At 38.5% G+C, this 72,089-nt stretch overlaps 1 protein-coding gene across 1 annotated transcript; it reads right to left on the minus strand.

Annotated features, from left to right (window-relative positions):
- Nucleotides 1-1,809: 1,809 nt before the first annotated feature.
- On the minus strand, nucleotides 1,810-23,413 carry LOC124383249 (transmembrane protein 50B-like). The gene is made up of 7 exons (XM_046845744.1): nucleotides 23,328-23,413; nucleotides 17,740-17,939; nucleotides 17,533-17,645; nucleotides 10,752-10,819; nucleotides 3,938-4,030; nucleotides 3,617-3,674; nucleotides 1,810-2,408 (listed from the first exon to the last, which is right to left on the minus strand). The coding sequence occupies exons 2-7, from the start codon at nucleotides 17,836-17,838 to the stop codon at nucleotides 2,363-2,365; spliced, it is 477 nt and encodes a 158-aa protein (XP_046701700.1). The 5' UTR covers nucleotides 17,839-17,939; nucleotides 23,328-23,413; the 3' UTR covers nucleotides 1,810-2,362.
- Nucleotides 23,414-72,089: the final 48,676 nt, after the last annotated feature.

Consider the following 72,089-nt stretch of genomic DNA (forward strand, 5'->3'; position numbering starts at 1 on the left):
TTTATAATGAAATAACCACAAATGTCTTTTCTGAGCTCACATCATTATCAGTTTTATTCAACCCCCAAGTGACATTCAATCTTAGTACTTAGTACAACATCCTTTTACAGTTATAACAGCTTTTAAACGTGAAGCATAGCTTGACACAAGTGTCTTGCAGCGATCTACGGGTATCTTCGCCCATTCATCATGGGCAAAAGCCTCCAGTTCAGTCACATTCTTAGGCTTGCACTGCAACTGCTTTCTTTAAGTCCCACCAGAGGTTCTCAATCGGATTTAAGTCTGGTGACTGCAATGGCCACTTCAAAATGTTCCAGCCTTTAATCTGCAACCATGCTCTAGTGGACTTGGAGGTATGCTTGGGATCATTGTCCTGTTGAAAGGTCCAACGCCTTCCAAGCCTCAGGTTTGTGACGGACTGCATCACATTGTCATCCAATATCTCCTGGTACTGAAGAGAATTCATGGTACCTTGCACACGCTGAAGCTTCCCAGTACCTGCAGAAGCAAAACAGCCCCAAAGCATGATTGACCCCCCGCCATGCTTCACAGTAGGCAAGGTGTTCTTTTCTTCATAGGCCTTGTTCTTCCTCCTCCAAACATAGCGTTGATCCATGGGCCCAAACAGTTCTAATTTTGTTTCATCAGTCCACAGAACACTATCCCAAAACTTCTGTGGTTTGTCCACATGACTTTTGGCATACTGCAGTCGACTCTTCTTATTCTTTGGGGACAGCAAGGGGGTGCGCCTGGGAGTTCTGGCATGGAGGCCTTCATTACGCAGGGTGCGCCATATTGTCTGAGCAGAAACTTCAGTACCCACATCTGACAAATCTTTTCTCAGTTCCTCAGCAGTCACACGGGGACTTTTCTCCACTCTACGCTTCAGGTAGCGCACAGCAGTCGAAGTCAGCATCTTCTTTCTGCCACGACCAGGTAGCGTTTCAACAGTGCCCTTTGCCTTGAATTTGCGAATGATGCTTCCTATGGTGTCTCTTGGTATGTTTAACATCTTTGCAATCTTCTTATAGCCATTGCCCTTCCTGTGAAGAGTAATCACCTGTTCTCTTGTCTTCCTGGACCATTCTCTTGACCTCACCATGTTTGTAACCACACCAGTAAATGTCTAGAAGGAGCTGAGTATCACAGTCATTTTAAAGCTGCCTAATTGGTGCTTATTAGGCTTTATTGCTGCTCCCTGATATCCACAGGTGTTTTCAATACCTGATTGAAAACACTTCATTGAACCTCTGTTCTTCAGAGTGGTAGTCTTTAAGGGGTTGAATAATTATGTCAATGAAGAATTCACAAAAGAAACATTTACTACTGTATTACAAAACTAATTGATGTCATTTTAGTTGCATATGGTTCTTTAAGAAGTCCTTGTAGGATTTCATTCTGAATACAATTACAAATGTACACTAAATTCCCTAAAACCATTTACAGCATTGGGGGTTGAATAATTTTGAACACAACTGTATAATTAAAGGTAAATTAAGCAAATTTGTTATTTTAGAAGTGTGTATCAAACTGGTAGCCTTCATATTAATCGGTACCCAAGAAGTAGCTCTCGGTTTCAAAAAGTTTGGTGACCCCTGTTTTATAGACTGGTGTACTAATGTGTAATTTTTCTCATTTTAGGTATTTAATTCTAAAGAAAAAGAAATCTGCGAACAGAGTAAAACAATTAAGCTTGAAATAAATAAAAGTATTAAAGGAGGGTGAATAGTTATATTTTGCACAATGATAAAAAAGTAACACATAACAGTTCTACAGTAATATCCCATGTTTGCATGATGTCACGCAGTCTGACACAAATAACTTTTTATTTAACAAATTCCACAGCCTGTTTAGCAACAATTAAGTTTCATTTACACACATTGTATATGATTAGCGATGACTTAATTAGTCAGATTTAATGGTGTGGAATGTGAGAGGTCTCTTACATGATTGAAACAGTACACAGGTTGAATAGGGTATAATATGTAATTATGGCATATAATATAAATAGTACATAAATTTGCCTGTATTCAAAATATTTTCATGTACCAAGATATCTTTTTGCAGTACATACCTGATATAAACATATAAAATACTAAATTAAAGACAAAAACACGTTCCAGGATTTGGTTCTAGCCCTAACTTTCCAACTTATTGATTTAAACTGATTTAAAGGACATACTGAACAGTTTTACATGATGCACATAAGTAATAGAAGGCCAGGCTAACTTGAAAAGGCATTATGGATTTGTGCAGTATTAAGAAAATTCAGTCCAGTTTTTACTGAAGTATAACTGAGGTCCCAAAAGGAATAAGAGTGCAAAGAGAAAGTTCAGTGTTTAGTTCAAATGGTTGGCACAGCTTAACCCCATAAATCTTCAGTTCGTCCAAACTTGTAGATAATAGAACTGTAGAATGGAGATACAGAGGTTCATTAGCACATTTTAATTTATCACATCTTATAATAAAATACACTTTTATAAAAAATGAATGTCTTGTCAGTTGTTTTATCTGATCTACTTTCCTGTCTGTTATGTCCTACTTCCACCATTCATGCATAATAACCTTTAAATGCGAAGTACAACATGCATACAAAAATGAATAAAGGCTCAGCAGTCCCCCAATGAGGGGGTGGTGATAGGAGGAAAAGGGAAAAACAAGGAATGCTGGCTAGAGGTGAGTGGACAAATACAGTGTTGAGAAAATAACCAGCTGTGTGCCTCTCTACACCTACAGAGATGGAAACTGTTTAATATAGAGTTCAGGAAATCCAGAGTAAAAACGCAGTGTATGGCTCAGCAGTGGTTTTAAGGTGGTCCCTTTACACTGATTGATGTGAGATTGTGCAGTAACAAACATAATTTTGGTCACAGTGGCAAAACCCTTCCCGGGTCATTCACACCTCATTTATCAATGCCAAATCACATTCAAGAAGTCAAGTCAAGAGGCTTTTATTGTAATTTCTACTATACACAGTGGTACACGGTACACAGTTAAAATGAGACAATGTTCCTCCGGAACCCTGGTGCTACACTAAACAAAAACATAGAGCTACAGCACAACACAAGCTACATAAAGTGCATCAAATGCAACCTGGTGAAAACAGTGCAGACAAAAAACAGTACAGACAGACAACACAAGACAAGACACAAAACCAAGATAGCGCCGACCAGTAAACCTACTGTATACTTGGTTATACAGTACTGTGAACTGTAAAAACTATACCCGGGAGTGAATATAAGAACACAATGTAGTGCAAAAATACAGCAGCAGTCAAGATGTGCAGAAGATGTGTTCATAAATGGGAAAACAGTAAAAAATATGAGCAGGTAATATTAGCCACCTTTAGCACCCACAGTGCCTCTGCAGTTAGGGCTTCATTTCTGGATATGCCACTTAAAAGGTCTCTTTTTAGGGTGGATAAAAAGGATACATTACAGCTTAGAGCAGGTATCACATGGGTGAAAAAGCCGGTGATCGGGTTTGGAGATGTCGGGCACGCAGTTGCAGGAGCAGACTGGTGCTTTGCACCTTTAGCATGGCTATATAGTGCTGCCTCTTCCATGTTAGAAATGTTGAACGTTAAGAGTGAATAATCATTCGCATGTACACCTACCTAAAAAATATTAACAAGTTCTGGAAGAACACAGACAATCCAGGATACACAGGATGCCCTGCCAGAGACGGGAAACATGGGAACAAAATGTATTTAAAGTTTCATAAGAAAATTTCAGATAAACTCCAAATGCTCAGTTATAAATTCAGTATGAGACGTATTTATTAATGAAAAAAATAAAACAGTAGTTAACAAGTGAGTTGACATCATGCCAATTATTATTATTATTGTTATTATTCCTAAATAGACAAACTTTGTGTCAAACAGAACAAAGATATATAATAAGATAACGTTGTTTTTGGAACCAATGAGGAAACTCACCCAGGGCAACATAAGCTCCAAACAAGACCCAGATCGATGCAATGAGAGAGGCAAACATGATTAGGAACCCAATGAAGAGCCAAATACGAGTACCTAAGACATGGAGATATGAACAGTCTACATTGAGGACTTTGAGCACTTTAGGAACATAAACAATGACCTTCATTCATTCATGTCAAATTCAGAATGGAAGCAAACTGTTTTTAAACCAGCTGCAGTTAAATAGGTGAGAGAAACACATAAAAGACACAGGGGGACACTGTCACATTTAATGAAGCTGTGTGAAAACAAGAGAGAGAATATAGTTGGTATAAACCATAACCATAAAATCTGACAGGTCTAGGTCAAAGCGCATGGTGTAAGGTCAAAACATCATGTTGGGGTTGGGTGCAATAAAATTCATTAATAATGTCAGATGTAGAGTACACAAGAATTCTCTTGACTCACTTAGTTTAGATTGTTGTAACTTAAAGTTGTCATGTGTAAAACAAAGGGGTGTTTATTGCTGTATGTAAAAAGTTGATCTTGCATCTATAGAGGTTCTATTAGTGTCATTTGTGCCAGAACCCAACCCCACTTGTTAAAAACAAAAGTTAACACAGACACACACTCACACACGCACACACACTTTATCGACAAATTATTCAAAAAGTGAAAAAACACTGTTGAAATATACACTGGCTAAAGGTCTGAAACTGTACGGTACCCAACACACTCCATCCTTTGAAAAAAGTCATTGTATTGCAAAAGCTACTATCTTAGATTGGCAAGAATAGCAGCACATTAAAGACAGCATAGAAAGGAATTTTGCTCCGACAAAGAGAAAAGATTGTATGAGATTGTTGACGTAGCTAAAAGTCAGTGATAAGGAGATTTACTGTTTAAAGAAAATGTAAACCCCATTCACATCATAAGTCTTTCTGAAAAAAAAATCCTTATGCACCCAAATATGCTTGGAACAAGACAGGAACTGGCTTATAGTAAAACTGGACAACTCGAGAACCAGAAGCCCCTAATCCCACCGATATTCCTGCAGGATTTTACACAATGTACGTATACACAGATATTATCAAGTATCAACAAGTCTGTGTATACGTTTGCGATTGTGTGTGGTTGTGTGTTTTTGTCATTGTGTGTGTTACAGTTTTTATCAATTGCTTACACACGTTTTCAAAACCAAGTCTCCTTATTTCAAAACTCTACACACAATTCTCAAAACTGCACACACAAAATGCAAAATAGCTCACATCTCCTTCAAAATGCAACACTGCATTCAAAATGCCATAAACACATGTCAGAATGAAGCTTTTGCATCAAATGGCAAACACCTCTTTCATAATAATAAATTTCTGGATATACTATGTAAACACTGCTGTTCTAAATCTAAAACTCTTTGGTCTTTCATAGGCTTATATCTACATTTCAATACAATGTTCTACAGTAAAAGTAATCTGCTGAGAGGGGTAACAAGTAGACTGGAAACGGCAATGCAATGTAGAAACAGAAAATATGTATTAGGCCAAAAATGACTGTTGTATAAATTAGCATACAACAAAACAATAAACATGTAAACCAAAAGTATATTCTTTACAGTAGAATACAGTAAATTGTGTGTGGGGTCCCGGTCCAGGAGTTGGCAGAGGGGAAAGAGGGGTGCAGTCCCCAGTGCTAAGCTTCATCTCTTGGCCAAGCTGGGTCTGGCCACAATACTTCGTCCACATCACAAGCTACGTTTTCTCTAGCCAAACATCAAGGGAAGTATCTCCTAGCATGGTGTATCCAACCTTGAACAGAGGCAACCTCTCTGTCCCCACATGCGTCCTTCATTGCCTGGAGAAGTGGCATGCGGGCCAAAGGTTGGCGATCATACACTTTCCAGTGCCAGGCTGAGAAGAATTCCTCTATGGGATTTAGAAAAGGTGAATATGGAGGTAGGTGCAAAACTACAAATTGTGGATGGGTGGTAAATTGTGGATGGGTTCTCATTTTTGAAGGTTCGAATTATGGACGCCACTGTAAATCGACTCAAGTTGGGGTGGACTCTCAGTCCAGCCTCTTTCATGGTCAAACCATGGTTAATTACATGATCAAAAAGTCTTGCCCTAATCTCATCAGAGATGGCTCTCTATCCTTCTCTTATTTGCCCTTGTCCTCTTCTTTCTCTTCCTCTTCCCCTTCCCCTTCCCGTTCCTCCTCCTCCTCCTCCTCCTCCTGCTCTCTGTTCATTGTTAGCATCCATTGTTCAAAACAGGTAATCTGATCTTTGACCTATTTATAGGCCTATCTATACTACTGTTAAGTAAAGCAGTGATTGATTAGTGATAAATTAAGCAATTAGTGTTTGGAGATGTGTCTGTGTGACCTGGTGATTAAGTGTAGCATTTTGATTGGTTGTGTTTGGAAAAGGAAAGCAAGTCACTTCCTGATCGATCTTTGTGTTTTAGGTAGAGAATTGTGTGTAGTGTTTTGAAAAAAGTGTTTTATGCAATTGAAAACTGAGTCTAAGGCTGAGAAATAGCTTATGGTTTTGAAGATTTGGCATGTAGTTTTGCACTTTGAGTGAAAGGTTTAAAAAATTGTGTGACATGAAAAGATTTCGTGTGTAAGCATTTGGTAAAAACCGTAAATGAGCATTTTCCAAGTTCGCTTTGTAAAAATCAAGAGTTATAGTCTGATTTATATTAAGTTTGTAATCTTGCGTACCAGTAAAGATTTATTCATTGCTAGAGACTCAAAGCACTTTTGTACGTCACTCTGGACACAGGCGTCTGCTAAAAGCAAATGTAAATGTTTGTGTGTGTGTGTGAGTATGTGTTTGATTGTGTGTGTGCATGTATGTGTGTGTGTGTGTGTGTGTGTGTGTGTGTGTGTGTGTGTGTGTGTGTGAATGTATGTATATGGTCGTGTGTTTTTGTGATTGTGATTGTGTGTGTTTGTGTGTGTGTGTATGTGTGCTTGTGTGTGTGTGTGTGTGTGTGTGTGTGTGTGTGTGTGTGTGTGTGTGTGTGAAAGTTGAAAACATCAGGCATAAAGTACAGATAATTTAAATAAATCCACACTTTTTTTTATAAATAACTCTGTAGACAGCACTATAATTATAACAGACAAACAACTTTAAAGTTTTACTCCTATTCAAAAGAATAACTTAATTACATTTATTTCCTTGTCAAAATCATCAACTTGTATCTGTTATCTGTTTGAATAAACTTGTAGGCAAGGGATCAAAAAGTAATTCCACCGCCCAGAATCCATAAGACTTTATTGCAGAGATGTAGGCTCAGTGGTGGGCTTGCTTTGCCTAATTTTCAAATATACTACTGGGCTGCACATATCCAAAAACTGAACTTCTGGTCCAATTCAACAGAATTCACTTGGTGCAATCTAGAGCTAATGTCTTGTAGATCGTCCTCTATACCTGCTCTGCTTTGCTTTCCGGTCAAACCATCTCGATATACTGACAATCCAGTCGTACTGAACACACTTAAGATTTGGTTTCAGTTTAGGCGTCACTTTAAATTTAGGGCTCTATCAGCACTGGGTCCCTTGAATAGAAATCATTTTTTTCCCCCATCACTTTTTGATTCAGCTTTCTCACTATGGCACGAAAAAGGCATCAAGCATCTTTATAATTTGTACAAAGATGGCATCTTTAGAAGTTTCACAAGCCTGTCCTTGGAGTATGGGCTGCCTACAGCTCATTTTTTTCGATATCTCCAAGTCCGCAGCTTTGTATCTAAATGCCTTCCCAATTTTCCCTCTGTACCCCCCAAGCAACCTTGGGAGAGTTTAGTCATGTTTACTCCACACAGGTGTAGTTTGATTTCCCGGATATACAGTTTAATTTTATCTCTCAATAGCTGTAATACAGATAAAACCAGGACCGCACGGGAAGAGGAGTTGGGCTGCAGTTTGGCGACGAACGGTGGGAGAAGGCCGTAGATAGGATACAGTCTACCACTTCCTGTGCCCGCCTCAGTCTCATTCAGTTTAAGGTTTTGTACAGAATTCATCTTTCCAAATCGAAACAGGCAAAAATCTATCCTGGGGTTGAGGACACATGTGACAGATTTCATGCTTCCCCCTGTCATTTAAGTCATATGTTCTTTCTGTGCCCGAAATTACATGCATTTTGGACAGGTTTTTTCAGCATTATGTCCTCCATATTTGGAGTGCAATTGATGCCATGCCCACTGATCGCTATATTTGGGGTTACCAACGAGTCGGTATCACTGAGTTCTGTACACAAAGATGTTTTAGCCTTCTGATCTTTGTTGGCCAGACGTTGCATACTTCTACACTGGAAAACAATAGGATGTCCTTCCATCTCTCGGTGGTTTAAAGACTTAATGTTTTTTCTTAAGTTGGAGAAAATAAAATATACACTGAGGGGTTCTACTGGCACTTTTTTTTGCAAGTGGCAACCTGTTATTTCTTATTTTAGGAGACTACGGGTGCTACCTGATTAAAGATCTAAATTGGTCAAAATTGGACTGTATGCATAACCTTTATTTTGTTTCTTCAGTTGTTTAAACAGGGGGATGTGGGGTGTGTGTGCGTGCGCATGTGTGTGTCTTTGTCTGGGGGTTTGTTTGTGTTTTGGGGGGTGGGGGTGTTTTTCTTTGTTTGTTTAAAACGGAAAAAAAAAAAGTAATTCCAGAAGTAACTGAACCTGTTCTAAAATGGATAAACTCATCCATCAGCACTGGTTGTCAACATAAATGCTTTAAACTGGCAGATATCAACCCTCTAAATAAGAAACCCGACCTTGACCTTTGTCAGCTGTCCAACTACAGGCCAATATCAAACCTCCTCTTTATCTCCAAGATTTTAGAAAAGGTTGTAGCACAGCAGTTATTCTCACACCTACCTCGAAATAACACTTTTAAAATGTATCAGTCAGGATTTAGGCCTCATTATAGCACGAATACAGTGCTAGTAAAGTGGTAAATGACCTGTTATTGGACTTGTAAGTGGTCATAATGTTATGCCTGTAGTGCCTGATTATATGTGTATAAACAAGTAAAAATCAACCAAACATTGAAAAGAATAAAGTGAAAAATATTGTGTTGTATGTCTTTAGTATTGAAATGAAATTATACTCTCAGGCATATAGTTCATCTATTCAATAGTCCTCTGCATACCTATTACTCAATTATACCACTAATAAGCTGATAGAGACCCAAGCCTGTGTTTCTCATTAACACTTATACGCTACGAACTGATACTAATCACCAATTGAATACTTTTTACCCAAAGGCCCTTATATGCACCATTATCAAGGACTATCTGCCATTTTCCTGCACTTTTTCACATTTTTCTTTTTATGTGCATTTTTCTAAGATATCTCTTAGTATGACAAACTCTCTCTTGTCATTTGTACAAATAAATGTAAATTTTTGTCCATATACATAATGCTTGTACAAATATCAGTATTCCTTTTCACTATCTGACTTGATTATAGCTTGACTAATAGCCACTGAGACAAAGCTGATATGTAGCAACTGTTTCAGAAAAAGATTTAAAGACAGTTTAATTACAGATAAATGATGATTTTTCTGTGTAGCTGTCATCCTAATGTTATATATTCAGTCATGACTCATTTCCTAACAATATCAAAGTAGGTCAAGGTATCAGAAAAACAGGATCCATTAATGGCTTATCAGACTGAGTGAACACTGATGTGCTACTAAATGCAGTTTCATTTCCTTAGTAACTGAATACTTTGATCTACTTTCAGCATTAAAGCTAATTTTTACTATAAAAAAATATATTTTTACTATACTATAGACATGAATCTTTTATATATTTTAGAGTAGTCAATGTGCAGTTTGTATAGCAGTACAGATTTACTGTCCTTTAACATGGCACCTCATGACAAAGAAACTGAGGAATCTCAATCTGAGGATTTGAGAATTAGAATTGTTGCTCTCTACAAAGATGCCAAAGCTATAAGACGATCAGCAACACTCTGAAACTGAGTTACAGTACAGTGGCCAGGGTCATACAAAGTTTTTCCAAGACGGGTTCCACTCAAAAAGTCAAGTCCTCATGCTGTGTGTCAGCTGCAGATGCATAAGTACTGCCAGCATTGCTTTAGAGGTTGCATGGCTGTCGTCCCAGAAGGAAACTTCTCTGAAGTTGGCTCACAAAAGAACCGTTTGCTGAGGACCTGTCTAAAAGCATGAATTACTGGAACCATGTCCTGTGGTATGATGAGACTAAGATAAACTTGTCTGGCTCAGATGGTGTCCAGATGGTGGTGGGAGCATGGAGTGGCCAAGTATGTAGCCAGACTTGAACCCTATTGAGCACCTGGTCTAACACCCATCAGCTCAGTGAAATCATTATGGAGATGGGAAGAGGCTCCCAGCAACAACCTGTGCAGCTCACAAAATATTCACATTTTGGAAACAGTTTTGACGTATTCACTTTTGTTGGCCTTTGTTGGTATTTAGACAATAATGGCTGTATGTTGAGTTATTTTCGGAGGACAGTAAATCTGTACTGCTGTACCAGCTGCACATTGACTACATTCAAATATCTCCAAGTTTCATTTCTATATTATTAAACCATTAAGAGCATACAGTATAATGAAATGGTTGCTGAAATGTGAGAGGTGTACTCACTTTTGAGATACTGTAACAATAATCATTTAAATGCGTTCAAAATATGTTTAAAATGTTACTATAAATCATGTAATATTAGAACAGACATATTGTTATATATACTGTGCACATGAAACAACTATAAAAAGTTTTAATTTCTGCAGTGTCACTCATTATGTTACAGTTACAGACAAATTTGATCTCCATACCTATCCGGCCAAGGCAGCCCTCTTCATACATATCCCCATGGACATGAGCATTTGAAACAGCATTTATCCTGCCACACACACAGAAAATCAAAAGTACATTACTCTAGTAAAAAGACCAGAATAAAGTCACAATAAATGCAGCAAAACTATTTCCAATATGCAATTAATGTGGCCATTTGAGCAGTAAGCACACAAAGTTTTTTTTTTCGCTTGGGTTTTTCATACAAATAAACAGAAACATTATAAAAACAATATTTCTGCTGTACTGTACATGTCTGCTTACATGGTACATGCCACATAATGGCCTTTAATTGTATTTATGAAGTATATGTTCAGACAGCACTCAGATTCGATGAATCTGAAAATGAATCATAAGATTTGGTACGTATGGAGTCTCTACAGGTTGAGTGCATGCTGTTATTTAAGCAAAATGAAACTGAAATTCATGTAATTATTTTAAAATTTTTACTTTTCCACCAATGTCATTCAAAATTGCTTATCATATAATTTGTAAAAAAAAAATAATATTAAAAAAAACGTTTATTAAATTATGAAAGAATGCAGAAGAAGAGTATTGTTACTATTGCTCAGCTTTTTGAACCCCAGCATATGCATGCTTTAATATATGCTAAGTAGTAGTATTATTATTAGTAGACTGTCACTAGGATGTTTTTTTTAATAAAAGACTATCGATTCTTACAAAGAACCCTAACGTAGTAACAGATATATATATATATATATATATATATATATATATATATATATATATATATATATATATATATATATATATATATATACAGTGCCCTCCACAATTATTGGCACCCTGTTTAAGATGTGGTCATGGACTTCTAAAAATTCTCCTTTTTTAAAACAACATAGAACCCAAATGCAAAAAAAGAGAAAAATCCAACCTTTCATTTAAGTACATAACTTTGGTGGTAAAAAATCATACATTTAGAAAAAAAAAACTTGAAATCATGTGTCCCACAATTATTGGCACCCCTAACAATTCCTCTGAAAAATTTAATTTTTTTTTTTTTTTTATATATTTTTCTGTAGTTGCTAAGGTTGGTCAGGGTATCTAGGGACTTTTAATTAGTAATTCATGATTTCCTGTTTCCCTGGGGTATAAATATGACGTGACACAGAGGCCTAATTCTCTTACCCATTTGTCAACATGGCAAAGACAAGAGAACACACCATTCAAGTAAGGCAGATGTGTGTCGACCTTCATAAGTCAGGCAATGGCTACAAGAAAATAGCCACTCGCCTTAACTTGCCGGTATCTACAGTCAGAGGAATCATTAGAAGTTTAAAACAACTGGAACAGTGACAAACAAGGCTGGAAGAGGTCCCAAGTTTATCTTGCCACAACGCACAGTGAGGAGGATGGTAAGAGAAGTAAAAAAATTTCCCAAGCTCACCGTCACAGAATTGCATCAAAGAGTGGCATCTTGGGGTCACAGAGTCTCCAAAACAACCATCAGACGCTCTCTACATGCCAACAAGCTGTTTGGGAGGCATGCAAGGAAAAGCCTTTTCTCACTAACACTCACAAACGTAAACGCCTGGAGTTTGCTAAGCGGTACTGGGACTTCAACTGGGATCGTGTGCTTTGGTCAGATGAGACTAAGATTGAGCTTTTTGGCAACAAACACTCTAAGTGGGTCTTGCGTAAAACAAAAGATGAGTATGCCGAAAAGCACCTCATGCCCACCGTGAAGTATGGTGGAGGATCTGTGATGCTGTGGGCCTGTTTCTCTTCCAAAGGCCCTGGGAACCTTGTTAGGGTGCATGGCATTATGAGCGCTTTGAAGTACCAGGATATTTTAAATAAAAACCTGATGGCCTCTGCCAGAAAGCTGAAGATGGGTCGTCATTGGGTCTTTCAGCAGGATAATGATCCAAAACATGTGGCAAAATCTACACAAAAGTGGTTCAGCAGTCACAAACTCAAGGTCCTCCCATGGCCATCTCACTCCCCAGACCTCAACCCAATCGAAAAAATGTGGGGCGAGCTAAAGAGAAGAGTGCATAAGAGAGGACCCAGGACACTGGATGATCTAGAAAGATTGTGCAAAGAAGAATGGTCAAAATCCTCTCTCTGTGTTCTCCAATCTTGTGAAATGTTATAGGAGGAGATTAAGTGCTGTCTTGTTGGCAAAAGGAGGTTGTACAAAGTATTAACATCAGGGGTGCCAATAATTGTGGCACACATGATTTCAAGTTTTTTTTTTTTTCTAAATGTGTGATTTTTTTACCACCAAAGTAATGTACCTAAATAAAAGGTTGGATTTTTCTCTTTTTTTGCATTTGGGTTCTATGTTGTTTTAAAAAAAAGGAGATTTTTTAGAAGTCCACGACCACATCTTAAACAGGGGTGCCAATAATTGTGGAGGGCACTGTATATAATAATATATATATATTTCCAGCCAGGGGTAAGAAAGTGGTGTGGTGGAGTGATTCCTTAAACGTGTTACCATCTGGTTACACAAGCATAAGTACAAATGGAGGAACAGAGAGCGCAATGCAGTGACACACGTGACTATGTGAGGTTTGTAGTTTAGAGTGAAAGAATCTGTCTGGTCTTGTTCTGAAAGGAAAGATCTAAAAGTTATTAAAATGCAAATACCAATATTTTAGTCCTCCATTAATTACAGTTTAAAAAAGAACAAAAAAATAGTCACAGTTACATTTTTGCTTCACTGGAGAGGAAATGTTCTGGAAGAGTATAAGTATTTAGTAGAAACTTTTGACTCCTCTATGGATTTTAGATTTCCACCTCTTTTAGTACCAGTACTGATTTAATAATTTATTTCCTGTCAACAAATAGAACTTGTGGTAATTAATTTCAGGTATTATATATTTCTTTTACCAAAACTATTCTCTTTAACTGAGCAACAATACATTGTAAAAAAAATGTTTTTAGTTTTAACAGTGAAAGAATGAAAAATTATAAAACACGAAATTACTGTTTATTTAACAGTGAAATATTGTTGATGAAAATACAAGTAAACTTACATTACTGTAAAACCTTTTGCATTATTGCTTTGTAAAACTATTCTCTATATTAGTTTACTAGTTTAGTCCACTTGACAGAGGGAATAAAAACAGATGATTGAATTCAGACACTGATTAACACTGCTTGTAAACTGAAGGAAAGAAGAATAACCAAAACTACATACAGTTAAAGCTGTGGATGAAATCAACTGAATGAAAAAAGCATTATTAAACAACTCCAAAAACAGAATTACCAGCTTCACTTATTATAGTTTGACTTTATTTCTGTCAAATATATTCTTGAAAATGTTTTGTTTGACCTCACCATTTTTTAGATAAGTGGTTGCCCAACTAAAGAGTTGGGTTTGCTAAAAGGATGGAAATGGCAGTGGTGAACACTTATTTTAAGAAGAAGGAGGATCATAGGGTGACGTATAAGAGTGGAGGTAGGTGCACACAGGTGGACTATGTGCTATGCAGGAGATGCAACCTGAAGGAGATTGGAGACTGTAAGGTGTTGGCAGGGGACAGTGTAGATAGACAGCATCGGATGGTGGTCTGTAGGATGGTTGTGGAGGCGAAGAAGAAGAGGAGGAGAGTGAGGACTGAAAGAAGAATAAGATGGTGGAAACTGAAGGAGGAAGAGTGTAGTGTGATGTTCAGGGAAGAGGTCAGAGAGGCTCAGTGGTGTTAAGGAGGTGTTGGATGATTGGGCAACTACTGCAGGAGTGATGAGGGAGGCAGCTAGAAAAGTACTTGGTGTGACATCTGGAAATAGAAAGGAAGACAAGGAGACGTGGTGGTGGAATGAGGAAGTGCAGGAGAGCATAAGGAGAAAGAGGTTGGCAAAACAGAAGTGGGATAGACAGAGTGATGAGAAAAGTAGGCAGGAGTACAAGGAGATGCGGCAGCAGGTTAAGAGGATGTGGCGAAAGCCAAGGAAAAGGCATATGAGGAGCTGTATGAGAGGTTGGACACTAAGGAAGGAGAAAAGGATTTATACAGATTGGCCAGGCAGAGGGACCGAGCTGGAAAGGATGTACTGCAAGTTAGAGCAGTAAAGGATGGAGAGGAAATGTGTTGACTAGTGAGGAGAGTGTGTTGAGAAGGTGGAGGGAGTATTTTGAGCAGCTGATGAATGAGGAAAATCAGAGAGAGAAGGTTGGATGATGTGGAGATGGTGAAGCAGGATGTAGATAGGATTAGTAAGGAGGAAGTGAGAGCAGCGATTAAGAGGATGAAGAGTGGAAAGTCGGTTGGACCAGATGACATACCGTAGAAGCGTGAGATGTTTAGGAGAGATGGCAGTGGAGTTTTTGACCAGATTGTTTAACAGGATTTTGGAAGGTGAGAAGATGCCTGAGGAATGGAGAAGAAGTGTGCTGGTACCGATCTTTAAGAATAAAGGAGATGTGCAGACCTGCAGTAACTACAGGGGAATTAAGTTGATCAGTCACACCATGAAGTTATGGGAAAGAGTAGTGGAAGCCAGGCTGAGAGAAGAGGTGACCATCTGTGAGCAACAGTATGGTTTCATGCCGAGGAAGAGCACCACAGATGCCTTATTTGCTTTGAGAATGTTGATGGAGAAGTATAGAGAAGGACAGAAGGAATTGCATTGTGTATTTGTGGATTTAGAGAAGGCCTACGACAGGGTGCCAAGAGAGGAGTTGTGGTATTGTATGAGGAAGTCAGGTGTGTCAGAGAAGTATGTGAGGGTGGTGCAGGACATGTATGAGAACAGTGTGACAGCAGTGAAGTGTGCAGTAGGTACGACAGACTGGTTTAGGGTGAAGGTTGGACTGCATCAAGGATCGGCCCTGAGCCCTTTCCTGTTTGCAGTGGTGATGGACAGGTTGACGGACGAGGTCAGACAGGAGTCTCCTGACTATGATGTTTGCGGATGATATTGTGATTTGTTGTGAGAGTAGGGAGCAGGTTGAGAAGAGCCTGGAGAGGTGGAGATATGCGCTGGAGAGAAGGGGAATGAAACTCAGTAGGAGTAAGACAGAATACATGTGTGTGAATGAGAGGGAGGGCAGTGGAGTGGTGCAGTTGCAGGGAGAAGAGCTGGAGAAGGTGGAGGAATTCAGGTACCTGGGGTCAACAGTGCAAAGTAATGGAGAGTGTGTTAGAGAAGTGAAGAAAAGAGTGCAGGCAGGGTGGAGTGGGTGGAGAAGAGTGACAGGAGTGATTTGTGATAGTAGGGTATCTGCAAAAATGAAAGGGAAAGTTTATAGGACTGTGGTGAGACCTGCGATGTTGTATGGATTAGAGACAGTGGCATTGAGTAAAAGACAGGAGGTGGAGCTGGAGGTAGCAGAGCTGAAGATGTTGAGGTTTTCGTTGGGAGTGACGAGGATGGATAAGATTAGAAATGAGTTTATTAGAGGGACAGCGCATGTAGGATGTTTTGGTGACAAGGTGAGGGAGTCGAGATTGAGATGGTTTGGACATGTGCAGAGGAGGGACATGAATTATATTGGTAGAAGAATGCTGAGGATGGAGCCACCAGGTAGGAGGAAAAGAGGAAGGCCAAGAAAGAGGTTCATGGATGTGGTGAGGGAAGACATGCAGGTAGTTGGTGTAAAAGAGGCAGATGTGGAGGACAGGGTGGTATGGAGACGGATGATCCGCTGTGGCGACCCCTAATGGGAGCAGCCGAAAGAAGAAGAAGAAGAAGGTTGCTTTAGTTGGGCTTTTGACCCCCCGACTCTGTTGTGAATGTGTTTGCAAAGTACATTTGTTATGACTTAAAAAATCAAGAGGAATTGAATTTGGTGGTTTTGGTATAATTTTGATAGTGATATAATCATCACTTAAAAAAATTATCTTTGTTTTTAATGGGTGATTTTTAATACATTTCTGGAGAATGACTTCACTAGACACACTATTAAGGATGTATAAACTGTATGCACAAAACCTTTAGAGACTTTTTTTTACTAGACTTCTTCATGGTAATCAGAGTTTATATGCATTGTTTTTTTTATTTATTTTGTCCAAAAACTTATTTTAAAAAGTCAAGGTTCAAGACCAACAATAACCCAAACACTGATCTCCATTATGGTGACTTAGAATGAAAGTACACCTAAACCTCTAAAATCTCATTCAGAGCTTTTAATATGTGAGGCTGGTAATGATGTTTTGGGGGTTGGTTAATCATCCTCTGCTGAAGTCTCGAGAGATTTAATGTGTTTTATTTTCAGTTGATTCCATCTTTGGCTAAATCCTTCAAGTTAAATCCTCACTTAATTAGTCACTTCATTATCTCATTAACTTCACTTCTTCAGTGTTACTTCCACACTGTTGTGTGGACACTCATAAGAACTCTTTAAAAACTGAAGATTTTGCTGTGGGTTTAAAGGGTTTAAATGTGTGAAATGAAAAAAAAACCAGCAATAAAAAAAAAAAACAGTAATATACGTGCAAGTTTAATTTATGGAAGAAAACAAACAAAAAAAACAAGTATATTCTGAGTATAATATTTAAATATTATAAATAGTAGAATTTAAACAAATGGCCATAGGCCAATTTATGTATAATCAGTTTCTTCAAATAAAATAGTTAACTTGAGCTGACAGTATTTTACCGTTAATTTACAGGACAATTTTTTGCAATGTAAAGTACCAGTTTAACTATTTTTTGTGGTAGTTTTCTGGCAAACACTGCTCGCAGTTTTTTACTGTAAATTTGACAGGATTTTTTTACAGTGCACAATTATGAGAGTGACAAGAAATAAAGTAAATTATTATCGTAATTAGGAAAGAGCAACACCTACATGAAAAAGGCCAATGTAGAGAAAACACCACATGTGTAAAATGCATGATTTAGATCATCAGTATTCTTGTAGCACACAGCAGCATCGATTATAACCCACCATCCTGTAAAAAACTGAGAGAGAGAGAGAGAGAGAGAGAGAGAGAGAGAGTCTGTTTCGCTGTTCTTTTCACACCACACACAAAATCACATACACAAACAGGTTTACCAGAATGCCAGCCACGATGGAGGCCACTGTGTTCCTTTTCTCAGACCAGTCAATACCTCCGCACTCTGGCCAGCGGAAATTATCCAGAAACCCAGCCATGTCTGTTTCCAGCTCCTCCTTCTAACTTACACACCTCCTTACTTCAGTGAGTTTGGCTCATTAGCATACACTGCATACACTTTTCTGAATGCAGTATCAGTCTGTAATAAAAGGAAGAAAAAAAAATCATCTGAAAAAATCTGACAAATCTGACGAATCTGGAATAATAAAAAAATGTTGACTTGTTTCCTGTTTTGATCAAAATGCTTCATTAAAGCACAACACATTTTTTGACTTCTGCATGTTAATATTTCTAGATAAACATTTATAAAAAATTGTACATGATTATACTTTATAAATAAGCCTGTACAAGTATTTTTGTACAGAGAGCTAATGCTCTAACTTGCCTCACACAGGTGAAATGTGGCCAGATCTAAAATGACTTGTGTAATCAGGGGCTTGATCTAGCATCTGTTTGTGGATGGAGGTCTTACCCAACACAAGTGAGTGGTAAGGATCACATGTTCTGACTTTTACTAATACATTTTTTAAGCAGTTTGAGCAGCAAAATGGATAAGAAAGACAAACAAAACAGAAAGCTGAAAACAGAATGGAGAAAATAAATTTTCTTTCCAAGATTGGTACTTGATGGCACTTTTCTGAAACCCAGGACAGAGGAAAGATTTGCTGCCATGGAACATCAAGCAATCCTTGAGCTGTGGACAGAGCAGGAAAAGCCCTTCCAAGAACGTCTCTTTGCAACTTAGAGTTGCAAAGGCCCTCTTCTGCATTTTCTCTTAAGTCAGGGTCCTGAAAGAGACCCTTGAGTGCAAAACTCCACATATTGAAGCAATTAACACTGAAGAATTTTCTACATTCTCAGAATTGTCAATTCTGGCTGTACAACAGGGGTGCTTGGTTAATTGAAAGTGCTAATTTGTTTATCAAAACTGGTGATATATAGATAGAATATAACCCTGCGTAAGCAGAAGAAAAAACAGATGATTCAGGAGGAGCTCGTGGATATGATTGATATGGTGGTCAACCAGGAGTGAATGTTCTTAGTACTCGAGGCCAGTTCAATCTGGCTCTGTGTGAACTTTAGAAAAATTCAATAGTTAAATAGTTAAATGTAATGATTATCTTAAGCCTCACACTGACAAACTGCTCAAATGGTTAGGTGCAGCTCACTTTTATTCAACACTGGATTTGTCAAAGGAAGGGATATACGCAGAGCTGACCCTGATTCTAATATCTCACAAAAGTCTCAAGAGAAAGAAAGGGTGAGAATTTTGAAGTTAGATCTGAGTTTATTTTTGTGGGCATTAGGGCTGCAACCAACGATTATTTTGATAATCAATTAATTGGACAATTATAATTATAATTTTCAATTAATCGGATAAAAAAAAAAACACATTTTAGCTGTTTTTGGACAAACAACAAATTAGATTTGTTTGTTTTGCTTATTATAACTGTATAAAACCCTAATTCAAGGTATTTATGTATAAAGGTGTACTTAAAAAATGCAAAAGCCACATATTGAGATTAACTATCTTTCATTTCCACATTTTAAAGCTTATAATGCTGCTTGTTGACGAGTGCATGGGGGATTTCTTCTTTGAACACATTCACTTATGCTGAGTTGTTTCTTTCTGTAGAAACAGAACACAGAACAGATCCAGTGCAACTGTCCAGAAGTTAGAACACAAATAGTTTACACAGTAGCGCTTCATTACACTATAGCATGAGGATTCTACAGTCTCTGCTCACCGTGCTGCTGTTTCACCTTCATCTCTGACACCAGTTTGTTTTCTTTTCATGTGCTTGTGCATCACTGTGATACTTCCATTTCACACAAGGCATGCAGGCTACAGTCTACATTGTTGCAAATTCATATAATGCTCCCATGCCTTGGATGACTTGGGACACAAACTTCCCAAGTCTATTTCCTGCTGCCGGCTCACCCTGTACTCTCCGCCATTTCGCAAGCAGCTGTGTTCTCGTACGCAAACCCGTAACTTAAGCAGCCCAACTAATCGATAACTACATTCGTTGACAGTGATTTCCATGATCAATTATTAGCAAATTTTTCAATTAGTTGTTGCATCCCTATTGTGCATGTGCCTTAGCTCAGGGGCCTTCAACGATTTTCATGTCAAGGACCCCTTAGGCGATAGAGACATGGGGCAAAGACCCCTTGATACAAAATGTGTCAAACATAGCCACTGCTATAGAAACCAATCATATTACGCTAGTTATATTATGTTAAGACAATTAGAACTATGTTGTTGTACATCATTGTCTATATTTTTTCATATATATTCAAATATTTCAAAAAGATTTATGCATAATAAGAAATATATATTTAGCAATTAAAATCACAATGATTTAATTTATTGGACAATTATACATTTACGTGAACATCACGTAACAATTATATTTTTAAACATTTATATTTTTCTTTGATGTTTTTACCTATGTTTTTTTTTTTTTTTTTACCGGACCCTAATTAGCAGACCAAATACTGCTGCAGACCCCTGGTTGAAGACCCATGTCTTAGCTGCACCTTCAAATTATTTAAAAATTTGCCAATTTGCTCATTAAGTAGAGACATGTTGAAAATCAAAAACTCCAATAAAAACATTAAACATACACATGTACAAAACATCTGCTGTAGCTAATTTGAGTTTCACAATCACTGTAAGTAATGAAGCTTTGCATATAATTCCCCAAAATAATATAATGCCAAATTCTTTTAGTTTAGCGAGCAGAAAAGAGGTCAGCAGGTTCATAGAATGAAATGATAGAATGATTTCTATCATTTTAAGATAATTAAAAATGACCTATTTCCAAACCCTGTTCTCACAGCACTTTATCCTCTGCTGTTTAAGCATTTTTACCGAAAAAGAAAAAAAAGAATGCTTAATCAGTTACAATGAATAAAAGAATAATTAAACAAATTAGAAGTTGAACACAATGTACTCACCCAGGGTGTCTGGGACCATCACAAAATGTTTAAAAAAGGTCTACATCAGTGGATTTTAAGCTAGGATTATACTGTACATTTCTAACTTAAATTTCTCATACATAATACAAGACATCTTTGGGAATGAGCTGAGGATGGCTGTGGTAGAATAAATAATAATATTGGCTGAATAAATAATATGGCGTATGGCAGCTGATTTTGAACATTGACCACAGAAAACAATATGACATTTTTTTATTAAAATCTGATCTGAAACCAACCACTTAGACAGCATTAATACAAGTAAATAAGTGACACAAAAATGAAAGAAACACTTTTCTTTGCATGTCTAAACATAGAGGATCAGCATCATGTAATCTAACATGAGAACATGTCATCATACACTCTGTCACAGAATTCAGCCAACCCTCTAACGGGGTCATTTCAAACATTGTGAAATTGAAAAGTTAGTCTGCTGAAAATTAAAAAGTGTCAAAGTAACTTTACGGTGCTAAAGGTAAAACAATAATTGTACTATAATTGTTATTATACGAAGTGTTTATAAGAGTGACTCTTATAGCTTGATAATGCTGCATCCATGGATGGATGGATACATTGATCTATAGATACATAAATAAATACATAAGTAAATTTATTTTATACAAGTAAAACCAGTTTTAGTTTTACTTGATCTCAATGCTGAATCTGACATTCTGAGTGTCAGATTCAATGTATACTTATTGAATGCTAGAAACACTAATATTAAATAATATAGATAATATTCATGATAAAGTTAATATTAAATAAGTTTTAGACTGATTTTTATGAGCTCACCTCAATAGATTGCGTGTGTAAAATATTTTGCTCCATTATTCTTATCAGACTACTATTCAGACTCTAAGATGTTCTGTATGCATTGCTCAACTATAATAATTACTTTGTCAAGCTATTGATAGAAATTATATTGTAGCCCTTAACATCATGAGCACCCTTTAACTGTTAAAAAATAAAGACAATAAATAAGTGTGTTTCATCACTGACATGAAACATACACTGCGAAAAAAAGGTCACACTAATATTACATTGGACCACCTTTTGTTTCAATTGTAACAAGCATTCACTGTGTTTTATTAGCCTTTATTGGACATTTATTTCCATCCAAAGTTTTTCCATTAATTTCTCACCAAGATCTTGTATTGATGATGGGAGAGTACGATCACTTTGTAAAGTGTTCTCCAGCAAATACCAAAAACCCCTAAATGAGGTTAAATCCTGGACTCTGTGGTAGCCAATCCATGTGTGAAAATAATGTCTCATGCTACCTGAACAACTCTTTCCCAGTTTGAGACCAATGAAATTGGAATTGTCCTGGCATTGTCATCTTGTTAAATGCCTGTGTCATCAGGGAAAAAAAGCATTGATTGAAATACCCAGTCAGTAAATATACAAGTAGACAGCTGACCTGACCTGAACACTACCCCCATGGGCTTGCACACTAGGCACTACAAATGATGGGTACATTACTTCATCCACCTCTCTTCTTACAATGATGAGTCTAGATTTACCCTGTTCCAGAGTGATTGATGCATCAAACCATATGACCCTTTCCCATTACTCTAGAGTCCAATCCTTATACTCCCTAGGAAATTAAAGTTTTTTTATTAGTCTAATGATGAAGGTCCCCTGGTGGTCTAGTGGTCTAAGATGCAGCGCTCTCACTGCTGCGACCCGGGTTCGATTCTCGGTCAGGAACCATCCCCAGCCACTTTCAGTGCCGGTCCCAAGCCCGGATAAATTGGGGAGGGTTGCGTTAGGAAGGGCATCCAGCGTAAAACATGTGCCAAATCAAACATGCGGAGGATCCGCTGTGGCGACCCCTAACGGGAGAAGCCGAAAGAAACTTATTAGTCTAATGATGAGTGTTACACACCTGTTAAGTCCCAAGCCCATGAACTCTCTTCATACTGTACATGTGGAAAAGCTCTTACTTTCATTATTAAACATAGCCATGATTTCTCCTGTTGTTTCTTTACTATTTGTTTTTACCAAATGTTTAAGTAATCTCCGATCCTGATCATTAAAGATTGTATTCCCACCATCTTCCTTGAATATGACAGTTCTTAACCTAATTTTAGTAGTTCCAGCAGTCTACTTGGTAGTTTGCTTTGATTGATGCAGGCACTAATTATCCAGTGGAAGTTCTTCATTTTATATCTAGAATCCAATGCACATATAATCATAACTATTGGATATTATTGTTACTATTGTTAATAGTATGTGTGTAATGCATACATCACTATAGCTTTTGTTGCTGCTTCTAAATTGAGAATTTTATAATACACACCTGCCAGACTACATATACAGTAAAGGGAATAAGTAGTTAGCAAGTTAGCTTTGCTTCACAGTCGCTTCAGACAAAGTGAAAGTGAAAGTCCAGTCTAAGTAACACTACTTCTGCTACTTTTAAATAGCAACATTTTTCAGAAATTAACAACAATTCCAAATGAACCACATAAGAGAAAGGTTTATATGTGTCTTATAGACTTTTAAAATTAATTCTGCTATATATAGGCTGTTTGCTCACCTCTGAAACACATCCACTCGGATTCCTAGGAGCTACAAACGCAGTTTTAACCGAGCTGTCTTTCCCTGTGGGGTGATTGGCCAGGATCAAAACAAAAAGCAGAAACTGACCAATCGTAGCTCAGGAGGTGGACTTGGGTATTAGGTAGGAGGGATTTTACAGGGACAGAAGTTCAAAGAAACTGAGTTCAGATAACATTTGCAGTGTCTACACTCCTAGACAGCTGCTGGACTGCTATCGCCCTTTAAGCATTTTTGATGCATTAAATCTCGGGTTCCCAACCTGCATATCATATTTTTTGAGGTTCCAGCAGTGAAGCCCAGAAGCTGTTCCAGAGTGAGGTCCTGTAACAGAGCATGGCCACACTGATGCTGGAAAAATAATCTATCAATCTTTCAAAAGTATATCACATACTTTTATATCTAGAGGCAGAGGTACTGTAATCCAAATACATGCTGTTTCTCAGAACTTTATATAATCTCATGTAGGTCATATTAGCCTTCTTTCTCTTAAAAATATAGCTGAGAAATATGCTGTTGCTACATGATTAAAAAAGTTCTGAGTGCATATAGTAAATGAGTAAAATGTTGCAGCAAGAATCCTTACATAACAGCAATAGAATAGAATAGCCTTTATTTGTCACATATACATTAGAGCACAGTGAAATTTGTGCTTCGCATATCCCAGCTTGCTTGGAAACAGGGGTCAGAGCACAGGGTCGGCCATGATACGGCGCCCCTGGAGGGTTAAGGGCCTTGCTCAAGGGCCCAAGCATGGCAGCTTGGCGATACCGGGACTTGAACTATCAGTAACCTAGCGCCTTAACCACTGAGCTACCACTCCCCCTGTCTTGTCAACAAAGCAACGAAACGCAATCAACTTTTGCACTGATTACAAAGTACTACTGTTGACATATAAAGCCTGAGGTTTTGTGTATTCTGACATTAAATAAAAGGTTCAGACTATTTGTTGGTACCTCAAATAGTGCAGTCTATGGAAGAGACCAGAGCTTTCTTTTACAAAGCCTAAAAGTTATAAAACAGTCAATCAAATAGTGTTCAGGACTTATTAGTAAAGCAAATTGGAAAATAATGGCAATTTTTTTAGGGAGCAATATAGTCTGGCTAGAGGAGCAATGGAAAATGTGGTCTAATGAGATTATCATCAGCAATAATAATTGTAATTCTAATTCTGTAAACTGTAATTGAAATTGTAAAAATATACTTGTAATTCTGGGTTTTGCTCCAATTGGCTTCCATTAATCACCACTTAAAGGTTTACAAGATTCGCCTTTGACCAATTTTAGAGAACTAGTTGATCATTGGTTGATCTGATGCCATTCACAGCAGACACTTGTACACAATCGAGTAAATTAATGTACTAAAGCATTTGCAATTCAATCAAAGCAATGAGAATTGTTTTTATGATGTGCATAAGTAAATCAATGACATAGAGGTTGCACAAAGAGTTTTAAGAATTTCATTTCTGAACTGAGAAACACGCCAAAGCATCTGAGAAAAATACACTAATTACCGAAACCCACAAGGATGGCAGATTGCATGTGTGTTTTGCACAACTATGCATTGTTTGCTGTGCACTCACATATCCTTAAAAAAATCTGTTACATGAGCAAAACAATGCAATAATAATTGATGGTTTTCAAAGTCAACTACAGCAGAAACTTTTGTTCCCCAGGACATATTCAGCTTATCTCTCCGCTATTCTGGAAATATTACCTGCAATACGTGCAATATTACCTGCAATACGTGCAATATTACCTGCAATACGTGCAATACCACCTGTGTGCAATACTACCTGCAATACGTACTTTTTCCTCATTTGTATTTATACATTGTGTTGTGTATACTTGTATACTATAGTATGTTGGTAGATATAGTATGACGGTAGATATGTGCTACAGCTGTCATAATGTCACAGCGCACCAGCACATGATGCCCCTGCAGACGAGGCAAAAAATGCTTCAGAGCTTTGAACACAGTGTGGAGCTCAAAATAATTCATATGGGCTGAATGGAGTGAGTTTGGCCATACACCGTTCACTGATCTGCCTCCTGCGTGGCTCCTCACCCCGTGAAGGAGGCATCTGTGGTAAAAATCTCTCCCAGAAACGAATTCATTAGATTCGTTTGATTCATTGATGTTTTTTATATATATATAAAATATATATAACTGAGGCAGTGCCTTTATTAAACTTGTGAGAGGACTGTGAAGGGGAGTGTTTGGTGACACTGCTTCTGCACTTAATCTCACATATTTTTCAGGAACAGGAAAACGCACTCTGGACGACACGGGGAACAGTGAAGCTTGTGCGGAACAGAGAATGACCCTCGCCGGCGAGGATGGGGCCGACCTCGCTGAAAAAGAACCTCCGTCTTTTGGACTGGCGAACATGGAGGGAAGAACAGGTGTCCGGAGGGCTGACCGCCCATGAACGAGGATCAAAAAACTCCCTGCTTCCTATTAGGACCAGAAGGAGCAGAGTAGGGGGGTTTTCTCGCCGCGGCTGCGGCGAAGGACATCTTACACCAGGGCCTAGCAGGGGAGGTGGCCCGCTCTGCTGAGCCGGTGGTCTCCCGCAGGCCCTGTAATTTCTGCCAGTGTAGTGGGGATGACGTCCCGCAGCAGAAGCGTTACATGGTCGCACAGATGGTGTCTGTTGCTGCGCCGGCTTCCTAGGAAGACACAGTTTGAACGCCTCGTCCTCCTTCTTTTTATCATCGGATCGTTGTTACATCAGCGCAACAGCCGGGCCAAAAAGAGCTTGACCAGGTTCAACCGGTGCCCCTGCGATGCGACGTTTCTCACTATCAGGGAGAGCGGATAGATTGAGCCACAGCGCATGTTCTATGACCACCGACAAAGCCATACAACGTCCACTTGCTTGTACAGCTTGACGGGCATTGCAGAGAACAGGGTCATTCACCGTGACAACCTCCTTCCAGAGATCGGGCGATGGTGACCCTTTCTCCAGTTGTTTACCCAAGTCAATCAGGAGTTCGGCCTGATACACGGACAACAGCGAGGAGACATTGAGAGCTCGAATCGAAAGAGCTGAGGCTTTATACGATGCCTGAAGAATCGACGCGGAAAAGCGATCCATCTTACCCGGGAGGACGGGCTTGGGTGGGGCGAGCAGCCCGCCCTGAGATGGGTTGAGGTGTCTGGCGATGGAAGGCTCGATAACGGGGGGATCACCCATGCCGAGACTCGCCATGTCCTTAAACTCAAGCCCCCCAAGACCGTGTTTCAGATCGAGCGGATCTCCAGCAGTATCTCATGTGTTTCGCACATGCAGGGAGGACGGGAAGAAGCTGCTTTTTCGGGCCGGAAGGAGGTCCCAGAAGCTTACCGTCATATACGTCTCTCTCCTAATCAAAAGCATTCAAGAGAGCCGGTCATTCGATGTTGAGCCGCACGGCAGCGCGTTCACAAAGCTCCAGTAAAACCGATTGAGACGGGGCGGAGGGAACCTGAGGGACCACGGAAGACGGGATGGCTTCCTCGTCGTCCGAGCCGTCGAGAAGGCCCGCCTCGACCTCATCCCCGGAACCTGTCGGTCCTTTGGGGAAACGGTTGTCGGCCGGTAGCAAATCCTCGAACGGGGAAGGACACTGGTCGGCCCAGTCAGAGGAAGTCGCACCGTAGGAGGCCCCCGGGTGTGCCGCAGCGTCGCCTTTTTCCCCCTCCGAGTTGGAGAGCTCAAAATCAAAACACTATGAAGCGGCCGTCTTGAGTCTGCGACGCAGGAGTTTTTCGGGAGCGCCAGGCAATGGCTACAGTTCTCCGGGAGGTCAATAGCATCTTGTGCACGCTTGAGACCCATACAGACAACGCAGAAGGGATGGGCATCCCTGGTGGCAATGAGAGCACCGCACGCGATAGGTTGTCCACCGATGTAGCCAGTGCCGCTTTAGAAAGCGCCATGAAAAAAGGTAAAAGAAGCAGGTGGGCAGCCTATAGAAAAAAGAGTGCAAAAGCTTGTGCAGTCCAGGAACCAGGGAGCTGTGATGTAAAAAAAAAAGAAGGCAAAGTCAGGAAAATAAGGGGAATTTCCTAATGTGAAGAAATTAGACACCAGGGGTCTCCAGGGTATGAATATGAATGTGAGCAAAACACATGTGTGCTTGATCATTTTGATGTGATGAAGTAACCACCTTCTATGGGCTCATTAGAACGTGACTGGAATAAAGAAGTTTTTGCTTTTACTCATCCAAGACTGAGGATCCTTCATTGGCTGTTTGAGTCCATTGCATTTTTATCTTCTCAGGATTAAGTGTGCAACATTGGGAATCTACCTGCGATGTGTTGGCTCAGGACGGGCTCTGAGTTACGACACTTCCACACTAAAGGTTTACGAACTGCTATTGTGGCTTATCATGCTCCACCTGCAGAGCAGTAGTGGAAAAACCTGTTGTTTCCTCCATGTTACCCTGAGGCTGAAGCCTCAGGAGCAACACAGAGTGCCTGAATGGGACCTGTTTTAGCCTCCCTTCGAGCCCCTGTCCGAAGTGCCCTTGAGATTTTTGACAGTCAAGACTGTTTTTCTATTGACCATCTTGTCTCTACGCGCTTTCCGGTAGTCCCTCCCGTGTGGAGTTTACCCCAGGCATGGCCAGTGCCTTCCTCTTCCCCAAGGTGTCCTCGGCTGTCCCACAATCAGTTGTGCTCCAGGCATTTTATCCCCCTCCTTTTCTTGCCCCCGACTAGGAGAAGCTTAACTGGGTGTACCCAATGTGGGCACTGGACACATACGTCCATGGAACTGCAGTATGGAGAAAGTCAGACCAGCTGTTTGTCTGCTACAGTCTGTATTAAAGGGTTTCCTGCCAATAAGCAGGCCCTCAGTAGGTGGATTGTAACTGCTCTCCACTCCTCTTATGAGTCCTCTGGTCTCCCCATTCCTTTCAGGGTCAGAGTTTACTCAACGTGGAGTGTGGCGGCCTCCAAGGCCTTGTCCTTTGGGGTATTTCCCCAAAACATTTGCAACACTCCAGGCTGGTCCACCCTGCTGACCATCGTCAGGCCATACAGCTTTTACCCTAGTGCCACTCCTGGCCCCTCAGTCCTTCAACCTAGCAGTGCATATCCACATAAGGCAGGGATTGGTCAGTCTGGCATTATTGGATACTCATTTCCAAAACGTTGTTGATGCAGCTTGAGTTCCTGAAAGGAAATGTCTCTGAATTATGTATGTGAGTCTTCAGGCCACACTCCCTGCATCCCTAAAAGCGTTTACTTTACTTTTGAAGCTATCGCCATCTCTACGACATGTGCTTTTATAGCTAACTGGTTGTGACATGATTCAGAGCATGGAAAAGTGGAAGCGTTCCCAAAGTATAGTTGACGCTGTGTTCTGTTCCCTCAGGGAACCAGGGTAACCCAGAGACGCTCATAATCTTCTACCGAGTTTGCTGAAGCTTTGATTTAAACTTTTGTCAATGATAAACAGTGTGTGAGCTATAGCCAAAAATGTGTGAAATTATGTTTTTTTTGCCTTTGGCCAATTGGGTTGATAAACGTCTCCCCAAACTGTGGTCTACAATCTGTCCAAGTTTGCAGTTTGGTCTGCACAATCAGTTTTATGGTGGAAGAACAGAGATATTACCATATATTTCGTTTAGATAATTATTGTACTGTTGCGTTGCACTAGTGTGTGACATTGCTAATGTTAGTTAACACTAGAGTTGGAAATTAACCTGGGACTTAGGGCAAATTTGTCAATGCACTAATTTACTAGCTCTATTACCAGTGTCACGATTTATGTGTCATATTAATGAAAAGTGTTGTATTTTAGAGCAGTGGTGGACGAAGTACACAAACCATGAACTTGAGTTAAAGTGAAGATACACTCTGTAAAATATTTCTCCAGTAAAAGTAAAAGTGCTCCCTTTAAACTTTTACTTAAAAGTACAAAACTTTTTTTACTTTAAATGTACTTAAAGTAAAGTAAAACTTTCTTTCAGCTTCTCCCATTAGGGGTCGCCACAGCGGATTATCCACATTGGTGATCCGCATGTTTGATTTGGCACATGTTTTTACGCTCGATGCCCTTCCTAACACAACCCTCCCCATTTATCGGGGCTTGGGACCAGCACTAGGAGTGCACTGGCTTGTGCAACCATAATGGCTGGGTTCGGTTCCCTAACCAGGAATCGAACCCGATGAGAGCACCAAATCCTAACCACTAGACCACCAGGGAACACTTAAGTATCCAAAGTACTATGATTTATTATGGCTATAATGTTCCATAATGTCTCTTACCTAATCAACTCAGTTTATGTGTTAAGACTCTAATATTACTCTTAGCACACCAGTCTAGTTATAGAATGATATTAATGAATCCAACACTCATTGATATTTATTAAAATGATCATGCCCTAAAACCTTCTTTTCAATTACTTCAAATAAAAAGATGCAAATATGAGCTTATGATTGGTGGCTGGCAGCGTGCTTGAACAGTTAAGATTTTATCCACTCATAAATTGTCAAAATGGATATTTGAATTTAAATTTAAAGGTAAAGTAAAAGTCTTCCTAAATTGAAATACTTTAGTAAAATACAGATACATGAAAAAAATACTCAAGTACAGTAATGAATTACATTTACTTCATTCCTGTCCACTACTGTTTTAGAGTAGCTCTGCTGATATTGCATTAGATTTGAGCATTAATCTATAACCAATCACACACTTTCATTGAGAATGCATTATCCAATCAATCAGCATTCGTGTGCTCACTATAACTGTCTAAATGCTGAATTAAATTTTTTTATTTCTCTCATTAGTATAAATTAAATATAACAGGATTGGGTTTTTTTTGTTGGTTTTTTTTTTGCAAAAGTGCATAACTCACATTTTACTCAAGTCATAAACTGTAGGGGTTTTTTTTGGTATTGTTGATTTGTAAATGTCTTTCTTCAATTAAAAGTAACTAGTTTGAGATTTATATATACTTGTTCTTTTTGAACTACACAATACCCACCCCACCCCCGCTGTTAACTATTGGTCTACAGTTAAGTAGAATATTGTATTATTTTATTCATTATAAAATAAGATCAGCTTGACTACCCGATTCTCTGGAAACCAATTCTGTTAATTTTGCAGTGATTCTTTTGAGGGAGATCAAACAGAACCTGTTGGGCTTTTTGACAATCTGGTACACCTCTTAACATCAACTGGCAGCAGAGTAGTCATCCCTGTAACAAAAATGTCCTAAAGGGTGTATGACATCTCACCATAACTCAGCTACTATTTAAATAGCATGTTTTTCTAACAGTTTTACATCAAACGTCACTTATAACTGGTACATTGACAGCTCAAAGCTGCAAGCAGGACACCCAGACCACCTAGAAGCCATCTGAAAAATGTCCATGAACTATGTAAAGGAAATGCACAATTTTCTAAAAGCAAGCTACTGGGGTACAAAACTCAAACAACTAACAAACTTGCTTTCCAAATATAGATTAATCCTTTTATTGGATTGGGAGTGGAAGATTTATTAAATTGGGAGTGTAACTGAAATTACAGAGTTTTTGAATTAATAAAAAACTTTCGTTAATTGTTCCAGAAAAAACTCTCTGCCTTCTCTTTTTACACTAAAATGAGGAGGTTGAATGAGTGCAGACAAACAAATGTTAAGAAATAGAATGACACTACACTCTCAACTCCAAATCTGACCTTAAGGTGGCTGGTGATACTGTACCTGCACTGATAAAAATGTCCACCTTAATTTAACTAAAAAATACGATGAATATTTTTGCAAAATATTATTATGTAGATCAAATAAGGCTAGTCTTTGTACAAATGAGTTAATTTATATGTCTGTTGTAAGCAAATAAATTAAACTTAATTTGATCATTTCTCTATCCATTTTTTTGGTGAGATCTACATAACTTTAAGAATTCTAAATGTGTACTTTTGATTGAATCCAATTCAATTTTTACATTTCTATATTACAAATTTCAAGTGGGATCTACTTTGTTTTTCCATATTTATTAGTGTATTTTAAAGTTACATGTACTCAATTTTTCTAATTAGCAACTGAGTATTTCTACTTTAACTATAATTGTAGACAGTTCTTAAATTCTTTCTATTACTATTTACTATGTCACCATTAGAACTTGTTAATGGAATGCCAGTAGAATGTACTCATCAAATATAGAAATCTAGTTATTACAAAAAGCTGACATTTTGTCTATTTGATAGTAAAAACTGACAGGGTCAGTAAAATATATATATATATATATATATATATATATATATATATATATATATATATATATATATATATATATATATATATATATATATATATATATATATATATATATAACTGAGCACTGGGGCCCCTCAGGGCTGTGTGCTTAGTCCACTGCTGTTCACTCTGCTGACCTAAGACTGTGTAGCAATGCACTGCTCGAATCACATCATCAAGTTCGCCAATGACACAAACGTGGTGAGTTAACAATCTGGTGTAGAGCCAACAACCTGTCTCTGAACGTTGACAAAACTAAGGAGATGTTGTTGACTTCAGAAGAACACAGAGTGACCATTCTTCACTGATCATCAATGGATCCTCCGTGGAGATCTTCAAGAGCACCAAATTCCTTGGTAATAATCTGGCGGAGAACTTCACTTGGTCTCTTAACACCAGCTCCATCACCAAGAAAGCCCAGCAGTGTCTCTACTTCCTGAGAAGGCTGAGACACAACAAAAAACATTGTACAGAATATTTTCAATACAATTGCGTTTTTCAGTCCCTAACAGTAACATGCGTTAAAACTCTAAAACAAGCTCACAAAACATGATCCCCATCTTAAAATAAAGCAGTGGATGGATTTCAGTTTCTTTCAGTTTCACATTCTATTGAAATAAATTTTAATAAATGCACATTGTGCAAAATTTTTTCCATGAGTCACGTTTCTCACTTCTTAACAGTTATCTTTCCTTTAAATGCACAGAAAACATTGGTAGTAAAATGTAGTAGTGCAACCTGATAAAGTGCATTAGGAGAACCTGAGAAATTAAACTAGACATTACAAAGACTTAACAGAGGTAACAAACTAAAACCCTCTACCTTCAACACTGTCTGTAAGACTTTTAGACCAATAAGCTGACCTTAAGATAGGGGACTTTGGAGGAAATTTTTTTGTTATCCTCCAGCTCCAGGAAGATCTTCTGAAAAACCTCAAAGGGTATTTCAGTTTCTTTGGATAGTTTAGTTCCATAAATAAGGCCCATTAGGTAGATGTAAGCATGTGTACCATTGGTAATACCAAAAAGCACTTCTGCTCCCTCAAAGGCTATTCCAGCTTGTTTCTCGAAAACTCCTCCCTGGCTTTGCTGACCACAAAGATGTTGAGTACAAATGAAGTTAAGTAGTCCTGGATGGCTGCAGCATATTCATCATCCCAAACCGGTAAAATATACCAGAGAGAATTCAAACAACTTTTTGTTTGCTAATGTGAATAATGCATACAACACTTTGCTCTACCTTTGATAATAGTTGCTGTGGTAGACCTGATCTATACACTTATGTATAATTTGAACCAGGAGGTCACTCAAAGATTACTGTTGATATTGTAGTTTTGAGCTGTGTTGCGTCAAGTCAAGAAATGTGTGCGCATCAGAAATGCATTTGTAAAACTTAATTCTTTTCACATGAATTTGCCTACATTTATAAACAATAACTAGGATGTGTGAATTTAACAATATTTATGTGGATAGAGTCATGTATGTAGTGTATATATATTATATATACAGTACAGACCAAAAGTTTGGACACACCTTCTCATTCAAAGAGTTTTCTTTATTTTCATGAATATGAAAATTGTAGAGTCACACTGAAGGCATCAAAACTATGAATTAACACATGTGGAATTATATACATAACAAAAAAGTGTGAAACAACTGAAAATATGTCATATTGTAGGTTCTTCAAAGTAGCCACCTTTTGCTTAGATTACTGCTTTGCACACTCTTGGCATTCTCTTGATGCCTACTTTGAAGAACCTACAATATGACATATTTTCAGTTCAATTTTTTGTTATGTATATAATTCCACCTGTTAATTCATAGTTTTGATGCCTTCAGTGTGAATCTACAATTTTCATAGTCATGAAAATAAAAAAAACTCTTTGAATGAGAAGGTGTATCCAAACTTTTGGTCTGTACTGTATATATAATATATATAAACTTTTTTCTAACGTTTGACCTGCCCCTCACTTGGACTGTCAACAGAAAAGGTGAATCATTTGTCACGCTAAAAACAACTGGGCATGAAAAAATGCACTTCACCTGTGTTCTAAGCTGCACGGCATCGGAAGAAAAGCTTCCACTGACGGTGTTTTTGAAACGCACGATGATTCCTAAAGAAAAAAAAAGACAGAAAGCCTAATGAATGAATGAATGGCTGACGCAGTGATACGGCAAGCAACGGTAGGATTATTTCACAGGAACAAGGCATTGCTCGTTTTGGACAGCATGAGGGCCCACATAACAGATTCTGTGAAAAAAGCCATCAAGAGGACAAACTCAATTCCAGCTGTGATTCCTGGGGGCATAACAAAGTATTTGCAGCCACTCGACATCAGTGTTAATCGTGTTCAGTGGGCTTGGATGACAAGTGGGGAGAAATCCTTCAATAAAACAGGCCGCATGCGAAGATCAACTTACGGTCAAGTCTGCTAGTGGATCCTGACAGCGTGGACCACTGTCAAAAAATTCACTATAATCAATGGGTTTTGAAAGGCTGGACTGCTGCGTGTTCCACAAGCTCAGCGAGGAATTTGCCTCCAGATGAAAATGATGAGAGTGTCATTCATGAGCATGCCTCAGTATGAATTTATAAAAAGTCAGAAGACAAAAATATACTTTGTCTAAGTGGTAGTCCTTGATTACCTCTTCTGTCTTTTCACAAAGGGCGACAATGAGGCCTCTGATCACAATTTCTCTTCAAGCTTCAATGCTGTTGTCCTATAAATATACATTTACAGTGGAACCCGGTTATGTCGATGTCCTAGGGGGTCGCCAAAAAGCATCGAGGTAACCGATGATCGAGATAAACGAAAACAAAATGGCGGCAATATATTAACGTGCTTGAAATTTCTTTATGTACATGATGTGCGTTAATAAATGAGAATGTGCATGCACGTGTTTTTGAAGGTTTTTTTTACACAACAGCGTTGCCGCGATTTGTTTGATGAAGGCATGCTATAAAAATGTACATACGTTTGTTAACAACAAAAGGCATAAGTGCACCTACTAACAGCAGAGATTTACCAGTATACAATACAAACCACCGTCCATTTTCCATCTCCTTAACGAGAGAGCCGTGCTCCTTACCCTTACCCTGCTCGGTAAGGAGTTGAAGCCGGGAGCGCCGCGATCCCGTTCATCGCATAACATTTAACAAAAAAAATGCATATGTGCACTTACTAACAGCAGAGATTCACCAGTATACAATACAACACCTGTAGTATCTGTAAGGTTTGATTTTTCCACCACTTCCGCGAGTTCTTCTGCGGCTGCACAGAGATAACCGACGTTAAATGGCAAATTTTTTCCCCCCTTGTGCTCGAGATATTAGGGTTCGGCGATCGACATAACCGATAAAAAATGCTTAGAAAAAGCGATAATTTGGCGGTTCCACTTCAAAAAGGTCGACTTAATAGGGTTGTCGAGATAACCGAGGTCGAGATAACCGGGTTCCACTGTATATATATATATATATATATATATATATATATATATATGAGATTACCTTAAGAACGGATATTAAAATGCTACAACATAACTAACTGCTAGAATGTAAAACGTAAATGCCTCGTTTATGATGTCAAGGGTCTCATCAAGTTTCCTCTTCCCTTCCTCCTATACACATTCATCAATTTTGGTGTGTATTGGTCCAACCTCCATAATAATGTGGACTGTAGAGGCTTTAGTGTGATCTTCCGGAATTCCTCTTCATTCTGGAAATATGAAAAAGTACATCATGATATATGTACAGAAAAGATTAAGACACACATTGAAAGAGGAACAGAATACAAAAGTAAACCCTAAAAATGCACTAAGAACGATTTAGTCGCCTGATATCTGGCAAGGGATTCCTCACCAGAGCTCACTGAAGTGCATGGATTGAGTTTAGTAGAGTTAGCAGCTTAGTTTCAGCAAATGCCCCATTACTGCCACCTTGTCAGACAAAGCACCTGGTACTTCAAAAGTAATTAGATAATTATTAAAATGTTCAACATACCTGAGAAAATAGGACAGGCCATCAATCATTTAAGTCACTCACAGATGGTTTTTGGATCACATCTTACTTTTACATCTTCACATCTTTTGTGTTTGAATGTCTCCTTCTCACGTGATTTTAGAGCACTATAGGTTTTGAAGAAGCAAGGACAATTGCCATGTAAACAGGAAAGAAATTCACTGTGGTTGTGCTTTAATATGTAGAGGCTCAAAAGTTTATTTGTTTCAGGGGCAACAAATGAACAAATCTTTCAAATCCAGCCCATATTATTAAGGAAAGATTAAGACACACATTAAAAGAGGAACAGAATACAAAAGTAAACCCTAAAAATGCACTAAGAACGATTTAGTCACCTGATATCTGGCAAGGGATTCCTCAACAGAGCGGAGTTCACTGAATTGGTCGATAGAACTCTCATTATTTGCTGGTAGTAGTCAGGAGTTCAGTTAGCCTATTTAGCGGTATCTGTCACTCTGTCTGCTTGTCTGTCCTCAAAAATTTAGAATTTAAGTTTATTTACCAGGTCAATCATGTGTGATCTTAACCAAACAACAGTTTGCCTGCATACTGTTTGCCTCTGTCCATGCTGGAATTCCCTTTAATCCTGTTTGTCTTAAGAATTGTGGTGATCTAACAAGTCACCACAAGTTGTTATGATTATAAATGTTACAAAAGAGGATTACTTTCAACAACTAAGAACAAATCTTCAGAGTTTAAGACTCTTTTTGTATGTGTTTTTGTATTCGTCATCCTATTGGTGTCATCCTCTGCATTGTTAAAATAAAATAAAATAAAACAAAACAAAATAAAATAAAATAAAATAAAATAAAATAAAATAAAATAAAATAAAATAAAAACTTCAAAATGTTTGCTACTGATGCAAAAAATCTTGAAAAAAGTTTTTTGACAGAGGCAGTGTGAAAATAAAGATGTTGTATATCATCCATTATTGATATAAAATTAAACACAAACTATATACTGTAATATCCTTATCGTGTGTATATTACCTTTCACGTTTAAAAATGTTTCTATTTTAAGCCTTATTTTATAGCCGCATGCTGATGCTAGTTTCAAAACTATTTAAATGCTACTTGAAAAGTTTCAATTACATGTGAAGCAACTAGCCACCTACCAGCATATCCACACAGTAACATTAGTTAGTAAATACAGGTAAAACAACGTTATATTCAAATTACATACAAAACTTTGTTTTGTACAATTCTAAAATGTAAAGACAGTGGTAATTCCTACCTTGAGTTTAGTCCATGTGTTCCTCTTGGTTTAGAATACACACAAAACATGATGGGAAGTATTCATTGAGTAAATTAAACAAGGTTATTGTTTGTTGTGTGTGTGTGTGTGTGTGTGTGTGTGTGTGTGTGTGTGTGTGTGTAGTTAAGAAGTTTGGCTGGAATTTATTGGATACATTTTGTAAAGGAAAAAATGCACATCGTCTTGTGTTTTGAACAAATGCAGATTATTTAAAAACTAGATATATTAATGTAAAAATACAAACTTTACCTTAAACTTTTATTGTTTATATCACAGATTTAATTTGGTAAAATTTACAACCGCATAGATGATGCAGTACAGATACAGTACAGATACAGAAGCAAATATTGTGATAATAGATTGTGAAACACAGTCTACTACATTTGAGGTTTGATGAATTAATGTCAACATAACAAACACACAACATTTAAATACACAGGAAAAATGGCAGTGTAGTTTTTCCAGAGTTAATATTTATTTTTCAAAAATAGTTGTTTTTGCTCTATTTTGAGTGCACAGAGTAACATGTGTCAGTAGCGTGGGAGCAAAATTTACTATGACTCCTCCCCAAACTGGTCTCCTCACAAAGTGAAATTGTTTTTATTTACTGTTAGTCATGGCGCTGCTACTTGTAGAATTAATTTTGATATTTTTTAACTGTATTCGCCTCTGTTTTGAGCTCAAATCATGTATTTATGGTTAAATGTAGAACTAAGTGAGACTAATCTTGAAAGCAAATAGATTACAAACACTACGACCGTTAATTGACATCTTCAAAACTATCCAGCTGCCTATCAAATGTTTGTCCGTTAAACTATTGTGAGAAGCAGCTAGAGTTGTGCACCACATGTACTTATTGTTCTGTTCATAGGAGCATTACTTTCAACAACTAAGAACAAATCTTCAGAGTTTAAGACTCTTTTGTATGTGTTTTGTATTCGTCATCCTATTGGTGTCATCCTCTGCATTGTTAAAATAAAATAAAATAAAACAAAACAAAATAAAATAAAATAAAATAAAATAAAATAAAATAAAATAAAATAAAATAAAATAAAATAAAATAAAAACTTCAAAATGTTTGCTACTGATGCAAAAATCTTGAAAAAAGGTTTTTGACAGAGGCAGTGTGAAAATAAAGATGTTGTATATCATCCATTATTGATATAAAATTAAACACAAACTATATACTGTAATATCCTTATCGTGTGTATATTACCTTTCACGTTTAAAAATGTTTCTATTTTAAGCCTTATTTTATAGCCGCATGCTGATGCTAGTTTCAAAACTATTTAAATGCTACTTGAAAGTTTCAATTACATGTGAAGCAACTAGCCACCTACCAGCATATCCACACAGTAACATTAGTTAGTAAATACAGGTAAAACAACGTTATATTCAAATTACATACAAAACTTTGTTTTGTACAATTCTAAAAATGTAAAGACAGTGGTAATTCCTACCTTGAGTTTAGTCCATGTGTTCCTCTTGGTTTAGAATACACACAAAACATGATGGGAAGTATTCATTGAGTAAATTAAACAAGGTTATTGTTTGTTGTGTGTGTGTGTGTGTGTGTGTGTGTGTGTGTGTGTGTGTGTGTGTGTGTAGTTAAGAAGTTTGGCTGGAATTTATTGGATACATTTTGTAAAGGAAAAAATGCACATCGTCTTGTGTTTTGAACAAATGCAGATTATTTAAAAACTAGATATATTAATGTAAAAATACAAACTTTACCTTAAACTTTTATTGTTTATATCACAGATTTAATTTGGTTAAATTTACAACCGCTTAGATGATGCAGTACAGATACAGTACAGATACAGAAGCAAATATTGTGATAATAGATTGTGAAACACAGTCTACTACATTTGAGGTTTGATGAATTAATGTCAACATAACAAACACACAACATTTAAATACACAGGAAAAATGGAAGTGTAGTTTTTCCAGAGTTAATATTTATTTTTCAAAAATAGTTGTTTTTGCTCTATTTTGAGTGCACAGAGTAACATGTGTCAGTAGCGTGGGAGCAAAATTTACTATGACTCCTCCCCAAACTGGTCTCCTCACAAAGTGAAATTGTTTTTATTTACTGTTAGTCATGGCGCTGCTACTTGTAGAATTAATTTTGATATTTTTTTTAACTGTATTCGCCTCTGTTTTGAGCTCAAATCATGTATTTATGGTTAAATGTAGAACTAAGTGAGACTAATCTTGAAAGCAAATAGATTACAAACACTACGACTGTTAATTGACATCTTCAAAACTATCCAGCTGCCTATCAAATGTTTGTCCGTTAAACTATTGTGAGAAGCAGCTAGAGTTGTGCACCACATGTACTTATTGTTCTGTTCATAGGAGCATTATTACAATATATATATATATATATATATATATATAAATTCTGACCCTCAAAGACCTGTTAGTCTGCCTTTAAAATGTCCACCTCCACTACATTTATTATCCTAAATTAGGATGCACCTGTTTGAGGTCGTTAGCTGCATAAAGACACCTGTCCACCCCATACAATCAGTAAGAATCCAACTACTATCATGGCCAAGACCAAAGAGCTGTCCAAAGACACTAGAGACAAAATTGTACACGTCCACAAGGCTGGAAAGAGCTACGGGGAAATTGCCAAGCAGCTTGGTGAAAAAAGGTCCACTGTTGGAGCAATCATTAGAAAATTGAAGAAGCTAAACATGACTGTCAATCCTAAGGAAGGTGAGATATCAGCCCAGAACTACATGGGAGGAGCTGGTCAATGACACGAAAAGAGCTGGGACCACCGTTTCCAAGGTTACTGTTGGTAATACACTAAGACGTCATGGTTTGAAATCATGCATGGCACGGAAGGTTCCCCTGCTTAAACCAGCACATGTCCAGGCATGTCTTAAGTTTGCCAATGACCATTTGGATGATCCAGAGGAGTCATGGGAGAAAGTCATGTGGTCGGATGAGACCAAAATAGAACTTTTGGGTCATAATTCCACTAAACGTGTTTGGAGGAAGAAGAATGATGAGTACCATCCCAAGAACACCATCCCTACTGTGAAGCATGGGGGTGGTAGCATCGTGCTTTGGGGGTGTTTTTCTGCACATGGGACAGGGCGACTGCACTGTATTAGGGAGAGGATGACCGGGGCCATGTATTGCGAGATTTTGGGGAACAACCTCCTTCCCTCAGTTAGAGCATTGAAGATGGGTCGAGGCTGGGTCTTCTAACATGACAATGACCCGAAGCACACAGCCAGGATAACCAAGGAGTGGCTCTGTAAAAAGCATATCAAGGTTCTAGCGTGGCCTAGCCAGTCTCCAGACCTAAACCCAATAGAGAATCTTTGGAGGGAGCTTAAACTCTGTGTTTCTCAGCGACAGGCCAGAAACCTGACTGATCTAGAGAAGATCTGTGTGGAGGAGTGGGCCAAAATCCCTCCTGCAGTGTGTGCAAACCTGGTGGAAAAACTACAGGAAACGTTTCACCTCTGTAATTGCAAACAAAGGCTACTGTACCAAATATTAACGTTGACTTTCTTAGGTGTTCAAATACTTATTTGCAGCTGTATCATACAAATAAATAGTAAAAAAATCATACATTGTGATTTCTGGATTTTTTTTTTAGATTATGTCTCTCACAGTGGACATGCACCTACGATGACAATATCAGACCCCTCCATGATTTCTAAGTGGGAGAACTTACAAAATAGCAGGGTGTTCAAATACTTATTTTCCTCACTGTATATATATATATATATATATATATATATATATATATATATATATATATATATATATATATATATATATTTTTTTTTTTTCACTACATACATAACTCTGTCAACATAATAATTATAATATAATATTATTGCATCAGAAGGTCGGGTAAAACGCCCACAGCAACCACAGACAGGTGCAAGATCTGATGTTTAGACAGGCTTTTATTAGCTTGGCTGCAAGGCTTGATTAACATTAAAAAAAATGAATAAGTTTGAAGTATTGTTTTGTTAAAAATTTGTCTGGATTTAAGTCATATTGTGAATGAGGTCACGTGTTATATAGTATCTCTACAAAATATAATTGCTGTTCTTTTTAAATGCAAACATGTTTTTTATAATCATTAATGTTAGGCAAATTAAAATGTCACTCTGGGATATATTCCTGTTTTCCATGTTATTTTCTGTCATGTATCTAGATATGGTATAAATGTGTTGTGCTTTGGAAATAAAAGGAATTACTTATGTGTTTTTTATATTGTTTTAAACACTTTCAGTGGGGCCAACCACTGACAGGTATCCCTGCAATGAACACAGCTGGTTGAATGATGAACATCAGTGTCAGGAAGCAATTGTCCTGATAAAGCATAAAGCTGATGAGGCAGTGTTATAGGAAAAGATGAGGTTAGCACTGGCCTATCGCCAGAAGCTGCTGCACGGCCCTAAAGAGTCAACTGATATTCTATTAATTTCCCTACGATTCCAGGATCCAAGGATATACCAGCCTTGTTATGTGAGACTTTAATTCTTGTTAGGTAAACAAAGTTAGTTCCTACTGTGGTACTGACTTTTATTATCTTTAGCAGACTGATCACGATTTTGGACTTCTATTTGCTGATGCAACCTCTGTGAAATTGTTAGAGAAGTTGTCTACCAATGTAAAACCTAAGGTTATTGGACACAAACTAGTGAGCTCCAAGACCTTATTCAAAACACAGAAGCCACTGAAGTTGAAAAGGGCGCTATATCTTAAATGATTTGAGAGGAAATTATGCATTGATCACAAGAATTTTCAATTGTGGTCACGACTTTACCTTATTAGACATACATGATATGCAGCACAGACTTGCAATGGGTAAACTGTCAAAATGAAAATGACTTGCTGCTCGAGCATTTCTACCCTGATCTATCCTTTTAGGCACAAAGAGTACAGGAATTGCAGATTTACAGTTTAAAAATTGTTTCATTTTGGACTCTGTATAAATAAAAGTTTATATGTTGTAAATAAAGTTTAATTGTATGACCTCAATTTAAAAGATGCAGGGGTTTCACAGCAATATATCAACACATCTGTAGTCATCAAGATTTGGCCATGAAAGTGCTGTTAATATAGAATCTGTGTGCAGTATAAGCTAAAGTATTGGAGTGGTTAATGTAATTATACAGGCTCATCTTCCAGGTAAAGTTAGGTCAAATGAAAGTAAGTAGGAGGGTATGTTCAACCCCTTCTACATAAAAACTAAAAGCCTAAAAAAAATTCATTTTGTTTTCTGTGTCTCCAGGTTGGGACAGCGACACGTCTTACATTCTGATTCTGGTTCACCTTTTGCCACCCTCAAGTCAAAGCCATAAAATGCCGGGAAAAATCTCAGCCAGACAAGTATGTGATCGCCTTGTGAAATTCATCAAGGTGAAGCTACTGATGAGGCAGATCAAATGACAATATTTATTAATGTTCTGTTACTGTGTAACCTTGAACTTGCTCATTTCTCAGACAGGTTCTTAAAGATCACCTGTCTTTTAAATTGTTGTTCTTTCGCTATTCTTTTCTACTTAGCACATACTTAGTAACAATCTTTTGGAATCTCTTGCAAGTTTGTAATACGGAAACTTTCGTGAAAGACATAAATCTTGTGTGTCCTAATGATCAGCATTGGATATTATCATTATTCATTTTATTGATTCAGATATATAGATTATATCCACTGGTATCACCATTTATTTGAAACAACTGATTGAAGAGCACCAAAGTTTATTTAAGCATTTGTTTCCTGATTAGAACTTGTTGCCAAAGCATAATTTAATGGTGCATTACCCCAGTTGTATGAAGAAAATTAGACCACTGCTACATTGTTGGTGCATGCGTTACGAACCAAAGCATAAAGTTTTTTAAAAAGCAGCTGAAATAAAAAAAAACATATTGAAAACATTAGCAAAGAAACACCAAACACACATTTAACCCAAATGACATGAAATTATTTGCTGGAAAAATTTTCTCCTTGAATGAATTGGAACTTAGCACTGCGATGGCTGAGAAACTTAATGTGCTTATGTGGACTAACATCCTAAATGTGAAATGGGTCAATTACAAGTAAAAATGAAATTCCTGTATTTCATGTAATCCAGAATATTGTTATCACATGTTGTAACACATCCTTTTAATACCACTGCACTGAAAACATTATGTTTAGTTCCATGCTTACAAAGTTTCACATACCATAGAAGCACTATGTGTTTCGGAGATTAATATTTTGTTGTTTAACATTCTGATGTCTTATGGTTGTGATTCTGATTTGTTTATTGTACCATATAGTTTTATTTAATTCTTCTTCATCTCCTTTTATATTATCACTATCAATTCTGTTTTATTATTTCAGTATTATTGTTTAAAAAAAAAAAATTTTACAATCACAAGTGAATTAAGTGTAAGTGTAATATTGTTTAAAGGGGAGAATACGGTTTGTTGTTTTTATTTTCAGACTGAAAATCAAGGTGTTTTTTATTTTAGGGTTTTTTGAGGGTAAAACATAAATAGTGTCATTTAGAAGTTCACTTATAATTGATTTATTATTGTTAGAAATGATGTCACGGTGTGAGCGAAACAAAAGGCGGAAGCCGGAGTACAGCTCGCTCGGGTTTTAATGGCATGCGTGTGAGAGAGGTACACACACGCGCACACACACACACACACACACGCGCGCACACACACATACACACGGCAGTCCTTAGGTTGAGAAAGACAGTCCGAGTAGCGCATAGGGAGAAGCGTAGCTGACCCGAGATGCACAGGGAGGGGAAGCGCAGCCGGTACGGGATTCTGGAGTCCGGATGAAACGGATGACAGAAGTCCTGTACGAAAGCCGGAACGACAAAACATGCAGTACGGGAAGTCCAACACAAACAATAACGAACGGGGAGTGAATGTGAGTGAGGGGCTTATGTAGGAGCGGGGTGAAGTGATGATGGGCTTCAGGTGTGCCTCGTTAAACCTGGAGCTTCAGAGAGAGTGGAGACATGAGTGATGATGAGCTCCAGGTGTGCGTGGTTTAACCTGGAGCTCTATGGAGAGTGGAGGCATAGAGAGCCACCAAAGGGGGCGTGGCAGGTGGTTCCCTGACAAATGAGTTCAAAAGCAGAGTCAATTTCTTGTGGCTCTGAAATTAGTAAAATAGTGCAAGAGGTAAAATACAAACACTACATTGAGCATGATTAACTCTGGAAAAATGACTAACAAAAACTTTTAGAGATGAACCAAATGTTATCTAGCATAAAGAATATTTTCTTAAATTTGAGTAAATATTACTTTGGCAAATTTACAGTGTACCCACATTTTAATACAAATTTTTTTAATAAACAAAGTGCAGTCCTGCTACAAAAATACACTGAACAAGCACCAATCTCTGTTATGAAGTCCTAAGTTTGCAATGAAGTGAACCAGTGTTTATTTATTCATTGATAAATACCTTTGTATCTATCAGCACATTTCTATGTCACTCTGGATAAGGGTGTCTGCTTAATGCTGTAAATGTAAATGAGAGAAGATTCCACTGCTTGTAGTTGACAGAACATGGAGATTTATTAATTGTTGTGAAACATGATTCTCTTTAGTGATGCAGAACTGCTAAAGTAATGTATTAAAACCACTTTTACCTGTGTATAACTGTGTAAATGAACCATAAATTTCTAGAAGCTTATGTCCTCGCTACACTTGCTCCTCACTCTTGTTGGGGTTCATATTACTGTCCGGAGCTACTTGTGTGGGTTTGCTTGAGAAAGCAGAGATAGGCACTTCCACTTGCAATCACAGTGATGATAATAATGATGGTGGCACCAAAGGCTGGTGAGACAGAATCTTGCAGCACAGAGTGAAGACCACTGCCATATGTTTCCTCTGTGGTTAACAGCACATTTGGTGTACCTGTGCTGTGACCTAAGGAGGAGATATGGATTGGTGTTGTAGAAACCAGATGAAAATGTTCTTGCGCATTATAGGTTGAGAATATTCTGGTATGATAGTTGATCATAGGAAATTAGAATGACTTTATTTCTGCAAATTTGTGATTTAACAGGGGGACTAGTAGAAATATTTGTCACATTATTATCTTGATAAACCAGGGTAGACAATGATATCAAAAACATTTAAGGTGCAGAGGTAAATCACAGATCAAATATTTATACTATTAAACAAAATAATTACAGCAATGCCAGATTTGGATTTATATACATTACATAATATTTACCTTAGGGGACTTAAATTGTGGTAAGATTTTACCCATATTAGCACTATTAAATTAGTATTAGTACAATAATATTAGCGAAGGTGTACATTTTATTACTGCTTTTTCTACACTTGTCTCCATAAAAACATGATAAGTTATAATTAAATGGGTGTTGTACAGCCATTACTGTAGCTTATTCTTGGTGATGTATGTGATTTTCTGCTAATTGCACACAAGATTACATAAGACTGACTGTGTGGGGATTAACCAAGACTGTAACAGATACTGAGGATTGTAGAATGCAGTTTTTCTCATGAAATTCAGATGAATGTGTGCTGATCTCACAAGCACTTGCAGAAGCATATTGTGCCATCTGAGTAAATGTCTTTACAGAATTAAATTTTGTTTAATTTTACCTTTATACATTGTCAGAAAACAGCTTTTTCAGAAATTTGGATATCACCCTAATACATACAGTTGTGTTCAAAATTATTCAACCCCCACTGAAATTGATTGTTTGTTGTGATTGATTGTTTTGGTCGGTTTGACATTGATTATGATCATTCAGTCATCCTGCTTACAATTAAATCAAAGAGGCACGTGTAGGTCAGACAAATATAACATAACATTTATAATGAAATAACCACAAATGTCTTTTCTGAGCTCACATCATTATCAGTTTTATTCAACCCCCAATTGACATTCAATCTTTTACAGTTATAACAGCTTTTAAACGTGAAGCATAGCTTGACACAAGTGTCTTGCAGCGATCTACGGGTATCTTCGCCCATTCATCATGGGCAAAAGCCTCCAGTTCAGTCACATTCTTAGGCTTGCGCACTGCAGCTGCTTTCTTTAAGTCCCACCAGAGGTTCTCAATCGGATTTAAGTCTGGTGACTGCGATGGCCACTTCAAAATGTTCCAGCCTTTAATCTGCAACCATGCTCTAGTGGACTTGGAGGTATGCTTGGGATCATTGTCCTGTTGAAAGGTCCAACGTCTTCCAAGCCTCAGGTTTGTGACGGACTGCATCACATTGTCATCCAATATCTCCTGGTACTGAAGAGAATTCATGGTACCTTGCACACGCTGAAGCTTCCAAGTACCTGCAGAAGCAAAACAGCCCCAAAGCATGATTGACCCCCCGCCATGCTTCACAGTAGTCAAGGTGTTCTTTTCTTCATAGGCCTTGTTCTTCCTCCTCCAAACATAGCGTTGATCCATGGGCCCAAACAGTTCTAATTTTGTTTCATCAGTCCACAGAACACTATCCCAAAACTTCTGTGGTTTGTCCACATGACTTTTGGCATACTGCAGTCGACTCTTCTTATTCTTTGGGGACAGCAAGGGGGTGCGCCTGGGAGTTCTGGCATGGAGGCCTTCATTACTGTATTGAACCGTATTGTCTGAGCAGAAACTTCAGTACCCACATCTGACAAATCTTTTCTCAGTTCCTCAGCAGTCACACGGGGACTTTTCTCCACTCTACGCTTCAGGTAGCGCACAGCATTCGAAGTCAGCATCTTCTTTCTGCCACGACCAGGTAGCGTTTCAACAGTGCCCTTTGCCTTGAATTTGCGAATGATGCTTCCTATGGTGTCTCTTGGTATGTTTAACATCTTTGCAATCTTCTTATAGCCATTGCCCTTCCTGTGAAGAGTAATCACCTGTTCTCTTGTCTTCCTGGACTGTTCTCTTGACCTCACCATGTTTGTAACCACACCAGTAAATGTCTAGAAGGAGCTGAGTATCACAGTCATTTTAAATCTGCCTAATTGGTGCTTATTAGGCTTTATTGCTGCTCCCTGATATCCACAGGTGTTTTCAATACCTGATTGAAAACACTTCATTGAACCTCTGTTCTTCAGAGTGGTAGTCTTTAAGGGGTTGAATAATTATGTCAATGAAGAATTCACAAAAGAAACATTTACTACTGTATTACAAAACTAATTGATGTCATTTTAGTTGCATATGGTTCTTTAAGAAGTCCTTGTAGGATTTCATTCTGAATACAATTACAAATGTACACTAAATTCCCTAAAACCATTTACAGCATTGGGGGTTGAATAATTTTGAACACAACTGTAGGCCAAAGCAAACCTTGAGACAACTCAGATTTCAGGAACCCATTCTATTCAAATATAGTTCTTTACATAATTTACAGTGGATAGTGTGATAGGGCCATTAAATGTACGTCAAACAGTATTAAGTGTGTTAAAAAGATCACTATGGTCATCATAGACATAATTACAGAATTCAAATAATTAAAGCAGCAGATCAAGTCTATCAGAATTATGTGTGGTTGTTTTTCCATAACGGTACACACCAGCATGATTTTTTTATAAAATCCTCTGTACTAAAGACTCTGCTGTACAAGAAAACATTAAAATGAAAATAACTTTAATACCTAGAGTTTTTGATTGTTAAGTCTTACCAATTCTTCCATGAGAAACAAAGACACACAACAGATGAGCGCTTTGAGTTTTACTGTACTTTACTTTAACATTAACGTTATATTAGAGTAAGTGCTTTAAACACAAAACTGTGATCTATATTACAGTAAGCACTAATTTCAGTACTCTTAAAAAAAAGAAATAAAATGTAGCGTTCAATAGAGCTGTGGTAGAATAGTAATCTATGCACAAATATTAAGTCAAGTTTTTAGCATAAATTAAAAACAAAACATTTAAATTTACAGACTTACAATTATCACATTCATACATCTGAGCAGATATGGGGTTAAGGGCCTTGCTCAGGGGTCCGGAATTGGCAGCTTGGTGTGGTTGGGATTTGAACTCATGACCTTCAGAGTCAAAGTCGAATGCCATAACTACTAAGCTACCACCTCCCCCCAATAAAAAAATAAATAAAATAAAAACATTATTAAAAATAAAATATGGGTTTATGTAATTTGCGTTATGTGTTCATTTACATTTTACAAAGAGTCACAACTGTTTTTGAAATTGGGGCTGTAGTGGGGTACAAGTGAAGGAAAAATTTTATGCAACCCCATCCAAGGACATCCTATACAGTTGTGTACTGAAAAAGTGAGGTGTCCACGTACTTTTGTCTAAATTGTGTATTTTATTTTTCTTATATATCTTATAAATGTTACCCCATGTTGTATTAATCTTAAGAGTACAGTGGATTTACTGCTGCAAATATATAGACAATTGTGACCACAGTGAATATATTAAGAAACTTATATCTGTCTGACTTTACTGTATTCCTCATGTTACATCAGGAATTTTTACTCATCCTTGTTGCTCTGAATCAATATCTACATGCAGATTACTGTAAAGCAATGACATTCTGACAGTGATGGATAGTAACAATCTATGTTACTATGTTAATGTAATTTGCTACTGTACTTAAATAGATTTTTTACGTATCTGTACTTTACTGAAGTATTTCCATTCTGGGAGACATTTACTTTAACTTCAATACATTTTAAAAAAGTCAAAATTTTTTACTCAACTTCATTTCATGAAATCAGTTGCTCCTTTTTATTTATCAGTGGATAAAAAACTCAACTGTTCAAGCATGCAGCAAGCCACCAACCAGGGTAAAGCGCACGCTCTGTTTTGAACTTGTTTTGATTGTCGCTTGTTAGTATCTACTTATCACCAACATACAGTTCTGCGACAGAAGAAATTCCTGTCTCAAACTTGCCACAACACTTGTGGCCTCATTATGAAGTTAAAAAGGAGTTTTTTGGCTCATGATCATTTTAATAAATATCAACCAGTGTTTGACTCATTAAAATAATTATATTAATAGAACTGGAGTCTTTTCAGATAAACTGAGTTGATTAAGCAAAGAGTCATGTGACAATGATGATAATAGGACATTTATAGCTATAATAAATCATAGTTCTTTGGATACTAAAGTACATTTGAAGCAAAATACTTTGGTACTTTTACTCAAGTGAAAGTTTAAAGGGAGCATGTTTACATCTAATGGAGTAATATTTATCCAGTGTATCTCTACTTGAACTGAAGTACATGGTTTGTGTACTTCGTCCACCACTGTATTCTGATCATTTATTATACCTAATGCATATACAGTGTTTATTATATTAAAAATCTATATTTTTACAAATATTTACACATAATATGCACCCTTGTGAAGTCATTACATATCCACACAATTTAATGAGAAAAATGGAGTCTATGTATGGTATATAAACAGTACCCAAGTCTGTGTATTTTTTATGTACGGTTTATAATAGTGCCCCTTCTGTATTTATTGTATTTAAGCACTACAAGCAGTACCGATGTCTGTATACCTTGTTAATTGTATATGAACAGTATTCATTCTGTATATATCTTATTTACCGTCTACAAGAAATACTTCATTCTGCATATATATATGTTGTGTACAGTTTATAAACAGTACACATTATTGGAACAATCCTGAATTAACCCGAGGTCTCTTTACCTTCAGTGATGCTCGCGGATAGAAGAGAAAACATGAAGTACATTAAGAAAGAAAGAAGAGCTCGGACCTTGGGCATTCTTGCTAAGCAAATCTGACTGGAAAAAATTATTGTAATCCAAACGAAACGCGATCCAACGGCGAGGAAACCTCACGAAGTCCCTGGACCAAATCACGCTTTTTTACGGCAATATATATGTTTCTTTTTATATGAATGCGTGAGAAAAATAGTCGACGTACGTATCAGCGATTCAGCAGCCTACTGGACGGTTTTTTTATTCGTCGTACAACTCGAAGCTTATATACCATAATCCACATCTGCTCAAAATCCTGTTATTCATATTTCCAAACAGCACAGGAAACACAGCAGCTGGACAGCAGCTGGACAGCACCAGGCGCGCGCAGCTCGAGCAGTTCTCTCCCAGGAATGAAGAAAATCTTCCTGGAGATCTACGTTCAGCTCCTGTTCTGTATGTGGTGTGTACGTCACAGAGCTGGTTCAACTGTGGCGCGAATTGGACTTTACACACGTGACACTGCATGTGGATTTCCTACACTATAGTACAGAGACAACAAACAAACAAAAAAAACATAAAACATAAAAAAGGACTTACCAGCCTTTAGAGTGTGTTGCAATACCGACTGATTCCACAAATGCAATGTTTTTCATTTTGGTGGCATTTTGTTCGTTCTAGTTTCCAGGATATATAATGCTTAATATAAATTTTTATCTGTGGCTTTTTGGGAAAAAAAACATTTTATAGTAAGAAGACTAATTGAAACTTTTATTTAAATAATTGCTTCAGAAGCTGCTGTTTGAGATCACTGAGCATGAAACAGAGTCCTGCAGAACAGCTGTCACTGAGATTTGCATGTTACATGTGTCAAGATCACAGCTGCTCTTTGCATTTCATCTAAATCTGTAATGTTAATAAGAAATATTAATGTGATGACTAATTGTATTAGCCACAAATATGTACACACAATAACTAACTCCAAATTCAGTTTTAAAGCTCTTAAGTACTACCATAGCCAGGAATGTGGGTGGGCCCATAGAAAAACAATTCATCAATTACCAAAATGCACAACTGTTCAATCAGAGCATAAGCATCATAAGCAGTGTTAAGAACATAACAATAAGAACAGCACTGGCATGGCAGCCTCGCTACACACACTCGCATCTGACAGAGGCGACCATCATCAAATCAGCAGTACAGTAGTGGATAGTACATTAGTGGACAGTATGTCAAAACATTGCTTGGTCCATAGACTGGCTCAGCAGTCACATAAACCACTTGAACTAAACAACAGTGACTAGGCAACTATATAGTAGGAAAATGTAGACTGGCTTACTTGTGATTGTAATAAAAGATGGTGGTGATGGAGAAAGGGGTGAATTAACTTTAGCACTAGCAGAGCTGTTCAGCCATTTACTACTCGAGATTGATCGCTCCTAAACATCTGAATTCTCTTCCTAATATAGCCACCCACAACGCATTTTCGACAAGAACTTTAGTAAGTTGCTCTGTTTTTTTTTTTTTTAGGTTTACATACCTAGCCACCTAACATGTGCCACCTAAGAGTGACATTTGTTGAATTCTCAGTCGGATGTTTAACTCTCTATGCCATGTGCTGAGTTAGTTCAGCTCTTTACTACTCGAGATTGTTGGCTCCTGAACATGTAAATTCTCTTCCTCCTGCGTCCACCCACAATGTCTTTTTGACACAAACTTAGTAAGTTGCTCTCTTTCATTTTAGTTTAACATACCTAGCTAAATTGCAGTGTCCCTGTGAAATGTACTTGGTGTGAAGGGGGAGGGGGGCAGGAGCGTAGAATATGCGGGGGATGTTTCATTCATACTTGTATCCGGAGGACCAAAATGTACTCAAAGGAGTAATAATTTAATTTAATTCAATTCAATTCAATTCAAATTAATTCAATTCATTTTTGTTTGTATAGTGCTTTTAACAATGAACATTGTCTCGAATCAGCTTTACACAGATAATGTGGTGATTAAAAGTAAATATGTTCTTTGTAAGTAAGTTTGTCCCTGATGAGCAACTGTGGCAAGGAAAAACTCCCCGAGATGGCATAAGGAAGAAACCTTTAGAGGAACCAGACTCAAGAGGGAACCCATCCTCATCTGGGTTGCACCGAATGTCCATTTGAAGCAGATTTACAATGTTGCGGGGTACAGTGATGATGATCAGAAGCGAACTGTATTCCTGAGTCAGTGTAGGAGACTGTTGACATTAACTACAGTCCAATCCATCCTCGAAGCGCCCGTTCTTACTCCGGAATTTCATGGAACCACCCAAGGCATAGATGAGAAACCGTCCCAAGCTGCAAAGAGTGGCCTCCAGTCGAAGAGAACACTATCCAGAGGCCTGGACGAAGTGGGAAGATCCACGGAGGGGAGAGGGGCAGGAACAATGGTCACCAGAGCATCAGGAGCAAGTTTAACTCGACCGAGAGAGAGCGAGAGAGAGAGAGAGAGAGAGAGAGAGAGAGAGAGAGAAAAAGGGTGACAGGAAGAGAAGGATATGGATTATTAAGTGTCCTTATTGTTATATGAAAGTTAATGTCACTGAGCAGTTTGGACTCTGGCAAGACTCGCTATGGCAGCATAACTAAAAGGGAGAACCAGGAGCTAACACCGACATGAGGGATCTCTGGGATAAGAGACGACCCACCACACCACCGTCAACAAACCTGAGTGAATGTGTGAATGTGAGGGGACAACACCATACAAATATGCTTTATACGTCAGTAGTAGTATTTTATAATCAATGCGAGATTTGATTGAGAGCAGTGTAGACTGATTAAAACAGGGGTGATGTGATTTCCTAGATCTAGTGAGGACTCTTGCTGCTGCATTCTGAACTAACTGAAGCTTATTTATGCACTTACTCATACACCCAGACAGTAAAGCGTTACAGTAGTCTAATCTAGAAGTAATAAAAGCATGAACTAGTTTTTCTGCATCCTGTAACGACATCATATTTTTAATTTTAGCAACATGTCTAAGGTGATAGAAGGCGATCCTGGTGATATTATTCACGTGAGCCTCAAAGGAAAGACTGGGGTCAATAATAACACCAAGGTCTTTGACAGCCGTACATGCTGAAACAGAAACACCATCCAGAGATGCTACATAATCGGAAAGTTTGCTTCTAGCTGCATGTGGTCCTAGTAAAAGTACTTCCGTCTTATCTGAGTTGAGCAGAAGAAAGTTATCAAGCATCCACTGTCTAATGTCCTTTACACACTTCTCAACATTGTTAAGCTGATCTCTCTCATCTGGCTTTGCTGAAATATACAACGGTGTATCATCAGCATAGCAATGGAAGCGAATCCCATGGTTATGAATAATTTCACCAAGAGGCAGCATATATAAAGAGAAAAGCAGAGGGCCTAAGACAGATCCTTGAGGAACACCAAACTTTAACTCAGAGAGTGTGGAGAACTCACCATTTACACCAACAAACTAATAGCGATCAGTCAAATAAGACCTGAGCCAAGAGAAAGCTGTTCCCTTTATTCCAACAACGTTCTCAAGTCTAGCAAATAGTATAGTGTGATCAATGGTGTCAAAAGCTGCACTAAGGTCGAGCAAAACAAGTAAGCAGACAAAACCCTGATCAGAGGCCAATAACAGGTCATTTACCACCTTAACTAGTGCCATCTCTGTGCTATGATGAGGCCGAAATCCTGACTGATACATTTCAAAAGATGTTATTCATAAGTAGATGTGAGCTACAACCTTTTCTAAAATTTTGGATATAAAGGGGAGATTTGATATTGGTCTGTAGTTGGACAGCTGACATGGGTCAAGGTAAGGTTTCTTGATTAGGGGGTGGATAACTGCCAGTTTGAAGGATTTTGGTACATAACTAGTGCTAATGGAAGAGTTTATTTTTAAAACAGGTTCAATTACCTCTGGAGTTATCTGTTCAAAGAAACTTGTAGGCAAGGGATCGAGAATGCAGGTTGATGATTTTGATGGAAAAAATTAATGAAATTAAGTCATTCTCATGAATAGGAGTGAAGCTTTGTAGTTGATTGTTATAATTACGCTGCTGTCTACAGGGTTACTTGTAAAATAATTTGGATTTATATTAACCGTCTGGATTTCTTGCCTGATGTTTTCAATTTTATTATTAAAAAAGTTCATGAAATCATTACTACCTAATGATGGTGTGCATGTTAGTGCAGTGCTTTTATTCCCTGTTAATTTTGCTACCGTGCTGAAGAAAAATCTAGGCTTATGTTTGTTATTTTCTATGAGGGTGGAGAAATATGCTGATCTAGCAGCACTAGGAGATTTTCTATAATTTCATGCTATTTGAAATACTGTTAATTTTGTTTGACGCCATTTACGTTCTAATTTTCGAGAGGTCTGTTTTAAGGTGTGTGTATGATCATTATACCACTGTGCTAATTTTTTCTCCCTGATCATTTTGGTTTAAAGGAGAGCTACATCATCTAGAGTATAATGTAATGTTGATTCTAGGTATTCCGTGGCCCAGTCAAGCTCTGCGGGGTCAGACAGAGATCTATCTAATATCGTAATTTCTGGAAGATTATTGATAAAACTGTAGCTGTAGCTGATGTGAAAGTCCGCTTAACACGGTAACATGGTGAGGTAGCAATGCAATGACTGAGGCAGATTTTAAAAGAGATGAGATAATGGTCTGAAATAGCTTCAGACTGTGGAATTATGACTACGTTTTTTATTTTTAATCCAAATGTTAACAACAAATCGAGAGCGTGTCCACCACTATGAGTGGGTCCTATAACATTCTGATTAATTCCAACTGAATCTAGAATGGACACAACTGCTGCTCTTAAGGAGTCTTCCTGATTATCAAAATGAATATTAAAGTCACCAATAATTAATGCTTTGTCTAAAGAAGTAGCTAAATTTGGGATGAAATCTGCAAATTCTATGAGAAAATCAGAGTAGGGCCCTGGGGGTCTATAAATAATAATTACTGGAATTGACTGACTGGACCTGCTTTTGGACACTGAATATTTTATACTGGTGTAAATAATTTCAAATGTTTTATATTTGTGTTTAGTCTTTGGTGTGACGTTAAGATTATTATTATTATAAATAGCTGCGACTCCACCTCCTCCGCCATTTAGACGGGATTGGTGTATGTACCTATACCCAGGAGGACTCGCTTCATTTAATGCTACATATTCATTTGGTTTAATCCACATTCCTGTCAAACACATTATATTAAACTCCTAGTCGGTAATAATTTCGTTTATAGTAAGTGCTTTAAGACATGTCAGGACATCTCTAATATGAATAAAGTCTTGTATAAAATCATTGCTGTAGTCGAAGCAATCTTTGCTGTAGCTATAGCTAAGTGCTTGTTAAATTTTTATCATGCCCAAACGAAACTTAATTCTTGGAGAGGTTTTCCATACGACCTGCTATGCCCGAGTTGCCTTTCTGATATCAGGGAAGAAGAAATACACAGCACACAGAATGCATGTTCTTCCTCTTCTGTTTATTGCAGGTAGCAGAGCATATTTATACACATACAGAGAAAAGAAACCTGACCTAGTTGTTTCCTGTTTAGACAAGAGGATATACTAGCCGGAGATGTGTGAGCCCAGATAAGGACTCCCTGTTTACCTTACAGACTAACATCATAAATATTCTATAGACACTGAGCAGACAAAGGAATGTGTGTGAAACAGTGTGAAAACCATCTTAACACTAACAATGGCCACTTTAAATCATTTATGATTTAGCATCACACACCAAAACATAGGATGGTTATCCTTGGAACAGAACCGGTGACACAAACTGCAAATGAAAAGATAAAGACAAACAAAAACATACAGAAAACAAAATAGTGTTCAACACTCGTAAACAAACTCTTAATCTTCTCAAAAAAACTTTGTTCAGCAGTAGTTTCACGTTCTCCAAGACATCATGAGACATTTGTTTCTCAGTGCTTGTTCAGTATGTCTATAAGCAGTATTATAAGGTATACATAACAGTTTCTTCTCACTGAATAATGTATATAAAGAGAATAAGAAAAATTCGGAGTCTAGTTACAACTATGCACATATTGTTATAGAATTTAGACCTAGAGCAGGTATCAGGGTGAGCTAAACTAAACAGTCAAGTGAGTCAGATCTTCACCCCGGAGGTGGCCCCTTTCTACTATAAAGAAAGGATCTTTCCGTGGGCTCTCAACTGTTTCAGCCCTGAATACTCACTTAGGTAGGCTTCTTAGGCCAACAGACCAATTAGTGCACAGAATAAGTGGGTGCTGTTTTGATCCTGCTTGCGTGTATCCACTGTGGCTGATAATCAGTCAGAACTCCAGTTCTGGTTACAGCTAGAACATTCGCTGGACCCAGATACTTCGGCTTAACGACCTTGGTAGGCTTCAGACTTCTTATCAGGACCTGCTGATTAGGCACAAAAGGGTGTGTTGGCTTATCTGTAGGCAGAGGAAGAGTTAGTGAGACATCAGCACTGATAGAATTCATTTTCTCAACCAGGGCAGAAATGTAGTCGTCCACCATCACTTCCAGGTTACCTAAAGAAGAAATGCTAGTGCGTCCCCTGACCCATGGGGTCGGGGAAGGTTAGAACATAAAACCTTCAGTGGTTAGTATTGTTGAAGATGGGGTCATTTTCATTTTTGTGAGTACTGCCGGGAGAACAACAGTCCAATTTCGGCCTGTTTCAATGCAGGCTTTAGTAATACGTTCCTTAATGGTTCTGTTTGTTCTCTCTACCACTCCAGCTGACTGTGGGTGATAGGGAATATTAAAATGCCAGTCAATTGCTAAGCTTTTAGCCAAAAGTTGTGTTACCTTCGAAGCAAAAGGTGTGCCGTTATCACGTTCAATCACACTAGGAATACCAAACCTAGAGATGATCTCTTTTGTTAATATTTTGACAACCGTTTTAACATTCTCTCTCACACATGCAAATGCTTCTGGCCACTTACTGAATCTGTCAACTATAACCAACAGGTATCTCAAATTTCCTACAGGTGGCATATGTGTAACTATGGCCACTTTGGCAGGGAGTTGAACAGCTTTTAAAAAGTCGCCTATGAGATAAAAATGTGCTATGGGCTTTCCATCAGCTGTTTTAAAGTCTATTTGCTTCCATGTTTCGGCAAAATCATGCACAACACCATAAGTATACTTAGGATCAGTGTATATAGTCACTACTTTACCTTCAGACAACTGACATGTCTTGTAGGTGCAACCAACTCTGCAGCTTGTGCTGATGTGTATGGTAATGATTTAGCTTCAACTATTACATCAGGTAATCTTACAACCGCATATCCACATAAATACACATCATCAGAAGGTTTTGAACATGAACATCTACATATAGACAATCCCCCTCTTCCAGGGCCGTATCTAAAAGATCGGGCCTACAAGAGGTCTCTTGTATAATGTGTTTAAGGCAATCATGTGTGTCGTCAAAACCATCTACGTCAATATCGTCTAGCAGATCACGCAGAGCTACTACAGCTGAATGCGGCTGAGAAGAGGCTTAATAGTTAAGATTTCCGTTGCCAAGAGCGTGGTCTCATAACCAGATCTACGTTGTGCTGTCATATGTTGTGTAAAATAGCTGTTACCTGATGTGAGGTGTACAGTATCAAAGGATGTGACAGCACCGTTTTCTCAGCATCCCGGACCATCAGAGCCGCAGCAGCCACTGCACGCAAGCACGAGGGAAACCCTTGTGCTATATTGTCTAAAGATTTGGAAAGATACGCAACAGGGCGATATCTGTCACCGTGTTCCTGGGCTAGGATCCCCGCAGCCGTACCACCAAGTTCATGCACATAAAGGTGAAAAGGCTTAGCATAATTTGGAAGACCTAGAGCTAGGGCAGACTGTATAGCCTTCTTGAGGGCAGCAAAACCGTCAGTCATCTCATGAGTCCACAGAATAAGATGTGATGGAGGAGCTTTGTGATCAATAGCACTACGCAAAGCTTTATCATGCTGTGCGCAGTCAGGGATCCATGCTCGGCAGCAGTTCACTAGTCCCAAGAAGCTCTGCATCTATTTTACAGTCAGAGGTCTTGAAAACATAGTCACAAGCTGTACTCGGTCCTGCGATATCTTATGTTGGCCTTCTGAAATCACATGGCCCAGATATGAGACCTTTCTCTTCACCCACTGTAGTTTCTGGTGTGAAGCTGTAAATCCAGCCTGAGCCAGACAATCACTGACGCTTTGTAGCAGTCCTGCTCAGTCAGTCCTGTGACAAGGATGTCATCTGCGTATTGAAGGATGCAGGTTGTTTCTGGAAGGTGTATATCAGCCAAAGTTCTGTGCACTACAGCGGAGAATACGGCTGGCGAGTCAACAAAACCCTGAGGAAGACGGGTACAGGTGAATTGACGTTCCCTATAGGTAAACGCGAAAAGCGTCTGCGTCTCTGAGGCCAAAGGGACACAGAAAAAACAGAACAAAGATCAATCACAGTAAAAAATCTGTGAGTCGCTGGTATAGAGTTAACAATGGTAGCTACATCGGGCACCAAAGGAGCTAACGGAATAACTAATTTATTAATCTCACATAAATCTTGTGTGAGCCTCCAGCATTTTTTATCTGCCTTCAAGACGGGATTAATCGGTGTGTTATACAGTGAATGTGTCTCGATCAAAACACCTTGTGACAATAAATTGTCAATAACTGGAGCAATGCCAACATTCTTCTCTTTTGACAATTGATATTGTTTAACAAAAATTGGATGGTGTGTTTTCATGAGTGCATGATACGGTTTTACCTGGATTAAACCTGCCTCATCTTTGTGAGAGGCCCATAATTTAGGGTTAACTTCACCTAAATTTGGTTCATCAGGCAGTACCTCTGTGGCTCAGTTGAGAGCATGAGGACAGAAGAAAAAGACAGTGAAACATTGGTTTCAAAAAACAGAATTTCCATTCCCATTTTGTGCATCATATCTCTTCCTAAAAGGTTTAAAGGCGAGTTTGGAATTATTGTAAAACTATGATAAAAATTTGTACCAGTCGGTGTCACCACAGGCAAAAGGTGAGTTACAGGACATGAAATTGGAAATCTATCTATTCCCTAAAAGATGAACTTCCCCTTTTTCCTAGGACCTCCTCCTTGAGTTTTGTGCTGAGGCTGGAATGCACCACTTCCTGTTGCAGTGCAGAGCATAACGGGTTAACTTAACCTGGAGCATAGTAGAAACCTCTAGCAGCTTTTAAATCTCTAGGAAAAAGTATCTAGATGTAATACAATTTCACTCCATAATGCCAAATGGTCTAAATAAGGATTAGTTCAATAACCGGCACAATTCCTATACATAAAATGTTTGGGATTTTCTTCCGGCAATAAGCGAGAAATGTCATGACCCATCTTCTTTACATAGAAGAAAGAACAGACACACAACACTTAATACACAGACAATACATACAACACATAACACTTAGACAATACAGCTGCGCTAGGCACCAGGGGGATCGCAGTCTTCAAACAAAAAAAAGTAATCCAGTCTCTCCAATTGGATCACAAATTTTGTAAGTTAGGAGAAAAAAATAGACTATAAAGCCAAAACAAGATTGAAGTCTTTTGAAAAATTTTAGTCTTTTCATAATGTCCGTTTTTCTTTAGTTCCGTTTCTCTTTTCTCTTCCTTTTTTTTTTTAGACAATTAATTTTTCATTTATCTATTTTTTTCAGGCATATAAATTATCATGGATTCTTTTGGATACTTCAGACAATATCGCCTATATTAGACAGACCGTAAAAAACGTCTTCTAATCTTGCATCTTACATCTAAGGTGAGGAAACCAATGTCGTGACGAAATCATCCCACCAAAGGAAATTATCATTAAACAATTAATGCATAACCAAGACACGAAAACATATGCAGCCCTATTGGCTGGCATACGGGACAATCCCCGCAAACAAGTAAATATCTTAAAACTTACCTTGATGCGTGATTTCCCTTTTTGGATATTGCGGAAAGGATCCCACTTCTGACACCAAAACTGTTAGATTTTTATCATGCCCAAACGAAACTTAATTCTTGGAGAGGTTTTCCATACGACCTGCTATGCCCGTGGTGCCTTTCTGATATCAGGGAAGAAGAAATACACAGCACACAGAATGCATGTTCTTCCTCTTCTGTTTATTGCAGGTAGCAGAGCGTATTTATACACATACAGAGAAAAGAAACCTGACCTAGTTGTTTCCTGTTTAGACAAGAGGATATACTAGCTTATATGTGTGAGCCCAGATAAGGACTCCCTGTTTACCTTACAGACTAACATCATAAATATTCTATAGACACTGAGCAGACAAAGGAATGTGTGTGAAACAGTGTGAAAACCATCTTAACACTAACAGTGCTATAGTTTGTAGACCCTAAGACCTGTTGCACCTGTAGCATTTTGCAGATATGCAAACATTGCTAGCTTTGCAAAAAGAGGTGCTAGTGCTGTTAATCCTAAAATGAAAAGGGCCACTGAAGATCTCGCTGTGTATATATATGAACACATATCATTATTACCATTTGTGATCATCAACAGTTGAAATTTTTTTAAACAATTTTAAATAAAATGCCTGCTTGGTTAAATAATATGTAAAATAATATATATAAAAATAAAATTGAATAAATCATATTAATGCAATACACTTTTTATTATATAGATTAAATTGAATAATCAATTAAATTGCCACAAATTAGACCCCATTCAGGTAATACAGGTGTTTCTGTGTTACTGTTACGTGTTTGCTGTTTTTTGTCTACTGCTCTCCCCCTCCCCCTTTTCTTCAGCACTTTACTGGCTATAGGTGGAGCTACCTAGTAATTGAAATGGAGGCCTGGGGAAAAAAGGACCAATGATGAGCAAGAGTCGACCAGAGGAGGCGGATCCTTCCTTTTAAAAGCAGCTCGGAAGTCCCCGGGGGGTTGCTGTGCGCTAGCTGTGCGCTAGCTGTGCGTCAGCTGTGCGTCTTAGTTATCCCAGCTCACCTGGTTTAGGAACAGGTAAGAATGTGCGTGCACCTACATTCCACCACGTAGGTTTTTGCTATTGTTTAGACACCCTAGTTAGAGGGCAGGTGCCACCCACTGTATTTTCTGGTAGCATAGCCTAGAGTAGTCAGCTAGTCTGTTCCTGTTTGTTAGTTAGGTTAAGCTTACAAAATACAGCATAGTGTAGAACTTTTTTCTTATGTTCATTTCTTTGGCACTGTCCATGTTCTTTTGCCAGTGTGGGTCTAGTCTTCTTGACTCTGGGAAACGCTTGGAAATTGTTTGTTTACTGCACTTGACCATTAAAACAATAACTACTCTAAACTCTGGTCCTGCTTTTTGTCCAAACAACCCGTAACATCTAAATGGTTATTGTTCCCACACTCCCCTAAGCCTAGCCAAGGTGGGAACGTAACAAGTGGGGGCTCGTCCGGGATCTGTTTGAATAGTCCGGGATCTGTTTGAATATTTGAATAGGGATATACGAGTTGGGTATTGATTTTATGGTTTATCATGTGTTCTGGATGACTGGTCTATAGTCATGGCAACCTTTGATCTCCAGCTGTTTGTTGCTTCTCCAAGTCCGGATATTTTTGAAAGGTGTCGGAAGGATGACCTATTAGAACTCGCTGCTTACTATAGTGTACCAGTTTCTCGGAGTCTGGTGAAGAAAGAGATCAAGAGTAAGGTTCTTGCTAAACTTTGTGAATTAGGGGTTCTTAAACTCTCACCACATGTTGATACAACTGAGGTTAGTGGTGTGGAATCCACTAGTGTTGATTCTGGGACTTTAGGTGCAGAGATGGTTGAGCCGATGGTTGAAGCCAGAGCTACCTTACCCCGCTTCGACCCATTTTCTCCTTCTTTGTCTGCAGGATCAAGGGATGAGAGGTCCGTGCCAAAGTGCGCATTGCATGTCTCCAATTGGAGGCTCAAGAGAAAGCAGAGGCACATAAAGCAGAGATGGAGTTTAGGATAGCTGTGCGTAAGATGGAACTCGAGGTAGATCGGGAAGTCCGATGAAGGCAAGTGGAGTTAGAAGTGATAAAGATCTCTTCAATGTCTACGGCCCACTCGGATAACCTGTCTTCCCCTCCTCCGCCACTGTCCTCTCTGCCTGCACCTCCTGTAAGGCCTGTCCCTATGCCTCGGTCTGCTTACTCTGTCCCAGCCACACCTGCTTTTGATGTTAGCAAAAACATTGAAAAACGTTCAGAGAAAGTGAAGTAGATACTTATTTCGGTGTTTTTGAGCGTATCGCTATAGCCTTAAATTAGCCAAAAGATGTGTGGTCTTTCTCGCTCCAGTGTAAGCTTATTGGAAAAGCTCAGGAAGTGTGTTCGTCGATGTCCCTGGAGGATAGCTTACAGTATGAAGTAGTTAAAATGACTATACTCCGTCCCTATGAGTTGGTCCCTGAAACCTACAGGCAAAGGTTCAGGAACCTTAGAAATCTTCCTTTACAGACCTTTGTTGAGTTTGGCCGAGAGAAAGAAACCTTGTTGGATAAGTGGTGTGCTTCTACCAGAGTAAATGGTTTTAACTCCTTGAGGGAGCTTGTGTTGCTTGAGGAATTTAAGAATTGTCTACCTGACCATGTTGTGGTCTACCTAAATGAGAGGAAGGTTTGCTCTGTTTCAGAAGCTGCTGTCCTCGCAGATGAGTTTGTGCTGACTCATAAGAACGTCTTCAAGCAGACTAAGGTAGAACCGTCAGTAACCACTGATCAGCAGTTAAAGACGAATCGGTCTAATCAGTCGAATTCTCCTCCTAGCTCTACTAGATGCTTTTACTGTCATAAGCCTGGCCATGTAATTGCAGACTGCGCAAGTTTAAAGCAAAAGCAAGACAGGCCGAAACAAACTCCTAGTCCTACTCAACGAATTGCACTAGCAAAAACCGTTAGTCCTGCTTCAGATTTTGTTGGACCGAATGTTGAAGAATCTGTTAATTCATGTTATCAGCCATTTGTAACAGATGGTAGATGTTCTTTAGTTGGGAAAGATCAAACTCCAGTACCTGTTAGAATTCTTCGGGATACTGGCGCAACTCAGTCCTTTATATTAGCTGATGTTATCTTTTTCAGAAGTCCTTCTGTGGAACACATGCCTTTTGTAAGGGGATTACTATGCAGTACATTAAAGTTCCTCTTCACTATGTGCACTTGAGCTCAAGTCTAGCTACAGGGATCTATAAAGTGGCGGTATGTCAGTCTTTACCTGTGGAAGGTGTTACTTTCATTTTAGGGAATGACATAGCTGGAGGTAAAGTCCTTCCGGTCCTAGAAGTTCTGGAGAGTCCTGCTGATGATCTCTTACCAGATGATCTGTCACATGATCACCCCACAGTGTTCCCTGTATGTGCTGTAAATCGTGCTAAAGCTTGTTTGTTAGAAGATGTGGTTGACTTATCAGACTTGTTTCTCGCTAAAGATGATGCAGAGTCTGCTGTGTTGACTCCTCCCATGACTTGTTCTTTAGACCCAGTGACTTCAACGAAAATTCAGAGCTCAGATGTTCAGCTTGGTGAGTTACCTATCAGTCATTTACAACTTCTTGAGGCTCAAAAGGCTGATCCTAGCCTAGAGAAGTATTTTTCAACTGTGTCTAGTCAGGAAGAGTTGGCAAAACAACAAGTAGCATATTTTGTAGAGAACAATCTCAATGCGGAAATGGTCTCGTATTGATTCGCCTTTTGACAGTGTCTTTCAGATTGTGGTACCTTCAGTTTATAGGCAAGGTGTACTTCAGGTAGCCCATGATCATCCTTGGTCAGGACACTTAGGCATTACAAAAACGTATTTGCGCATTCTCAAACATTTCTTATGGCCTGCACTCAGGAAAGATGTTGTGCAGTTTTGTCGGTCTTGTCATATTTGTCAATGTACTGGGAAGCCAAATCAGGTTATTCCACCAGCTCCTCTTTACCCTATACCAGTACTTGGGGAGCCATTTGAGCATGTTCGTGTTGACTGCGTTGGTCCTCTGCCTAGAACTAAGTCTGGGAATCAGTATTTGTTAACAATATTGTGTGCTGCTACTCGGTTTCCAGAAGCGATTCCCTTACGTAGAATTACTTCTTCAGTGGTGGTCAAAACCCTCATAAAATTTTTCACCACTTTTGGGCTGCCCAAGGTAGTTCAAACGGATCAAGGAACTAACTTCTTGTCCAAGCTGTTTTCACAGGTTATGAAAACACTAAACATAACTCATCACGTGTTCAGTCCTTATCACCCTGAGTCCCAAGGTGCATTAGAAAGGTTTCACCAGTTCATACTGTTTAGATACTGAGAAAGACTGGGAGGAAGGAGTGCCTCTTCTGCTGTTTGCAGTAAGAGAAGCTGTTCAAGAATCTCTTGGATTTAGTCCTGCAGACCTTGTTTTTGTTCATTCAGTTAGAGGTCCTCTGAAAACTCTTAAGGGGAAGATTCTAGTAGATAGTGGTAAGAAACACAATATTTTAGACTATGTAAGCAAATTTTGTAAGCGTCTGCACAAAGCTTGTACCCTAGCCCGTGAAACCCTAGGGTTGTCGCAAGGTCGTATGAAGCAGTGGTATGACAAGAAGGCAGTCTCCCGGAAGTTTCAACCTGGTGACAAAGTAATGGTTTTACTTCCTATTCCTGGTTCATCCTTGTCTGCCAAGTTTTCTGGGCCATACTCAGTTAAGGAAAAACTCAGTGACACTGACTATGCTCTCTGCACCCCTGACTGAAAACGCAAAACACGGGTTTGTCATATTAACATGCTGAAAGAGTATCACGCCCGTGAAGGTGTCTCTAGTTCTGAGGACTTGTGTGGTGATGAGGCAGTTTCCGCTGGCTTGGTAACCGTAACACATAGTAGTGAGGAGCCTACTGCTGATTCAGATTCAGATGGGTTGTTTGTACATGCACCACAAACCTTTTGTCGACTCTTAAACTCCGATATTTTATCCACCCTCTCTTCCTTCCTATGTCATTTGCCTGACCCCCAGAAAGCCGATATTGAAAACCTCATTAGTTTGTTTCCAAGAATTTTTCAAGATGTTCCTTCTCAAACAACAGTCTTACAACATGATATACAAGTTACCACCACTGCACCCATTAAACAACATGCCTATCGAATCAATGCAACCAAGAGAGAAGTTATGAAAGGGGAAGTTAAGTACTTATTGGAACATAAGTTGGCCAAACAGAGTTGTAGCCCTTGGAGTTCACCTTGCTTATTAATTCCTAAACCTGATCATTTATACCGGCTGTGTACCGATTATAGACGTGTTAATGCTGTTACAGTCCCCGATTCTTATCCCTTGCCAAGGATAGATGACTGTATTGACAATGTAGGTTCAGCTTGTTTTGTGTCAAAATTGGACTTGCTTAAGGGTTATTGGCAAGTACCACTGACTCCTCGTGCCTCAGAAATTTCTGCTTTTGTCACCCCTGACAGTTTTCTGCAGTATACAGTTATGCCCTTTGGACTTCGAAATGCTCCAGCTACGTTCCAGCGTCTTATTAATATTGTGTTGGCAGATGTTCCTCACTGCTCATCTTATCTAGATGACCTTGTTATATATACCAGGGACTGGGCCACACACTTAGATGTTCTGGAAATGGTTTTCAAAAGACTGGAACAAGCATCATTAACATTAAACTTGGCAAAATGTGAGTTTGCCCAAGCAACTGTTACATACCTGGGCAAGCAAGTAGGCCATGGACAGGTCCATCCAGTAGATGCTAAAGTGACTGCCATATAAAATCTTCCTGCGCCTTCAGCGCGTCGAGAGTTACGGAGATTTCTTGGTATGGCAGGGTACTATCGTAGTTTTTGTAAAAACATTTTTACTGTTGTTGCATCCCTTACATCCTTGCTTAGTGCATCCAAACCCTTTGTTTGGACTACAGATTGCCAACATGCTTTTGACAGTGTAAAGGCTATGTTATGTGATTCACCTGTACTTGCAGCTCCAGATTTTTCAAAACCTTTTAAGCTTGAAGTGGATGCAAGTGTCATAGGGGCCGGAGCAGTGCTGTTACAGGAGGATGCCTGTGGAATTGACCATCCTGTATGTTACTTTTCACGTAAATTTAACAAACATCAGGCAAAATACTCTACAATAGAACAAGAAGCTCTAGCATTGTTACTAGCTTTACAGTTTTTTGAGGTATATGTTGGTTCTGCACCTCTACCAATTATTGTGTATACCGATCACAACCCTCTAGTCTTTTTTGTCCCGTATGTACAATCAGAATCAAAGGCTCATGAGATGGTCATTGTTAGCCCAGAACTACAACATTGAGATTAAACACAAAAAGAATTTACCTTCTGGAGTTACCTTCTGGTTCTCATTTTTAGTTATGCTGCCGTAGCGAGTCTTGCCGGAGTCCTGCCCCTCTTCCCTCCTCGGATCTTCCCACTTTGTCCAGACCTGCCTCTGGATAGTGTTCTCTTTGATTGGAGACCACTCTGTGCAGCTGGGGAAGGTTTCTCATCAACACCTTGGTGGTTCCATGAAATGAACAGGGGCTTTGAGGATGGATTTGAACTTTAGTTAATGTCTACATTGACTCAGGACTACAGTTTGCTTCTGATCACCATCACTGTACCCTGCAACATCGTATATCTTCGGTGCAACCCAGATGAGGATGAGTTCCTTCAGTCTGGTTCCTCTTAAGGTTTCTTCCTTATGCCATCTCGTGGAGTTTTTCCTTGCCACAGTCACCACTGGCTTGCTCATCAGGGACAAACTTAATTATTAAGATCATCTTATTAATTTTTATCACCACATTATCGGTGTAAAGCTGCTTTGAGACAATGTTCATTGTTAAAAGTGCAATACAATTAAAAATGAATTGAATGTTATTTAGTATACTTTAACAAATGTCTTTATTTCTTTCATTTTTTAATCATTCACTCCCTATACATATTATTTAACCTAGCAGGCATTTTATATAAAAAATAAATATATATATATATATATATATATATATATATATATATATATATATATATATATATATATATACACACACAGTACAGACCAAAGGTTTGGACACACCTTCTCATTCAAAGAGATTTCTTTATTTTCATGAATATGAAAATTGTAGATTCACACTGAAGGCATCAAAACTATGAATTAACACATGTGGAATTATATACATGACAAAAAAGTGTGAAACAACTGAAAATATGTCATATCGTAGGTTCTTCAATGTAGTCACCTATTGCTTAGATTACTGCTTTGCATACTCTTGGCATTCTCTTGATGCCTACTTTGAAGAACCTACAATATGACATTTTCAGTTCACTTTTTGTTATGTATATAATTCCACATGTGTTAATTCATAGTTTTGATGCCTTCAGTGTGACTCTACAATTTTCTATTGTACTGTATATATAATATATATAAACTTTTGGTCTGTACTGTGTATATATATATATATATATATATATATATATATATATATATATATATATATATATATATATATATATATATATATTTATATATATATATATATATATATATATATATATATATATATATATATATATATTATTGTATACTGCTTTGATCAATGGACATTGTCTCAAAGCAGCTTTGCACAAATAATGTGGTAAGAAAGAATCAATAAGATTGTTTTTTATTAGTGTAAGTTTGCCTCTAAAGAACAAGCCAGTGGCGACTGTGGTAAGGAAAAACTCTCTGATGGCATAAGGAAAATCCTTGAGCTAAACAAGATTCAAGAGGGAACCCATCCTCATCTGGGTGGCACCAAATGTCCATTTATTACACATTAAAAAAAAAAAAGGATCCTTGGGCCATTTATGAGAAAATACCCCCAAACTGCACAGAGTGGACTCCAATTGAAGAGAACACCATCCAGAGCCTGGCCGGGACGAAGTGGGCAGATCTGAGGAGAGATGAGAAGAGGGGCAGGAACAATGGTCACTGGTAACTCAGGAGAATGTTTAACTCAACTGAGAGAGAGAGAGAGAGAGAGAGAAAGAAAGGAAGTGTAATTTTTGTATAAAAGTTAAGGACACTGTGCAGTTGGGACTCTGGCTAGCTAAGATTTGCTATGGCAGCATAAATAAAAGGGGGAGCAGAAGGTAACACAGGCATGAGGGATTTCTAAGATAAGAGAGAGAGCCCACCACATCAACATCAACAAACCTGAGTAAAGAGAGTGAGAGTAGGGGGCAACAGCATCCAAATATCCGAACACTCTATATCCATGATCCCTCCAGATCTACTCCTTTACCTAAAAAAAAAAAAAAAAAAATCACCAGTCAAAAACTTGACTAAATAAATATGTTTTCAGCCTCAATTTAAACACTAAGACTGTGTCTGAGGCTCGAACAGTAATTGGAAGGCTGTTTCATGCATGTGGTCCTAAAACATCTTACCCGAGTAGAGCAGAAGGAAGTAATCCACAGTTTTTACACACTCACCATTTTTAAGCTGATCTCTCTCATCTGATTTTGCTGAAATATACAACTGTGTATCATCAGCATAGCAGTGGAAGCTAATACAATGTTTATGTCTAATTTCATCGAGAGGCAGCATATATAAAGAGAAAAGCATTGGGCCTAAAACAGATCCTTGCGGAACACCAAACTTTACCTCAGAGAGTGTGAAGGACTCACTATTTACATGACCAAACTTATAGCGATCAGTCAAATAAAACCTAAGCCTGAAGAGAGCTGGTCCCTTTATTCCAACAACATTTTTTTAGGCTAGCAAGTAGGATAGTATAATCACTGGTGTCAAAAGTTACATTAAGGTTGAACAAAACAAGTAAAGAGACAAAACCCTAATCAGAGTCCAATAACAGGTCATTTACCACTTCAACTAGCGCTGTGTCTGCGCTTTTGCTACTGTGCTGAATAAAAATCTAGGATTATGCTTAATATTTTCAATCAGGGTAGAGAAATATGCTGATCAGCAGTACTAAGAGCTCTTCTATAACTACTTCCATGCTATTTGAAATACTTTTAATTTGGTCAAATTGGTCAATCTTAATTTCCAAGTGGTCTGTTCTCCCTGAGGATTTAGATTTTAAGGGGAGCTACATCATCAAGTGCAGGGGTGCACACACTTTTTCAGCATGCGAGCTACTTATAAAAATGACCAAGTCAAAATAATCTACTTACTATAAAAATGCTTAAATAAATATCTATTTTTGTATGTCATGCGATCTACTACACTACCTTTCGTATCGACCGGTAGATCGCGATCACATATTGGGCACCCTTGATCTAGAGTGTAACAGAACATTGATTCTAGACATTCAATAGCCCAGTCGAGCTCTGCGCGGTCAGACGGAGATCTAATTAATGTCGACAACTCCGGAAAATTATTGAAAAAACTCAGTGATGTAGTTGACATAAATGTACGCTTAACATGGGTATGTGGCAAGGTACTTATCCTATGACCGAGGTAGATTTTAAACGAGATAAGGTGATGATCTGAAATAGCTTCAGACTGTGGAATAATGATTATATTTTTTATATTAAATCCAAATGTTAATATTAAATCAAGAGTGTGTCAACCACTGTGAGAGGGTCCTATAACATACTGATTAATTATTGATTACATACTGAATCTAGAATGGACACTACTGCTGTTCTTAAGGAGTCTTCCTGATTAACAAAATGAATATTAAAGTCACCAACAATTAATGTTTTGTCTGAAAAAGTAGCTACATTTGTGATGAAATCTCCAAATTCTACAAGAAATTCAAAGTAAGGCCCTGGGGGTCTATAAATAATAATTAATGGAATTGGCTCACTAAACCGTTAGATTATTTTATGTTGGTGTAAAGAACATCGAATGTGTTAAATTTGTGGTTTTGCTCATGACAGACACAGTCTCAAAATGGTGGATCCTGAGTGATGACTCCTGAGTTTAGCGTGTTTGTCTGCTCGCTGGCCTTGGTTCTGGACAGTCACTGGTTACCTAGTGCTCTTCTAAGACTATGAATGAGAGCAGCACCTTCCCAAGTGGGATGGATACCGTACCGCCCTAACAGGCCAGCCTTGCCCTCGAAATTGCTCCAATTATCTATGAAGCCCACATTGTTTTTGGAGCACCACTCTGATATCCAGCGGTTCAGTGACCATAACCTGCTGTAAGCTACATTGCCATGCCGTATTGGGATGGGGCCCAGAGCATATTACTGCATCGGACATTGCCTTCACTAATTTACACACCTCTATAATGTTACTCTTAGTAACATCTGACAGCAGGGCGAGTGGGTGATATACCGGGAGGCAGGGCACCGGACATAGCAGGTCAGCTTAGGTATACCTAACCCCATACCACTAACTGTTTTAAAATAGGCTCTTCTAAAATAAGAAAAGATGATGTTGGATATTGTTCTGGGTTATTTTATGAGCTCTTGAATAAGTCATTGTTGGGCTCTTGGAGTTATTTTGGTAGGCTAGACATCCCTGGGGAGGTTCACCACTATTCAAAGTTTTCTTCATCTGTGAGTAATGGCTCTCACTGTGAGTAATGGCTCTCACTGTGGTTTGCTGGAGTAGCAAAGCTTTAGAAATGGTTTTGTAACCCTTTCCACACTGATACTTATTGATTGTCATTATTAATTATGTGTACTTATGTCCCTGCTCTTACACGATCTGAATTGGCAGCTTTGTAAACCACAGATAGCTACAGTGAGTGTGGGACTGCTTCTGCTGTTTTTTTTTAAAGATATTAGAACACACTAGTGCTTATGTAGTACCCACAATGCATTTTTGCATTCAAGTAAAAAGATCATGTGTGTGACTGAGTGTGTAAAATTTAGTTTCATTTATATTGAAAATGCATTTGAATCACTAATATTGTCAGAGAACCACCAGCTACGCCTCCCTCCTTCACTCAACACTCTCGCTCAGCCTCTCCCTCCTACTAATCACCTACACCTGTCTAATCTGGAGCCACCATTGATCCGCCTCCCCTGGAGGTGCTGGACCAACCCTCCGTTTACTTCGTCTGAGAGATTCTGGACTCGCAATGTCAGGGCTCCACTCTAGAATACCTCGTCGACTGGGAGGGGTACGGACTAGAGGAGCGCTCATGGGTCCCCAGACAAGACGTCCTGGAGGAGTTTCACCTTAATCACCCTAACCGTCCCGCACCCTGTGGTCGCGTCAGGAGCCGCCCCTGGAGGAGGGGGTAATGTCAGAGAACCACCAGCCTTGCCTCCCTCTTTCACTCAACACTCTCGCTCAGCCTCTCTCTCCTACTAATCACCTACACCTGTCCTCTATTTACCAGTCCTCTTTATAAGGTCCCTATTCCCCTTCACTCACCATCCGATATACTAGTTATGACCGTAGATCACCCGGACTACCTACCACTCTTGTTCCCTGTACTTCCATGCTCCTGGCTATGCTTCAAATGAAGCACTCAGTTAGGTTTACCATTTGCTAGAGTCCTTTGTCAAGCTTCCTAGTATTTGCATGTTTAGACCAATAAAAGACTATCTGTTTCACTTCCGGTTTCTGACGCCTGGTCTATCCGTGACAAATATACATTCTATCTGGAAATTATTACATTGTATCTGGAATTAATCCAAAATAGATAAAATTATTTTTTTATATAAATTCTACAAACAATACCCGATAATGACAACATAAAGTGTTTGAAATCTTTGCAAATTTAAGAAAAAAAAAAAAAAATTACATGTTCATAAGTATTCTAAGCCTTTGCCTTTTGGCCCCAATGTATTGTTTAAGAACCTTTGGCACCAATTACAGCCTCAAGCCTTTTTGAGTTTGATGCTACAAGCATGGCACACCTTTTTTTTGGGCAGTTTCTCCCATTCTTCTTAGCATAACTTTTTAGGCTCCATCAGGTTGGATGGGGAGCGCTGGTGCACAGACATTTTCTGATCTCTCCAGAGATGTTCAATCTGGTTCAAGACTGGGCTCTGGCTGGGCTATAAATGGACATTTACAGAGTTGGCCACTCCTTTATCTTGGCTGTGTGCTTATAGTTGCTGTCCTGTTGAAAGATGAACCGTTGCCCCAGTCTGAGGTCCAGAGCACTCTAGAGCAGGTTTTCATCAAGGATATCTCATTGCTGCCTTCATCTTTTCCTTGATCCTGACTAGTTTCCCAGGTCCTGCCACTGAAAAACATCCCCACAGCATCATGCTGCCACCACCATGCTTACGTGTAGGGATGGTATTGGCCTAGCATTTGCCTTTTACTGAGGAGTGACTTCCGTCTGGCCACTGTACCATACAGGCCTGATTAGTGAAGTGCTGCAGAGATGACTCTTCTTCTGGAAGGTTCTTCTCTCTCCACAAAGAAACGCTGGAGCTCTTTCAGAGTGGCCATTGGGTTCTTGGTCACCTCACTAACTAAGGCCCTTCTCCCCTAATCACTCAGTTTGGACATCCAGGATGTTCTAGGAAGAGTCCTGGTGGTCCAAACTTCTCTATTTATGGAGGATGAAGGCTACTGTGCTCACTAGTACCTTCGATGCTTTAGACATTTTTCTGTACCCTGAGGTTTGGCCAGCTCCAATCACGTCCCACCTTGTGATGATTACGGACCT

The sequence above is a fragment of the Silurus meridionalis genome, chromosome 3 (genome assembly GCF_014805685.1).
Source record: "Silurus meridionalis isolate SWU-2019-XX chromosome 3, ASM1480568v1, whole genome shotgun sequence".
In the NCBI taxonomy this organism is placed as follows: Eukaryota; Metazoa; Chordata; class Actinopteri; order Siluriformes; family Siluridae; genus Silurus; species Silurus meridionalis.

Bases quoted from the DNA above. Each gene is read 5' to 3' on its own strand.
- LOC124383249 (XM_046845744.1), bottom strand. From the start codon at position 17,838: ATGGCTGGGTTTCTGGATAATTTCCGCTGGCCAGAGTGCGGAGGTATT. The intron at 3,675-3,937 runs GTGAGTTTCCTC...CGTCTCTGGCAG, and splicing joins TGGAGCTTATGTTGCCCTGG to GGCATCCTGTGTATCCTGGA. The intron at 2,409-3,616 runs GTAGGTGTACAT...TCCATTCTACAG, and splicing joins AACTTGTTAATATTTTTTAG to TTCTATTATCTACAAGTTTG.